This window comes from Phocoena sinus, chromosome 15, assembly GCF_008692025.1.
Source record: "Phocoena sinus isolate mPhoSin1 chromosome 15, mPhoSin1.pri, whole genome shotgun sequence".
In the NCBI taxonomy this organism is placed as follows: domain Eukaryota; kingdom Metazoa; phylum Chordata; class Mammalia; order Artiodactyla; family Phocoenidae; genus Phocoena; species Phocoena sinus.
The window spans coordinates 35,925,810-35,990,393 of NC_045777.1; the positions used below are offsets into that span (position 1 = coordinate 35,925,810).

A 64,584-nucleotide genomic window follows, 5' to 3' on the forward strand; every position below is an offset into this window, starting at 1 on the left:
TTCCATTTGTTCCCTTCACCCATTCTTTATTTCCTTTATCACAAAAATATCCTTGAATCTTAGCATTTAACAACAACTGTGACTATTTTTTTATTGTGTAGTTGGAAGTGTTAAGAATCAGAGGAGACTGACTTCAGACTGTACTACAAAGTTACAGTAATCAAGACAGTATGGTACTGGCAGAAAACCAGAAATATAGATCAATGGAACGGGATAGAAATCCCAGAGATAAACCCATGCACATATGGTCACCTTATCTTTGATAAAGGAGTCAAGAATATACAATGGAGAAGACAGCCTCTTCAATAAGTGGTGCTGGGAAAACTGGACAGCTACATATAAAAGAATGAAATTAAAACACTCCCTAACACCGTATACAAAAATAAACTCAGAATGGTTTAAAGACCTAAATGTAAGGCCACACACTATAAAACTCTTAGAGGCAAACATAGGCAGAACACTCTATGACATAAATCACAGCAAGATCCTTTATGACCCACCTCCTAGAGAAATGAAAATAAAAACAAAAATAAACAAATGGGATCTAATGAAATTTGAAAGCTTTTGCACAGCCAATGAAACCATAAACAAAATGAAAGGACAACCCTCAGAATGGGAGAAAATATTTGCAAATGAAGCAACTGACAAAGGATTAAACTCCAAAATATACAAGCAGCTCATGTCTCTCAATATCAAAAAACCAAACAATCCAATCCAAAAATGGGCAGAAGACCTAAATAGACATTTCTCCAGAGAAGATATACAGATTGCCAACAAACACATGAAAGGATGCTTAACATCATTAATCATTAGAGAAATGCAAATAAAAACTACAATGAGGTATCACCTCACACCAGTCAGAATGGCCATCATCAAAAAATCTACAAACACTAAATGCTGGAGAGGGTGTGGAGAAAAGGGAACCCTCTTGCACTGTTGGTGGGAATGTAAATTGATAGAGCCACTATGGAGAACAGTATGGAGGTTCCTTAGAAAACTAAAAATAGAACTACCGTACAACCCAGCAACCCCACTACTGGGCATATACCCTGAGAAAACTATAATTCAAAAAGAGTCGTGTAGCAATATGCTCATTGCAGCTCTATTTACTACAATAGCCAGGACATGGAAGCAACCTAAGTGTCCCTCAACAGATGAATGGATAAGGAAGATGTGGTACATATATACAATGCAATATTACTCAGCCATAAAAAGAAATGAAATTGAGTTATATGTAGTGAAATGAATGGACCTTGAGACTGTCATACAGAGTGAAGTAAGTCAGGAAGAGAAAAACAAATACTGTATGCTAACACATATATATGGAATCTAAAAAAAAAAAAAAAAAACGGTTCTGAAGAACCTAGGGCCCAGGATAGGAATAAACACGCAGACATAGAGAATGGGCTTGAGGACACGGAGAGGGGGAAGGGTAAGCTGGGATGAAGTGAGAGAGTGGCATGGACATATATACACTACCAAATGTAAAATAGATAGCTAGTGGGAAGCAGCGGCATAGCACAGGGAGATCAGCTCAGTGTTTTGTGACCACCTAGAGGGGTGAGATTGGGAGGGTGGGAGGGAGATGCATGAGGGAGGAGATATGGGGGTATATGTATACGTATAGCTGATTCACTTTGTTATACAGCAGAAACTAGCACACCATTTTAAAGCAACTATACTCCAATAAAGATGTTAAAAAAAAATGAGAGGAGAAATGAATCTTTTAAAATGTATTTATCTTTATGAAAAAGGGTTTAGGTAAGTTTTGGAGCCCTGTTGAAACACTGTCCTACTCTTTATTGGTTGTCTCAGCCTGATTGATAACTGTCACCTCTTGCAGCATAAATGTTGTACCTTTTAAATATTATAAACTGCATTGTAAAGTCCTTTCTTTTATAAACAGCATATCTGGGCCAGGCCTGGAACATATTCACAGACTATGCAATTCCTGGCCATGTGCATCGCTTTTAAAGACTGGAGCTAAAAAGCGTTGCGTTTACTTTTGGCATGGGGATTCCTTGTAGAGTATGCAAATTTCCCCCAAGGAAAACTGAATTTGCATGCAAAAGCTCTCACTGTAATTATAACAATTTCCTCTTTTTTTAAAAATCAGCTTCTCAGCATGCTAAGTATAAGGTTTTCTCCTTCCCACCAAGACAGGTCTTGTGGCAGACTCGGGCTGCTGAAAAGCCTCATGCCAGCTCCCTAAAGTAGCTAAAATGAGACATTATAAGGTTTGAAATGCACAGTGTGGGGGACAGAGAGTCTTGGTCCCATGTGCCTTGAATATCATATATATGTGTGCATGCAAGGTGCCATCTGATTGTAGTTGGAAGAATAAATTAATGGAGTCATTAAAGGGGAAAAAAGGTTTGATCATCAAGTTTTCCTTTTCCTGAGGGCTGTGCTTACATAGTTTAAATTGTAATAAAAATTAAAATGCCTGAAATGTTTGCGAGTTGGAATTCTCTGCTGCTTTAGCTCATGGGCACCTCCCAGAATGCTCCCTCAGATACCAATACAAAACCCTGGCAGCCCTCCAGGAGAACATTCTTTGAGGTCCTCACTGGCAATTGGGAAAGGGAACTTCACGTTCTGGCTGTGCAGAGTGCAGGCAGGTGTGTAGTCTCCATTCTAAGGTTGCTTGTTGTCATCCGTGTAAAGTATATAATTTTATTATTTTCTTCAGATATGCCCTAGGTGGGACATCCTTATAAACAGCTGTATCTTGGTCAGGAAAGTCAGGGAATTGGTGTATTGGGGAAAATCACATATTACTAGAGACACTTTAATTACCTTTGTGGAGAATTTGCTTTCTAATAACCACAGTTGTTAAAATATTAAATTTTATTTGTTTTCTAATAACCCAAGTTGTGAAATCGCTAAATAATCTAACACACCAGACTGCTAAAGTACTACCAAAATAATTAAAATTTAATTTGAACAACTCTGTGACCCTGGGTCATTATCAATGTTGTATTGATGTGGAATTCTAGTCATTGGGGGTCCCTGTTAATAGAATGCCAGACAGATGGAGTCAGGGGACATAGCAGCATTGCATCGTGTGGCCTGTGGCAGGTGACTAGGGGGAGGGCTGGAATCAAGCTCACAACGTGACTTTTGCTCAAGATGTGATGTCTTCCTTATCTGGAGGGCTTACTCCTGTTGCAGGCTCAGATTTCTGATGATCTGGGCTTGACCGAGGACTGTGCTTCATAAGATGTTCAGATGGGTAGTGCAGATGCTGGGGGCAGAGAAGGGAACACGGGATAACCGGATTGTTGAGTTTTGAGCTAAGCAGTGACCAACTTGTGTAGCATTTGAAGGGAAAGTTAGAAAATGAAAGAAACAGTACAGCTGGAGGGTCAGAGGTGAGGGTGCGTATTGACTGTGTCAGGGAGGGTAATGATCACTTATTCTGAGCTCACTGCACTACGAGGAGGTGGTAAATACTAAAACTGAAGTTGGTTGCAGACTCTCAGCCTTCCTCTTTCTCCCTCTCCTATTCATCGAGGAAATGAATGAGTGATGACTTTCAGGTGAGCTGAGACAGGGGAAGAAGAGTATCAAGTCCTGTTTGTGCATCACAGAGGAGCAGCTTAGAGCAGTGGCCGGTGGAGATTTTCACAGGCCTGGGTGGCACAGGCCTTCTCCTGATGTCAACCGGAATCCTCACTGCGTGTTTCGGCTGCTTGCTTCCCCAGTTAAAGGCCGCTTTCTGGAACCATTTTGTGGCACTCGGGGAGAATTAACATAGTTTTCTGAGATGCCCGAGTAATGACATTTCTTCCTGTCCAAGAACGCTGCTGTGAAAGGACTGGATTCCTTCTGATGGCCTTGATTGACCTCACATTCAAGGGACGGTTACCTGGAGAAGGTAAGCTGAGACACCAGCCTTTGGTCGCTGATGTTTGGCCACAAATCCACCCTGATTGACTGTGAACTTCACACAATACTGGCCTCACTGGCCTCTCCCTTACTGTCATACTTGCTGAGGCATTTCCTTCTGCAAATAGTATCCTATGTGGACCTTATTTCGTCTGAAGAAAGGTGAAGGACTTTATGTATTTTTCTGCTCTAGCTCCTTTTTTATTTTGAGTAGTGAACCTTATTCTAAACGTTAGTTCCTATGCAGAGGCAATGAGTTTATGGACTACTTTAAAATTTCCATAAATCTTATTTTATGCATTTTTAAAATCTTCAATTAATAAATCAAAACCACAACAGTGCCTGATGGTTCTCAAAGAAATCGAAGTGTGGACATTCTTGTAAAAAATTAGGTAAATTGGTATTTCCAGGCATAATACAAATACAATTCCCCCCAAATTACAACTTACTTAATAATAAAAACACCTTCATACCCTAGTGCTATATGAATAATAGAATTTCAAAACTTACAGTATAATTAATATGTAACTGTAGTGTAATTAAGTGAATTTATTCAGTTATTTGAATTATTGACTGGACTCTCCTTCATCCTAGGTAATACTTGCAGACACATGTTGCTGTTCTGCATTGATAAAATTTACCCTGAATTATGTATTAACTATAATTTTAAGCTCTAAATCTGGTCTTTTTCTGATTTAGAGTATGTTTTCTTTACTAAACATTAAATACGACTTGTAAAGTAATGTAACAGGAGTTTGGAACTCCTATTAACAATAACCAATATCATTTTTGTGCATTTTCAATACCCCATGTGGACCACACATATTTATAGTTAAAAATGTCACTATATATACAATTTTGTATCCTTCCTCACTCAAAATTACAAAATTAGCATTTCCAATGTTGTGCTCCACTTGTGTGTGTGTTTGTATAGGGCTTCAAATCTTTTATGAAAGAGAATTAAAAATTTTGAATATATCAGTGCCCAATTCCCCTCAGTCCACTCTCGTTCTCTCACTTCCTAGAAGTAACTCCTCTCCTTAGGGTGCTATTTTTCTTTTCCATTTATATTTTTACGGTACGCGGGCCTCTCACTGTTGTGGCCTCTCCCGTTGTGGAGCACAGGCTCCAGATGCGCAGGCTCCGTGGCCATGCCTCACGGGCCCAGACGCTCCGTGCCATGTGGGATCTTCCCGGACCGGAGCACGAACCCGTGTCCCCTGCATCGGCAGGCGGACTCTCAACCACTGCGCCACCAGGGAAGCCCTCCATTTATATTTTTATACTCTTGACTCATGTACATATGTGGGTATGTATGGGATGTGTGTATACATATACAGACATGTTATACATATGCACATACAAATATACGTTATACATATACACATACATGTATATACACACATACATATACATAGTGTGTATATGTATAATTATATATGTGTGTATATATGCACACATACAGTACTGTTGTATATTCTAGAAATTTACACGTCTGGACGTGTTTTGACTGCTCAGTTCCACTCTGTTAGTTTTGTTTCATCTATCCTAAAGCTAGTGTCACATTGCTAAGAAGAGGGTGAGGCACACAAGGCACCCAGGTCACAGGATTTATGGGGACATTTACCCTTAGGCTCTCCCCCACTTGCCTCACTCTATTTCATCTCTCACTATAGTTTCATAGTAACTGGGTATTTGGTAGGTTAAGATCTTGCCTATTCTTGGTCCCTTTACTTATCGAATGAATTTAAAGAAACAGCTTGTCCAGTTCCATGAAAAATCTGAAAGGAATTTTTGACTTGAATCGTGTGGAATATAATGGTTCTGTGGGTGTAAACTTGTCACCAGACTTCTGTATCCTGGCCCCTTGCTCCTGTCTACCCTCCTCTCCCGTTGTTGCCGCTGTGCCCCAGCCACACCAGTCTTGGTGCTGTTGTTCAGACTTTCATACGTCATTCCACCTCAGGGCCTTTGCACTTGCTGTTCCCCCTGCCGTGGACACTCCCCGGATCTTTGTATGACTATCTCTTCTTCTCATTCATGTTTCCTGCTCAAATGTCACCTCCCCAGAGACCTCCGTGGCCACCCTGTCTAAAATATCCCTTTTTGATCACTCTCCTTCCTCTTACTCTGCCCTATTTTCTTCATATATTTTTCATTATCTGAAATTACATAATATTGCTTATTAGTTATTTTTTTGTTTACCATGGATTTCTTCCACTAGAATATCAGGTCCTTGGAAATAGGGCTTTGTCTAAAGTCTTGATTCTCATCATATACCAAAATTTCTAGTAGCATATTAAAACAAAAGGAAAAATGTCAATTTAATATTCATAACACTTTTTTAACCCAGTATATCTAAAATATATTTCTGCATGTAATCAGTATAAAAGTTATCAATGAGGTATTTTACATTCTTTTTGTTTTTTTGGGTTAAGATGTAATTTACACATAAGCACATCTCAGACTGGGCTGGCCACATTTCCAATGCTCACTGGCCACATGTGGTAGCTGGTGGCTACTATGTGGAATAGTGGAGGGCAGAACAGTGCCTGACACACAGGAAGAAATCAATAAATATTTGCTGAATGGATGAACAAGTGAATGAATGAATGAATGAATGAATTTAACTTTAGTGTGTGTAAGTAATGAAAACCTGAGTCAAATTAAAAGTAAAATCAAGTTTCCATAAAGGGTGATTTATTGTTAAAGGAAAGCACATGTCCCTTACTGAAACACTATTGTGGTACCCAAACAATTTCAGTTGTGTCACCCGCTATGCATCATACTAGGCACTGGAGCCTGAGGTGAATAAGACAAGGTCCTTAAGATGTCTGATGTCTGGTGAGTTGGTAAGAACTTGATTCTGTTGATGCTCTTGTAGGTTGTGTGTGTGGATGAAACAGCTAAGTGTATCATGGATTACGTTTCCACACTCTAACTTCTATTAATATTTAAAAACTTAGATTCAGACTTTATAGTTGCAGAAGTAATTGTGGATCATCCTGCCACTTTTTATTGAACACATTTCAGGGTACTTAGCATTATGGTAAGGTGCTCAGGGAGTGTGTCTTTGCCCTTGCACTGTTTCAACATGTATTTCTCTAGGCTGAATTCTTAACTTACCTGAACTGTCCTCTAAGCATGATTCTTAAGTATTTCAGCTATATTTTGGGCGCATTGAGATTCTAAATGTGTATCCAGTATGGTCTTTCCTTCGTTTTCAGCTTATAATTGGCGAGTTCCCATAGGAAAAAATCATTATTGGTGCTATAAAAGCACTCCTTATCTGTCACATTTGGGAAATGAAAGTTTTGTAAAGGTCAAAAGAAAGTGTGCCCCCAATTATGATGATGACTTGTACATCACGGAGAGTTTAATAGCTTGGATCCTATCTTAGTCTCCCTGACAGAGTAAAAAGGAGAGAAAAAAAAAAAAAAAAAAAAAACCTAGTCACTCAGTAGCTATTTTACTGTAGAGTTTTAAGAAGGAAGAAAAATAGCTTATTTAAATGCTTTCATCAACATCTATCTCTATACATTCTCTGTGATTTGGAACTATTTAAAGTATATAAGCCCACAAGTTTATTAGTTCACCTTTATTAATTTGTCAAGGTTAATGTCTGCATAATGAGTTGAAGATAAAGATTCGCTAGCATCCATCTGCTAGTGTTTACTCACCGTAGTAAGTTTTATAGCTCTTCTTGTAATGTTTCCAAAGGAGATTTCTTTGCCACGGAACCAACTTTTAAAACGCAAACCATGCTGCTGCCTTAGGCAATGTAAGAATTCTGTTCCTTAATCTTTCAGCACATGACAGCCTGTTAGGGAGATCAGATGATGTACCTCTAAGAAGTCCAGGGTGTTTTTGCAGACACTGTTGAGAGTGGGGTGATGCCAGATGGGCAGACACATGACCTGGCGGCTCCTCTTTCCTTCAGCAATGTACTTTGGAAGGCTGTCTGCCGCTGGTATCTGTGCTAATTATTCTTGCCCCGGCCACAGAGCTGTGGGCACTGCCCCAAGAAGGACACCCTCCATGCTCTCCTTTTGTGAAGGCTGACGTGCACGATGGATGCGAGCGAGCAGGCCTACTGTATGCAGCCTCTGTTATCGATTGATAATGCGGAACTTAGATTAAAAGGGAGGCCTTAGGAGGGATTCAAGACCCCCTTTGAACATCTTGTTTCGATCCCATTTCATCTGAACTCCCTTAACACGCTCCTTTTCTAAGCTCTTCCTTTCTCTCTCTCAGCATCCACTTGCCATCTGCCTTTCCATCTCTCCTCAAAGCCAGTAATTGCCAGGTGCTCCTCATTCCAGTTCCCAAATCTCTCTCACCTCCATCCTCTTGGCTCCATTTTCAGAATCAGTGTTATTTCTCACCTGCAGAGTGTCGTTTGCTCCCTTACTGGTTCCCCCCATTCTCCTGCCCTCCCCCATTCTCCTGCCCTCCCTCATCCCAAGCTCACCTCACTCATCCTTCTCCTGGGGACCGATCCCACAGCTCTCCGCTGTCGTCTTCCGTGGTTTCCCATTGCCTGGGAATAAAGTCCTCACTGAGAGCCAGGCTCCTGCGAGGGGGATGCCTCCACCCCTCCTCGCCTTGTCTGCCTCCCCCAAACCCAAGCAGAAGGAGCACCCCCCTACACCTGGGCCCCCCACCTGTGCAGCCCCTGCCTCTCTCTCTTTCTCTCTCTCTCTCCCTGAAAGTTCTCGAAGCTTTTCTCTTTGTGGTGATTCATCCACTCATCATCTGAGACCCTGCCTGTCAGTTTCCAGAAGGCAGCATGGCATCAGCCTACCTTTTTGTCCCCGCTCCCTCCGAAGCATCCATTGAGCACTTGGCATTCTTTTAACTAGTGAGCAAAGCTTCTTCAGCTTCCATACTCCCTGGCTTGGACCTGTTCATCCATTTCCTCCCTTCCTCTGTAAATGCGCTTCGCTGTTTGTTTTTTTGTTTGTTTTTGCTTAGTAACCACCACCCACAATTATCAGATTCTCTCCCGGCTTCTGGCTTCTCCACAGGGCTCTGGGCTGCTGTCATGTGTCCGTCCACCTGCTCCCTGGTCTTTGGCCTAGTTTCTCATCATTTCCGTGAACGGTTCCTGCTGGTTCTCTTCCCTTTAGCTTTAATCGTGCCAGTCATGATGCCTGTTTCCAAAGCCCAGGCAGCTACTATCTGGTGGAAGTGTAGGAAGTGGTTTGTTTATAATTTCCTAGGACAAGTCGTCTGGTGTTGAACACACTGTTACAGAGTCTGCTGCTAGAATGTTCTGAAATTCTTTCTGGAGAGTTGTTTTGTTTTCCTGTTTAAGGCAAAGATGTCTCCAGTGGAAACAGCACTTTAATGCAGAGTTTTGAATGAAATGTGTCCAAAACAGGCAGCTCTGACCAATGAGGTTAAAGGACATCAGTCTTAGAAAAGCCATGTTTGTAATGATGCTAATTATTTCAGTTTTTTCCAGTTACTTATATTAAGTTGATCATATTTAAGGTTTATTCCTGACACAGAATTTATGTCTGTTAGGTCTAAAACTTGACAAGAATAGTTACAAAATATTACAGTTTTCAATTTTAATTATTACTGGCAGCATTCCTGTCCACTTTGTTTTCCCCAGGGCTATTAGAAATGTTACTTATTTAAATGTTTAATTTTGGGGCCAGTGTTTGCCCTTGAAGATAAAATTAAACATGAAATGTATTCTTGAATCTCCCAGATTCGCAGACTAACCAGATTAATCTCTAGTGGTAATTTTTCATGTATACTAACAGGAATAGGCACAAAGGAACATTATTTTTATTAAAAAATTTTTTCTAATTGTAAAAATGGTGCTTATTGTAGATAAATTCAAAAATTCAAGAAAACATAAAAATGAAGATCACCATTATTCTACCACCCACAAAAAAAAATCACTATAACTTAATGTTATATGTCCCATATAACATCTATTCTATTTTTTATAAAATTAGGATTATATTGGACATACAATTTTTATCCTATTTGTTTTCTCTTAACATTGCATTGTGATTACTTCCTACATAATTTTATATTAAACATAGCTGTAATGGTTGTATACTTTTAAATCACGAAGGACTGTAACATTTCAGGAATATTCTATTATTGGATAGTTAGGTAGTTTTGTTCCATTGCTTTAAAATCATTTCTATTCCTCTTCAAGATGTAGATACTTACAAATTGGCATATTATAGTGTATTTCTTTAAAAAAAAACCCATAAGGTTAATTAGGTGTGTACTCTTGATTTAAATGTGTAGTATTTCAGGAATTAGAAATAGGGAGATTAATTTTGAGTAATGTTATATCATACAGGCATTTAAAAACCAGATGCATTTAAGGAAAGGCCCAGTTTTGCTTGCTTTAATGTTGGCTCAGGTTTGGAGACTAAAGCATTTACAGACCATTAACTGTAATAGTTTACTCTTGAGACCACTTGTCATAATGAGCTGTCAATTGTTGTGCATCTAAGTGTAGTTAAAGGGACCATTGGGCTTGCACTTTAAAAGCCAGCGTTTATAAATGTGCAGGAATTGAATTATAAATGTGGTGGTTCAAGTGAGGCTCTACTGCGTCATGCCCGTCTGGATGCACTGTCTGGTCTCTGGAAGATTTTGTGTCCATTTAAAAATAAGAAACAGTGAAAATATTGTGTGCTTGAGCATATGGCTACATGATTTTCATTTTCCTTATGATATATTTTGGGAAAAAAAATTTTAATCAAGAGTTATGAATCAGTATTTCTTTATTAGGCATGCAATGAATTAGTTTCAGCTGATAGTTTGGAGAGAGAAAGATGGAAATTGAAAATATTTAAATGTACTTTTTCTTTATAGGTGACTCAATAAAGCTATAGTCTCTAATAATGTATAGTCTGTATTACCTGTTTTATCATTTGTTTCTGAACAATGTTTGCCTTTTCAAAATATGTGCACTTTAAAAGTAGCTACTCTACTTTTAAAAATTAGTATGGCGTAACTGGATTACATTTCACATTTTTTTCATGGTTAAGATGCCCTTTGCTTTGAGTGTACAAATTCTAAATGATCACACAGTTAAGAAACTCTTGAAAATCTTTTTTTTTTTTTTTTTGACATTTCAACTGTTTAATTTTATCCTGTTTTGAAAGGTCAATATTTGGTATGTGAAAAGTTCCCCTTGAAATTTGTTTCTTTCTTTTCCTTTTTTTTAACACAAAAGTAGTACCTCCTTGCTAGAAAAAAACAATATAGGTGAGTAAAAAGCAAATATTTTATTCAATTCCACTCTCTCTCTTCATTAGAAGTGACCATCATTAGCAGTTTGGTGAGTTTTCTTCCAGACTTTTCGTCTAAGTTTTTACCAAGCTAGGTCAGTAGATAGATGATGATACACAGATGATATGCAGATTTTCCTATGTGAATTACCCAGTTCTTTCAAATAGTATACATAAAGTGATCTAATAGGAGTCTACGATCTATGTTATGTGTTGCTATCATACAGATTAGAATAGAGGTCAGCATACTTTTACTGAAAAAGGCCAGAAGGTATTTTTGACTATGGGCTCCACACTTTTTATTGCGACTCTTTAGTGTTGTAGCACAAAATAGCCACAGACAATACCTAAATGAATGGGTGTGGTGGCTGTGTCCTAACAAAACTGTATTCATGAACACCAAAAGTTGGATTTCATATAATTATCATGTGTCATGAAATATTATCCTTTTGATTTTTTTCAACCATTCGAAAGTGTAGAAACCAAACTTAGCTCATGGGCTCTATAAAAGCAGATGGATGGCAGGCCAGATTTGTCCATGGGCTGTACTTTGCCAACCTCTGGTCTAGAGTAAAAAAAAAGATAAATTTATTTACAAAATTCAATCATACTTTTTTTTCAGAGTTAAATATCATAGTGAGATTAATAAAGGCAAAGAAAACACTTCTTTTATAGAATACTCACCTGATACTTTACGGATAGTGAATGAAAGGAAATATTTAAGAAGCAAGCAAATGAGAGAAGAACGGCTGAGAGCAGACTTATGTGGGGCCTCAAGTGCTAGAGGGCCAAAGGGGGTTTTGGTGTTATGACCAATTCACAAACTCCCTCAGCACTTCCCCAGGGAGAAGTATCCCCAATCCTGTTTTTGAAGCACAGCATTAGTATAAACTTCTGCTTCACATGGAGACCTGTATTTGCATGTATCATCTTTTTATATGAACTTTGTTTTGTAGTGTTAGTTGACAAGTATCATCTTTGTAATTGACAATTTTTTTTACACACTCTGTGGATTCTTAAAAGTGGATTCTTAAAAGTTTATTAATTATGAAGTTTTGTATTACTTATAAGAAAGTAAAATAGAAACATTGAAGGTTGCCCAGGAAATATGTTACCTTTTAAGCCCCCCCAAATAGATGCTTTATAATGTTAAGGCCGTCCAATTTATTTCAAGGATGCTCTCCAAATGCCTCTGATGCTCTTGATTTGATCCATTTACCAGGTGTGTCTCTTGATGGCAATTCTGCTTTCACACCAATGAGAACACTGTGATCCAGTTTTGCTGCCTTGTGGAGTAATTGCTAGTTTTAACATTGTAAAATAAAACAATAGGACACCTATTGTGGTACCTGTGAAATTGTTATTTTCCACCATAATTGCAAAATACTACATGTAATTCATAAAACAAAAACTTTTTATCATGAAATAAGGAACGGTTGATTAAGGATTTATACTATCTGATTTTATATGCTTGGTATGTGGTTTAATGAAAGTGTGTGGTAAAAAGTAAAAATAAATTTATTGTGTTTTTTTTTAAACCACTTGTCCCGTATTTCATCTGAAGTAGAGAATAAAATAGTGTTTCATTTTTTTCTATTGTCTATTTTGGCAATTTGAGGAATGAAGGATATTCTTACTAGATAACCAAATACAAGTGTCAAAATATATACATGCATGCCATACACACACACATGCATACAAATGCACACAAGCATATATGAAAAAGGGTTGTATCTTTTTTTTTTGAAGTTCTTTGTATAAAAGTGAGAAACTATACATCAGTGTAAAGAAGAATATAAAAGTGTGTGTATTTTTACTACGCAGCCATAACTGCTATTAATAATTTTGGGAATACCTTTCAGTATCTTGTCTCTTTCTATACACATATGCACATATACTTATATTTATTTCTTTGGTCCTATTTGTTACTTGTCTACCATGTGCCTGACACAGTGTGAGGCATTGTGGGTACAGAGGTGAACAGAACAAGCCCCTCTTTTCCTGAGGTTTACTTTGTTCTAGTTGGGGGAGATAGGCCATAACCAACAGGTTACTGTGTATCTGGTGATGGTGCGTGATGTGAAGAACATTAAGAACAGGAAGAGGGACAAAGAAGGTGTAGGGTGTGTGTGTATGTGTAAGGGTTAGAGTAAACATGGTAAGGGTTATACTACACATGCACTTTTGTAACTTGCATTTTGAAATTAAAAATACAGCATGAAGGGGCTTCCCTGGTGGCGCAGTGGTTGAGAGTCTGCCTGCCGATGCAGGGGACACGGGTTCATGCCCCGGTCCGGGAGGATCCCACCTGCTGCGGAGCGGCTGGGCCTGTGAGCCATGGCCACTGAGCCTGCGCGTCCGGAGCCTGCTGCTCCTCAATGGGAGAGGCCACAACAGTGAGACGCCCGCGTACCGCAAAAAAACAAAACAAAACAAAATACAGCATGAACATTTTCTGTGTCAGTAGACATACTTCTAAATAAGCATTATTCTGAATGGCATACTCTACTGATATGAATGAATGAGTTTTATTTAACTAGTTGCCCAATATTATACAACAATTTTTGCTTTTTTAAAAATTTGCTTTTTATGAGCAAGGCTATAAGAAATATTATTTCCTGAAGATAAGGTTTTTTGCACACTCTTAGGATAAGTTCCTAATAGCAGAATTATTGGGTCAAAGAATAATCTTTTGTTAAGACTTTGGTTATGTGCCCAGTATGATTAAAAATATTATACAGCTACTTCGTAATTCAATTTGTTTTCCTTTCCTCTTCACTCTTCCCTCCACATTTTCAAAGTTTCAAATCCAAGCAAAGGATTTAAAGAACTTAAAAACTTGGTACTGTGATAACATACTACTTTAGTGGTAAATTTTTTGTTTCTGAAATCAGATTTGTATTGTGGGTGGGAAGGCTAGTGCACTTATAATTGCATCATTGCACAAGCTAACAAAGTCCTATTTGTTGCTTACAAAGCTGGTATGAAACGAAGAGAAAAAAACATTAAGCACAGCAAGCCAGGAGCTTTGGAAATGCAAGAGGGTCAGTGCAAGTTTCAACATGTCATTTCATTTGCTTTTTTTTTTAAGGTCTGATGAAAGTCTAAGAATATTGAACTGCATTACAAAAGAAGCATTCAGTCTTGGGAGAAGACCATTTTATTTTTTTTCAGCTTGCCTTAGGATAGTTTTTTTATCACAATAAAATAAAATTTATTATTTTAGATGACAATTTCTAATTTACCATCACCTTCCACTGGTTTTCTTTCAGGTGACCGTCTATGTAATACTAATGCTAACAATATTGGCGTACACCTACATAGCATCTACTCTGTGCCAAATACTGGATTACCTCATTTTAAAGCTAGACAGAGAGATTCTTTTCTTTTCTTTTCTTTCTTTTACATTAATTTTATTGGAGTATAGTTGATTCATAATATTGTTAGTTTCAGGTGTACAGCATAGTGATTCAGTTATACATATACATATATTCATTCTTTTTCAGATTCTTTTCCCATATAGGTTATTATAGAATATTGAGTAGTTCCCTGTGCTATACAGTAGGCCCTTGTTGGTTATCTATCTTATATATAGTGGAGTGTGTGTGTTAATCCTGAGCTACTAATTTATCCCTCCCCCGCCTCCATGTTTCCCCTTTGGTAACCGTAAATTTGTTTTAGAAACCTATGAGTCTGTTTCTGTTTTGTAAATAAGTTCATTTATATCATTTTTTATATTAGATTTCACATGAGTGATGTCTTATGATATTTTTCAGGGGGATTCTTTTCCACAAGAGAAAGTGGAAACTTTAACACCAAGGTACTAGAGGGTTAGCAGCTCTAAACCCCGTTGTTTTGGGCTCATTTTGACATTCTCTGTGTATTGTATTTTTAATATAAAATTATGTATTTAGTGACAAGCTTGGAAACTCTCATACCAGAGTTGCTGCTCAAAGTGGAAAAATGCAGCCAGGGGTGTAAGTCAGTCAGAGCCCTGCTTCATTGTCTTTGGGGATTGAGGCTTCTAGTGAGGTGAGGAGGTTTGAACTTTCATTGATCCTTGGGACTTGTTAATGTTAGAGCACTTACAGGCCAACCCTATTTAGGCAGTTATCGCAAAACCACAGAGTGTGAGTCCTAGACCTGCGATTACAGAGGGAAAATGTGCATCTTTTTGAAGACTGCAGCTACCTAGCACCTGCCTCAAATCAACAATAAATCTCTAACGATCTGTATGACAATGCAGTGGATTTGGTGGGAGATACATGCATACTTCAGAACGTCTGTCTGCTTGCATCCTCCTTTTTTGAATTTAAAAGATAAATTACTTTAATTGATGTGTCGTCTAGCCAGTTTCTAGCACATAAATAACTTTCAAAGTAGAAGGCAGTTTCAGCCACAGAAAATAGATGGTATTTTCACTGCAAGTGTTTCCCCTTAAAGTCATTGAAAGAGTCCCTTAGCAGATGTTTTCTGTGTTTGGATTGTTTTCCCAGGAAACCCATGAATGATGTTTGCACGTGACAGCGCAGTTGCCTAGGTCGGGAGCAAACTTATCTGACCTCATGTGTTGGAGACTGGACATCTTCTGTGTTGACTTTGCACAGTGGCAGCTATTTGGAAAGAAATCGTCTTTTTCTTAGTGGGATAAATTGAAGTTGTGGTCATGTCAGCAAGAAATTAACATAAAGCACAAGCAAAGCAAACTAGTTTCTCTGTATTAACATAGAACATTATATTCATTATGCCCGTCAAAATATAGGAGGGCTAATTGAGACTGAAAAAATAAAGTCAACGCTCCTCTAAGGGTTTCCTGGCAAGGCAGCTCATCCCCTCTAAGCCTCTTGCCTTTCCTTCACTGTGGGCCTCTGGGCTGTCACATAACAGAATCTTGTGAAATTACATTAAATTAGAGAACACTCGGGTGGTATTAATAGCATGTCTTGACATTTTTTCATGGCTCAAGGAGCAATAACTGATTATCTACTGTAAGCCAGATCTGCTTTGTGCTGGAGCAGTTCTTTCTATCTGTCTGTTAATCTTTCTATCCATCTGTTGACCCATCATTTGATGTATCAACCAATCAACTAAATGATCTGTTGATCTTCTTTCCTTCCTGCCTGCCTGCCCTCCCTCCCTCCCTTCCTGACCTCTCTTCTTCCAAACTAAAATCTAAACAAAGCTAGAATCAGGCAGTCTCCCGGCAGATGAGCTCCGAATTCTAATCTTACCTTGGGTCCTGACTGACAAGATAACACCTGCTCTCTGTGACCTGAAACTTCCTCACCTATTGAATGAAGGGCTGAGATCAGCGCCTTCCAGTGCAGTTGGCAGTTTCGGGCATTTGTAGCTTCTGGATCTGCCTCTATTTTGGTCCTGGCTTTACCACTTCCTGTCTGTGTGACCTTGGGCACTTTATTTAATCTCACTATGCCTCAGTTTCCTCATCTGTGAAATTAGGAGCATAATTTTACTTACCAGCTGTTTGGAAGATCAAATGAGGTGATCTGCTTAAATTGCTTAGAACAGTGTCTGGTGCATATTAAATGCTCAACAAACATTAGCCTTGTTATCATTACTACAATTATCTCTCATTTGTGTGCCATAGATGCTTGACCTCCTTTCCTGTCTCCCAGTTTTCTTCTCCTGTCCATCTTCACAAAGCTCATAGTCTAGTATTGAGACAAGTGTAATTACCTGGCAAAAATAGAGGAAGAAGATGACCTGTAATTGGGTATTAGAGGATGAGAAGGGATTTGCAAGGGAGAGAAGGCAGGGGGCCATCGTGGGCAGAGGGAACTGTGTTAGGAGGTGGGAAAGAACTCAGCAGGCTTGGTGTACAGCACTCAGTTGTGGCTGGTGTGGAGGATGCTTGTGGGGTGATGGAGGGAAATGTCATCCTGCATCAACATACAGAGGGACACACAGTCACACCAGAGACACTGGCTTTTCACCACAGTGATTCCCCTCTGTTGGGGGTGGGGCACCCATGATTCCCCAAGGGGTGGGGTGTGAATCTTGGAGAGGCCATGAGGGACTCATGTATGGATTATGAAACCCTCACCATTTTCCCCCTGGGGATACATGCTTCTCTTTTTCTTCACATTGATGTAATTTAATCTCAGGGCTCACTTATCCATTGGCCAAACTTTGGGGGATAAGGAGCCCCAGTTTTTACGCTACTGATTTAATAGCTAAGCAGCTCAGCATAGCACAGAGAGCCCCACGTTGGGTATTGTGAGACTTCAGGCCTGGATTTGCTTCTAACCAGTGGTGGAACCTTAAAAGCCACTTTCCTTCTGTAGGTCATGTTTATCTGTGGGATAAGAGAAGTGGTTTGGGGGTTCTTATGCACCCCTTTGGCAGTTCGGTGAAGCCTCTATGAACCCCTTCTCTAAATAACTTTTTAAATTCATCAAATAAAATACACAGAACTACAAAGGAAACTATTACATTGAAATAAAGATATAAAAATAGTAAATACATCTGTGGCATGATAATATGTGTATATCTTATTAACACATTAAGTGGCATAATAGCTACTGTAATTTTGAATTATTGATGAACACAAGTGATATTTTGTAATATCTGAAATAATTCTAATGTGATAAGAAAATATCTGGAATTTATATTGAAAACCAAGTCATAGGTGGTGTTAATACCACTGTGGTTTGTGATTTATATTTATAATTAGAGGAAATGCCATACTTCAGTTAGAGTTGAGTGAAAATTATCATGTAATTATTTTTACCATCCCAGTTTATGGAGCCTTGGGTTATATCTGTGGACCTGTTGGGTGGTCCATGGAACTCAGGTTAGTGATTCTTGGACTAGATGACTTCTAGGAAATTTCCTTTCCTGATTCTTTGGCTATCAAATGATGTGATAATCTGCATAATAGTCAATTTCCAAATAAGTGAAAAATGTTAAAATTCCCATATAATTTTTAAAGCTCACGTCATTGGTTATGAGAAAAACCAAAGTGCTCAGGGGGCACAGGAGGAACTTTTATCTATGGTATTTTACCGGTGTCTGGCTCAAGAGTGCTAGTAGGCATTGTTCAAGGCCCTCGGTAACAACAACTAAAGAGGTGTCGGTTGCGCAGTTGATCTCATTTACAATAGTTATGTTCCATAAAGTCTCCACGAACGTTGACTTAGTGAATACAGAGCCATTGCTCTTAGTGGACTTGCGGGGATAGGTTCCCATGAGCCTCTGGTCACATTTTGATCAGCTGGATCAATATATAACCTTGTTTAAAAAAAATCGTACTTAATATGTATTGTTGATTAATTGACATTGAATTCATGGCCCGCAGCACTAAAACTCACGTCTGAATGAAGCTTGTCTAACACGTATATTTTCTCGGTAAAGCACATCACAGCCTTCTTGAGCTTAGGAGCACTAGACAGCACTTCAGCATGATGCTCGGGGGCCTTTTAAAGAGTGAAATCATCAACAAAAAGCACAAAATTTTGAAAACTATGGCACTACATAGACTGTAGAAAGAACACTTGTTTACGGTGTGAGAGCTGAATCAAGAAGGTAGAGCAGAGCTTTGTTTGACCTCAGCTGGAATGGTGTGCATCAGTGGCTCAAATTTTTTGCCTCTCTGCACATGTCCATTAAGGACCACCAAAGTGCTACGGATAGGTGAATTTGCAATACTGGGGATTGACCATATATGTTATATTTCTCTCTGGACCTGAGATCTAGCTATGACACTGCCACTCTTTGTGTCTGAGCTTGGTTTAGTGGTTTCACTACTCTGGATCTCTGTTTTTTTATTCATAAAAAAGGGATGTTGGGATAGATCCGTAGTAGTAGTAGTAGAATTTTTTTTTTTAATAGTAGAAGTAACTTTATTCACGTGAAAGCCCAAGGTATAAAGCAGTAGTCAGCTCCTTGCCTCCTCCACATCTCTTGCCCTCCACCATTTTTATCAAGAACATGTGGAAAACTATTGGGCTAGATTTCCAAGGCCATTTTTCCATTGGGTTATATTTTATTCATTTGATAAATACTGAGCTTGGCACAATTCTGTGTGCTGTTCTTGCACCAAATTCACTAAAAATTGATTAGAGCTATTTGAAAACGGCCTGCAAATACTTTTTATTTGTAATTCTTATTAAATAGGTTTTCTACTAGTTCTGCATCTTCTGACCTCTCTTAATAATGAATGGCCGAAGTTAATCTTTCAAATTTGCTGTTGTTTCAAGCTCATCAGATTCATTTAGGAGCTCTGTTCAGTCTTCACTCGCCCTGGTATGGGCATCCTTCCTCTGTGAGATTAGAATCAGAAATGCCCTCCTCATTGGTCATATCGGAAGGTAGGTCATTTGGAAAACAGGGCCCCCACCCACAAGATAAACCCATTCCAGGGGACACCCAGTATTTTCCTGGGCATCCCTGCCACTTTCGGGTTGTGTTTACTGCTCTACTAGAAGGTTGTCATGATGGAGATGCCTTTCCCCTCTGGAGCATGCATTTTCATAATCCCTGTGTGCCAAAATAGTAAAATAATGTAACAGTATGCATTAAAACAATCCTGAAGCAACCTTCTACTAGTTTAAAGCACATTATAATTTTTACATAGGGCAATTGATGTGTGATTTTTCTTAGTCTTCAATGAAAACTAAGTTTTGTACCTAGATTGTACCTGGTTCTTCAGAAGAGATTGATTCCTCTAAGAGGAAAATTGGGAAGAAGGGAATTGACAGTAGATTTGGATCAGTTTGTTTTAGTCCAGTGAGTGTATTATAAAAATGAAATCTTCAAATTCACCTGAAGACTAGTACTTAATCTTTAGTGAGGGAATCTTTCATCATTGGTATTTCTGTCCTTTAGGGAAAAAAAAATAGAATTTTCCTCTGAAATGCTTTTTTCTTATGAATTGATGAGATTGAATGATTTCTATTTCTGTACTGAGAGCTGGCTTAAGGAAGGCATGAAGGTGTGGTAGCTTCAGTTTTAATTTGGTATGGATCATTTCATGTCTACAATCATTGGTTTTTAATAAATCTGTTGATGTTCAGAAGGTCTGGGCCAAAAAGACGTGGTCTACAAGGAAACCCTGTTCCAACTGTGGAAGACTGATACCTTGGTGGCCCCTCTGCCTCCCATCACTCAGGCCCTTGTATATTCCCCTCCTCATTGACTTTAGACTTGACCATACAGCTTGCTTTGGTCAAAGGGACATTAGCAAGCATGATGCAAGCAGAGGCTTGGTAAGCACTGGCACATTAGGGCTTGTCCTCTGGGAATGCTCCTTCTTGGAAGCCACCCTTGGTGCTATAGAAAAGCTTAGGCTAGACTCTTAACTGATCGGCCATGTGGAGAGAGACAGAGACCTTGAAGGATGAGAGGCCATCTTGAATGTTCCAGCCCCAGTCAAGCTTCTGACTGAATGCAACCTATGGAGTGACCTCAGCTACACCACGTGGAATAGAACTGCTCAGATGAGCCCAGCCAACCCAGTGAATTGTAAGAAATAATCAATTATTGCTGTTTTAACTCAGTAAGTTTTGCAGTGGTTAGTTACATAGCAACAGATAATGGAAATTATGCCCTACTTCAAAAAAGTGTGTGCAAAGGGACATTATTCTGCAAAGATACCTTGTCCATTTGGTTTGTAGAAAACTGCATTTCATAATGCTGTGATGCTGTGATGTCTTCATAAGTACAGTGAGCAAGGGTAGGCATGCATGTGCATGTATATGTGTGTATGTATGTGTGTGTGTGTTCGTGTGTGTGTGTGTGCATGTGAGTTAGATATTGTGGGATTCTTTCTTCCACCACTGCAGCTGAGTATTATGCATGCAATATTTTTATTTCCACGAAGGGTATACCTGAGGAAGGTACCTTGAAAAGTAATTGCTCTTTTATTCATTCAGGTTGTGGAAGATACTGAAAAGTATAAAGAAAAGAGCCATCACCCAGAATCCCACCACCCAGAGGCTAACTTTGGGAAGTTTTCATATTGTAACAACAGTTAACATAACAAAAAACTTCACTTGATTCTTCTTTGAAAGTCTATTGTATAAAGTAGGTCCATTGAGAGGGTGGACTCTCTGATATCCTTATAAAAGTGGTTATAAATGTGCACACAAATCTGCTGGATTTATAGTTTATGTCCCCTCACTCCACTTCATTCTCCATACTGCTGTCAGACTGCTTTTTCTAAAAGGCAAATTTCTGACTTTGTTCTGCCTATGCAGTAGGTCCACACTGCCTCTAGGACGGTGGGTCTCAATTAAGGGTGATTTTGCTTCTGGGGAACAACTGGCAATGTCTGGAGACATTAATGACTGTATTGGGGGTGTTAGGTGTTGCTATTATCTAGTGAGTAGAGGCCAGGGATGCTGCTAAACATCCCACAATCACAGGACAGGCCCCCACAATAAGGAATTATCCAGCCCAAAATGTCAGTAGTGTGGTCACTGGCTCTAGGGTAAGGCCAAAATAGTTGTGCCCTTTCTGACTTCACACTGACCTCTGACCTTTTATTGCTTGTGCATTTTCCATATGCAGTACTAAATAGATTTCTGTTTTCATATCTTCTCACCTTGTGACTCTTTCCCTCAGTCTGGAAAACCCTTTCCCCAGAGGTAATTTGTTCTTTGTGTATTTTATCACTATGACTCTGCTCACTTCCATTTTTCTAACTACGCTGAGTTGCAGTTACTTTTTGAAATCTGTTTTCCCTTCAAGCTGTGAATTCAAGGTGAGCTAGGACCAAACCACATGTCTAGTAAACATTTGGGTGAATGAATGAATGTTTGAATAAAACCAGTGAAAAAGAGGGTGGAGCTGCACACGTTGAGAACAGTACATGACTCACCCTCAGCAAGTTTTCTTTGCTAGCGGGTGTGACTCCTTCCTGCAAAGGCACTGTGGTCACCAGTTCCCACTGCACATGATTTCAATGTCACTGCACTTCCCGGGGGATCTTCCTCAGGCTTCTTTGCCCCATAAGCCCCATAACAGGCATCAGTATCTGATTTCAGGTGGCTTGAAGGAGTAGAGAGGTAACCTCAGGCATGTGAGGAGTGGGGAGATGAAGCTTTGTGCCCCAGATGCCCACCTGTAAGAACCAGGGAAGGGAAGGTTTTAGAGAAGTGAAGGATTGATTCAAGCCCCTGTCTTTTGCCTTAAGTTACATCAACATTAACTCAGCATGATGTAGAACAGTTGTTCTCAAACTTGTATGCCTGTCACTGTCACCTGTACAGCTTCAAAAAATACTGTTGTTGGTTGTCCAGCCCCCCAGAGATGTTGATATAATTGGTTTTTGGTATATCCTAGGCTTCACAATTTCTGAAAGTTTTCTAGGTAAATCTATTATCTTTGAGAATCACTGATGTAGACAATTAGGTAGATTATAGCTCTTCATGCTAATATTTCCAAAGTAATTTAATAATTTTCTTTTTGATAATTTACTATTTCTTAACAATTTTTGTATAAATAATAAATTAGTATTTATAACTTTGTTTAAATTTATATTGGCTGTAAGATAATTTAATATCTAACTTTTTAGTAATTGACATCGTGTAACTTCATTTTCTTCTTTCCTCTTCCTTCTTGAAACTCCTCCTTTCCTCCTTTACCTTGAAACTCATATGAAATATCATGGAGAAGCAGCTGACCATTCTTCGTGTTGGAGGAAATTGGAAGGAAACCATTTTTTAGATAGTCTGCCCACAAAGATGCAAAATTAGAACTTTCCTTTTGGTTTGTATCCTCCCTCTTCTGTTTCCCATACCCACAAACTCTGAATTCTTTGTGCCTAAGAGAAAAATTAGGAAGACCCCTCCATCGTCCTAATAGTCCTTCTAAAAGGCTTACTGTACTCTCAGGTTCTGCACTTTTTTTTTTTTTTTTTTTTGCGGTACGCGGGCCTCTCACTGTTGTGGCCTCTCCCGTTGCGGAGCACAGGCTCCGGACGCGCAGGCTCAGCGGCCATGGCTCACGGGCCCAGCCGCTCCGCGGCATGTGGGATCTTCCCGGACCGGGGATCGAACCCGTGTCCCCTGCATTGGCAGGCGGACTCTCAACCACTGCACCACCGGGGAAGCCCGGTTCTGCATTTTATTACAGATGTGCATTTGTTATGAAAGAGCATTTCTTTTTTTTTTTTAAAGTTGGGTTATTTTTTGTTACTGAGTTATTTGAGTTCCTTATATATTTTATTTTTAAAAAGATTATTTATTTTATTTACTTATTTTTGGCTGCATTGGGTCTTTGTTGCGCATGCAGGCTTTCTCTAGTTGTGGCGAGCAGGGTGCTACTCTTTGTGGTGCGCTTCTCATTGCAGTGGCTTCTCTTGTTGCAGAGCACAGGCTCTAGGTGCACGGGCTTCATTAGTTGTGGCACGTGGGCTCAGTAGTTGTGGCTCACAGGCTCTAGAGTGCAGGCTCAGTAGTTGTGGCACATGGGCTTAGTTGCTCCGTGGCATGTGGGATCTTCCTGGACCAGGGCTCAAACCCGTGTCCCTGCATTGACAGGCGGATTCTTAACCACTGTGCCAGCATGGAAGTCCTGAAAGAGCCTTTGAATGCTGTCTTATCATCTTCCTCCCTCCATGTCCTCCTCTGCTCCCTTCTACCCTGCTTCCAGGCATTTTGTTTGCTTGTCATGTGTTTCCAGATATTACTGAGACAAGGTCTTGGTCACCTGTCAGAACGGTGTTGCTCATGACCAGTGGTTGGACTGATTTTTGCCATTATCTTAAATATGAGAGCTGGAAACAACATTCATTCCATGGCACTGCATGCCCAGCACTGCACTTTTGTTTTTGTTTTTTCCCTTAATATTCAGTTTATGGAATTTGGGACCCAGTGGCTTCTGCCACTAAGTAGGTAAGCACTGCTCTAGGGTGACCACTCTTGGCAGAGGCAATAGCTTTAAGAGAAGAATGGAATCATTCTGAGGTGCAGAACTTTAGGTCACTATATTCTGTTTCATTTCAAGAGGGAACGTTAGAGTAGGAAGAGTGTGTTGACATGGTATAGATAGTGTAACCCTATTATGCCTTTTTTTTCCATTTAATAAAACTAAAGCCGAGGGCCCTTCTTTAACTCACCAGTTGATCACTGCTTATGGAAGGACCCTAGGTCCCCCTCTTGGAGGTGCTACTGGGTGTGGGGAATGAGGAAGTGAAATGATTTGCTCAGTGAGACAAAGTTTTGGCAGAACCACAACTATAAAGCAGATCTCCATTTCTTGAGGTGCTTACTTTATACAAAATTTCCAGTCTCGATTTTTTTATAGGTTTTTCCTATAATGGAGTAAGATGGTGGTCAATGGATGTTTATACAAGATTTATAAGTTTAAGAATAATTGACTATATGTATGCTGTCAAAGCTAGGAATTTTGACTTAAATTAGTATCTAATGGCCATTTGGTTGACAGGTTTAGTTCTTAATTTCTAAAAGTTATTTTCTTATGTATGTGTAACTGAATAACTTTGCTGTACATCAGAAACTAACACATTGTAAATCAATGATACCTCAATAAAATAAATTTTAAAAAAAGAAGTTTTTTATGGTAATACAAAAGTGCTTTTTGCTTTTTCTGAATTACCTAACTTTAAGAAAACACACCAAAGAATGGAATTTTGTGTCAGTCCACTGTTGGGCTGTATGATTTATGTCCCTTTTACTGCTGAAAATTTTTAGCAAACTTTAAAGCTGGATGAGAAACTTAAAGGTCCTCTTATCTGAGTTCATTGGACAGATGAGGAAATCAAGGCCTGGGGAGGTTGTTATTTGCTAAGGTTCACAGAGCAAGTTCAAGGCCAAGTCAGAGACTTAGAAGTCACATTGTTTGACTTCAAGTTCAGTACATTTTTCCTTGGGTGCAGAGTAACCACAGGCAGGGCCAGTACCACACATGCACACGTGCCCACACTCTCACACATTCTTCATAAGTCTGCTTTCAGAGGCATGGGTTGTGGATTGTCTTCTCCCAAAGCTGGCCTGAGATGAGGGTTGGGGTGCAAATAGCTTACTTGTCAGACAGTCCCAGGAAGCACAAGTAGGGGAGTGGGGATGTGAGATAAGGAAGGAAATGCAGCCAATATAGGGTGTGTGGACCTCAGGTTGATCCCACTGGGGGCAACGGAGTGCTGTCTGCAGAGCACTGTGTTTTGGAGGCGGTGTAGAATAGGCTTCACAGTAGTCTTCTGCAGGAGTGAAGAGCTGGGCTATTTGTTGGAGGTCTTACTTGTAGGCACTTGATGAAAAGCCCACCATCAGAGTCTCGGGTCCTAGAGTAAGGCCTTGTCGGTGTGTGGGGGAGCTGAGTGCCGAGGGGCTGTGGAGGGGTCACTTCTGCAGGCTCACAGGAAATGGAAATGGGTGTAAGTGGAGGTTCCTACACACAGTGCGATTCTGACAAACATCCCGTCTTGGCTCTTTTCTGTTCTTACCATCTGCGCGCCTAGTGCTCTAGTAGGGGGTAGGTGGGGCTGAGAAGTAGGTACTGCCTGTGATACCATCAGTGTTGGATAGTCTCTGTTTGGCCCTCCTGATCTGCGCTCCACCTTCTGCATGTGCTCATGTCTGCAGATGGAGCATTAGATGCTGCGTTGATGGGCTTCCTTGCCCTCAGGCGTCTGCACGGATTCAGGAAGTGGGAGGCTAGAGCAGAAGATTGGATGGAGGAGGAACATGAATGAGGTCAGCCTCTATCCCCCCAGGTTTCTTCTTGACACTGGGCTGATGGTTGTCTCTGTCGTCCTCCCGGAAGCCACAGAGTCTGTCCGGCAACCCCTCCTGTAGCCACAGCACTTTCACTGCGTTCCGGTGGCTCTGTCTTCCTGCCCCTCTGGCCTAGGGCTCTTCAGATTCCCTGGTTGTCTTCCTCAAGCCCTGCCCACACCTGGTAAATAATCCCTTATTAAATGCCCTCAGCTGTCTCCTGTGTGTGTTCCGTCTGTCTCCTGCTGGGACCTTGGCTGAGACACCATTTTGAAGAGTTTGCTCTCCAGACAGAATTGGATGAGATGAAACAGCTAGAGACGGTGTGAAGATATAAGATAATGAAGTGTAAATTGTACTTGAGCCCTAAGGACACTCAGCAGGTAGGATGCATTAACAAAAGAAGTGGTGCTTATTAAAGAAGACTTTTTGGAGGGCTGCCTTACGTTGTAATTGGTGAACTTTTTTGTTTGGTCTCCTCTGAGTAGTGACTTGAAAATCAGAAGCTCTGCCTTATTAGGACCATGTATGCAGTTAATTATAATGTATCTGACTCTATCAGATGGAATAATAGGTAATTCATAGAAACAGAAGGGTGAAGGGGCTCTACCCATCTGGAAATTTCAGAGATTTCTCTCATGTATTTTTGTTGTTGTTGGAAGTTCTTTATATAAAGTCCCTTGTGAAAACAAAACAGAATAAAAACAAACCAAAAAGAAGGGGCAGGGCAAATTAAAAAAAAAAGATAAAGGGAAAAGACAGGGACAAAGGACACAACGGGTCACGACCCATTGCGCCTCCTTAGTCTCGTCCTCGGGCTCCTTGCCCTCTTTCACCTAAAGAGCTTCTTAGCTTCTCAGCTACTTCCTCGGTACTCCCATTTTTGCCAGATCCTTTCTTTTCTCTCTCTTCAGCCTCTCTCCTGCATTCTTCAAACTTCGTTTTGAATTTCTGCGCGTTCTCCGCGTTAATGGCTCCTGCTTGGGGCACTCATCGGCAAAGTCGTCGTGGGTATTCCAGACCCAGGCGCTGTCGCTGCCCGCGTACAGCTTCAGCTCCATCACCGGCGTGATGCAGTGGTTGGCGCAGACCTTGAGGGTCTTGTCCCTGCGCCTGAGGAGGCGGATGGTCCCCTTCTCCTCGTGCTTCAGCAGCTTGACGTCCCCGGTGCCCCTCTCCTTCCACCCCGGGAGGTCATTCTCTGAAGCGAACCGAAACAGCTTGGCCTGCATTTTAAAAAAATTCCTCTTCATCTTTTTCCAGCGTTTTAATTTCTTGCTCGGGAAGAGAAACTATTAGCAAAAAATGGGGGTCATGGTTGGACTCGTCAGCATTCTCGGCGGAGGTGTGGTGGTCCTCGTGGGTGTCCTTGGGGGCCGCCATAGGCGCGGCGGCTACTCGCCGGCTCCGTCGTCGCGGGCTCCGCTGCCTCTCGGCGGCTGCTCGCAGCTCCTTCCTCCGCTTCTGGAGACGGTGCCTCCCTCCCGCCCGCCCGCTCTTCCCTCCGCCCTGCGACCCCTCGTGTATTTTAATGTTAGATAAATAAGTCATTTCTTCCTAATTCCTTCTACTCCTCATCCCTCTAATGGGTTATAATCCACTTTTTGGAAATTATTTTTAAAAGCTGGTGTGAAAGGCATTTCAAGCAGCTTGGAGTAAGGCACTATAGCAACAGAAAGCACTCCCTCCGTACGTGTTTACAGAGGGCCTCCTGTGATTCCGGCCCTTTGCTAAGCACCATGGAGTCTGTAATGAATAGTATTTGATCACTGCTTTCAAGGAAATCACAATGTAGTTGGGAAAATAGACGTTCAAACAAATAATTATGATAAATATTTTAAGTAGTATAGGCGTCTACAAAGTATTATGTGTATCTCAGTGAGGGTGTAGTTAAGCTTGGGAGTGTCATATAATGCTTCATAGAACCAGTGACATTGAGTTGGGTCTTGAAGCATGATAGTGAGATTCCCAGGGAGAGAAGGGGAGATGGTATGGAAGAAGGTATGGAATTTCCTCGTGGGTTGGAGAATCAATGAGGCATATGATGATTTGGCCAAAATGCTGGTAGCCTTTGGAGGAGTGCCTGGACTTGAGACCAAGGGATAGAATAGTAATCTAATCACTTAAAATAATATAGACGGCACATATACTCTAAACATATTAGGGATGAAGACAAAACAAAAACAATGTAGTTAAGAATCTTCGGTGTTAACATATTGCTAGACCTCATGGAGCACATGTTCTAAATACTGAGCAATGCATGTTTCTAATTCATGAGCATCTCAAAGGAGGGAGATAGAGCCATTGGTGTCTTCTATCAATACGTACCTTTGCTCAGATTTCTGCTCCCTTACACCAAATTTATCATGACAGAATTACCTTGTATCACTTTAGATTTACCTAAAATATGGAAATATGGTGGATTACCTTTTCAATTACTAATGCTTATGTTAGCATCCATATTTCACGATCACCCATTTAGTAGAACATATCTGACACCCCTGCCATAAGAGATACTTGAGCCTTATTCCTTCTAATTATTCTTGTCCCTAAACCTTTAGGATTAGTAATCTTGATATCCCAAGGCAGGGAATTGGTAAAGACTGTTTTATCAATTCCATAGTTGTAGACAGTGAACCAGTAACGAGTGCTGGTTACTTCATGGGACACTGATAAATAAGAATTCCTCTGCAGAGGCATGAACAAAATGGTGACTGTAATATGGGGGTATTATAGCTAAAGCCTTTATGAACAGAAAGCCCTTAAGCTGGTCATGTTAAAGACCATTTAATGTCAAGAAGTTTAGATTTGTGGATTACAGAGACAGGAACAAAGTCTGATCAAGTGTCATGGAACTAGAGTGGGAAAGCCCAGAATTAAGCTTGAACTCCCCTGTCATGCAGGGGCTGCATCTCTGCTTTATTCTTTCCTGAGTTTATTTTCTACCTTGCTCTATTTCTGCTTTAGTTATCTCTTGCTTTAACTACCTCAAAACTTATTGGCTTAAAACAACCACTACCATTTAGTATCCCTCAGGAGTCTGACTGGGCTCAGCTGGGTGGGTCTTCTGCTCCACATGGTGTTGCTGGGGCTTTAGTTATCTGGGGGCTCAAATGAGTCGAATATTCAACCTGACACTCCCACGTGGCAGGCAGTTGATGCTGGCTGTAGAATGGGAGCCCAGTTGGGATGCCAGTGGAGCACCTGCGTGCTCTTCCTGTCCATGTGGCTTGGGCTTCTCTCAGCCTGGGCGCCGGATGGCAAAAGGGAGCATTACATACGTGCAAAAGCAGAAGTTTCCGGAGCCCTGAAGGCCAGGATTCAGAAGTCCTGGGTGACCATTCCCACTGTGTTCTGTTGGTCAAAGCAGTCACAGGGCTAGCTTCCCAGAGAGGGGAAATAGACTTGGAAAGAGTGATGAACAATTTACAAATACTTTTCTTTTTCTTTTGTATGGGACTCAATATGCCCAACATGTCCCTCAGGCCCTACTGCATGGGAGCTTTTTAGTTCAGTGTTCATCACCAGCTGGCTATATAGCCTCTGTGTCTGCAGAGCTCCCAGGTTCAAATGCTCCCAAGTTCAGATGCTTCCAAGAGACACTCATATTGGTTGCTGGCTGTCCAGTCATCGACGGGTTGAGAGGGCCAAGTCTTGTGCTACTGAGGATTTTCTTTGAAGGACTGAAGTGGGATGGGTTATGTCACGGGTACTGCGGTCAGAGTAGGCAATGGCACATGAGAGCATTAGGGGGATTTGAAGGAATTCTCAGGTCCTGCCCATCCCTCCGAGGCTAGAGAGTTCTTTTCTTTCCATGTTCCACAAAGCTCTGCTTGACCTACCTTCTGACTTCTTGAGTCATCCCCTCCCTGCTTTGTTTTGTTTTTTAAGTTACTCCTGTGCACTGTTCTCCCTCCTGCCCTCTGTCCTTGCCCTGGACAAGAAGTGTCTCTTCTCTCTCCCCATCTGTCATTTAGCTTCTAACTTACTCTTCAAATCTCAGCTCAAGTGTCGCTTCCTCAGAGGAGTGTGGAACCCTTTGGATTAAGTCTCATGCCCTGTTCCATCTCAGTTTCCTTCATCACACTAATCAGAGTTTGTAATTGTGTACCTGTGTGTCTGCTTGATCACCATCTGCCTCCCACTGTGGGCTTTAGAGACAAAGGCGCGTGTCTGTCCTCAGGGCATCAGTGACTGTGCGTGGCTCAGGCTCAGGTTGGGTGCTGGCAACTACTTGTTGGCATGAATTAAAACTTGGAGGTAGTTGCCTTGAAGAAGGAGTAAGTGGAGAGAAGCTTTGTCTTGATGAGAGAAGTTAAGAGCAGCCTGTTTTGGGGACTACAAGGACAGCATTTCTCAGGGAGTGCCCCCCGCCCCCCACCATGGTGATTTAGGAGTCAGTGAAGTCCTATTGTTAAGGCATGCTAGTGGAGGCTGTGTGGTAGTTTCTGAAATGTAGCAGGAATTCCTGCCTGGAAATTGATTCATAAGTGCCTGGTGAAAAGCCAACTTCTTTTTCTTTTTGCTTCTAGCACCATGTGGCCCCAGTTCTGTACTCAGAGATCTCAGTGATGGCCAAACTTTTTGGGGCCAGAGCTGTGCATTCCATTCCTGCTTACTCTCCCATTAGGCCAGTGTCTTGTTTGTAAGTCAAATATCAGTTAGATTACAATTTGGGATGTGATATGCTGGGAGCATAATCTCGAGATAACCCCAGCCGTAACTTTTTGTCCAATTCTTCTGTTGCACACTATCTAAAAACAAAGTGAGTCAAATAATAAAAATGGCAGAAGAGAAATAGAAAGATAGAGTAAGAAATAACTCAGATTCTGTTTTATTCAAAGATTCTGTATCCTTTTGAATTCTAGAGGTTTTCAATTCCACACTTTCAGAGACTAAGATGGAAGGTGACATTGTTTCAGTTAATCTATTTCACTGAAATAATTTAATTCAGTAAATATGTATTGAATTTTGTATCTCAGTGGCAGGTGTAAAGAAATACAAGTTGTTCCATGACCATGAAGTTTGTACCTACCCAGGAAATATGGCATGCACCTGTGTCATGAGGTCCTAATAATGAGAGAGTCAGATAAAGAGGGCCATAATAGGACCTGACCTGAATAGGGGCTGGGGTAGTTACAGTGTGTTTTTATAAGGGAAGCATAATTTGAGCTAGTCCCCATGGATGAGTTGATTTAGGAAAGTTTGCACAGAAGGGAGAGAGAGAAAGGGCCTTACAGGCTGGGAAAGCCCCATGTGTGAAAGTTAAAGTGAGAGAAAAAGCAAGAAGGCCCTTTTCACACTCCAGAGGGAGTGAAGGCCTTGTAGGGTAGGGATGAGAAGTTGGAGAATGGAGGGCTATGAAGAGACCCCTAGCCTTTGGGTGAGACCCTTGGAGGCCAAGTTACAGGTGCTGAATGCTTGCAAGCAGAGGAAGTCACATCATAAAACCTCTACTTTCAGAATGTTATTTCGATCACAATTAGCAAGGGGGTTTTGATGAGGGAGAGGTTGGAGCCAGTGAGACTGCCTGGAAGGTTGTAGTGGTTGACACCACAGTGGTGGCAGGAGAAACTGAGAGGGAGGGAAGTGTACAAAATAGGGTTCACCTCCTGCACTGCTGGTGGGAATGTAAATTGGCACAGCCACTATGGAGAACGGTATGGAGGTTCCTTAAAAAACTAAAAATAGATCTACTATATGATCCAGCAATCCAACTCCTGGGCATATATCCAGAAAAGAAGAAAACTCTAATTCAAAAAGATACATGCACCCCAGTGTTCATAGCAGCACTATTCACAATAGCCAAGACATGGAAGAAACCTAATGTCCATCAACGGATGAATGGATAAAGAAGATGTGGTACATATTTATATAGCGGAATATTACTCAGGCATAAAAAAGGATGAAATAATGTCATTTGCACCAATGTCGATGGACCTAGAGATTATCATACTAAGTGAAGTAAGTCAGAAAAAGAAAGACAAACATTGTATGATATCACTTATATGTGAAATCTACAAAAAGTGATACAAATCAACTTATTTACAAAACAGAAACAGATTCACAGACATAGAAAAAAACTTATGCTTATCAAAGGGGAGAAGGAGAGAGGGATAAATTAGGAGTTTGGGATTAGCAGATACTATATATACTATAGTATACTACTATATATAAAATAGATAACAAGGACCTACTGTAAAGCACAGGGGACTATATTCAACATCTTGTAATAACCTACAATCAAAAAGAATCTGAAAAAGAATATATATACACACACATACACACATCTGTATACACACATATATATGTATGTATAACTGAAGCACTTTGCAGTACACCTGAAGCATTGCAAATCAACTATACTTCAATAAAATAAAAAACGGACGGTGCTGTACTCTTACCAAAAATATAGGGTTCAGAGGAAGAACTGGTAGTTCCACGTCTCGATTCACAGTGGAGAAGACAAAGGAAGAAACAAAGGGATATGAAGCTGGGGTGAATGGAAACTTAGTTCCACAATCACCAGTACCAAGGTTGGGAATGGATGCCAAGGTGGAGTGGACCAGAGGAATGAGATATCTTAAAGCAATGGTGGATAACTGGGGGTCGGTAGAAAGATAAAGGCTGGGGATAGAAATTAACGCATCATCAGAACCTGGTGAACTAAGTAAACCCAATGAACACAAATTTGGAGTTTTACTGGGCATTTAAGTAGGAAAATAACGAACCTGTATAACCTTCAAATACAGACGTGTAGTTGATCAATAAGTTATTTGTTGGTATAGAAAACATCCCCAGTTTACCAGTTTGTATCACCTTCCTCACTACCTCTGGTCCACTCACCACTGTCCTCTGCCCAAGTGCTGCAGTGGCCATCTGGCTGGTCTTGCTTATGTCCTCAGCCACCTGCAGTCTCTGCTCCACACAGCAGACCAGGTGATCCTTTGCGTGTAAGTCAGATCCTGTAGCTCTGCTTCTGGCCTGCAGTGGCTTCCTACCTCATTCAGAACATAAGCTGAAGCCCTTCAAAGGGCCTTTGGGGCCTGGCCCAGCCCCTTCATCGGTCACTGCTTTCCCTCGCTCACTCTGTGCTGCACCCTTGCCAGTTGCTGCTCCTCACACACATAGGCACACTGCCCCCAGGACCTTTGCACGTTCTCCCTTTGCTTAGAACACTCTTCTTCCCAGTGTCTGTAGGACTTGTTCCCTCGCCTCCTTCCAATCTTTGCCAGTCGGGCCTTTCTTTACCCTCCTGTTTAACATGGCCATCCCCCTGACTTTCACTCTGGGCCTGCTGCCTTACTTTACCCTTTTCCCTCCACAGCCTTTAGTGTCTTCTGATACCCAGACTGTTTACTTATCTGTGTGCCAGTCTGCCTCTCCAGAAGGGAGGCTCCATGACAGCAGGGATTTCTGTCTGTATCACTCACCATGGCAGCCTCAGTGCCTGCACAGCACCAGGGACTCAGTGATCACTTGTTAGGTGAATGAACAAAAGTCTGTTAGCAGCTTCTTTTTCGAGTGGCATTTCTGTGACATCTTTGAGATCAGCTGTCAATAATTTTTATCTTCATATCCAGGGATAGTCAGCACTCAGTAAATGTTGAATAAGTGAATAGAACCTAAAAAGTAAAAATGCTAACATGTTGCATTATCTAGTTCCAGAAATTTCCATTACTAAATGGAACCTTTAAATGGTGATGGGGGAAGGGTGTGGAGGAATAGCTTCACTTCATTTAGCTGAACTTCCACTTGTGCTTCAGAATTAACATAGCAGTTTGGCAATTCTTTCATTATTACTAGGATTATTAATTGGATGCTATTTTAAAATTTGGCCCCTAAACTCTCAGCTGATGTTTTAGGAGATTATACTATACAGGGTGCAGAGACTGCTGGGGCTGACTGCAACTGTTCATGGCCAAGTAAGGAACAGCATAGGCAAGAAGCACAGGGTGGATTCAGTTGTGCCTCTGGGAGACCTGGTGACGATAGTTCATGGTCTCTGGGAAACAGCTGCCTGGGCTTCCTTCCGCAAAAGGGATCTTGATTTTGTTACCTGGTGGGTGCTTTTTATAAATAAATAAACAACCTTGAGAGACTGAGGGGGGTTAAAGAGAGAAAGGGAAGAACAATGTGCAGAAATTGTTCTTTATTTGGGAACATTTACTTGAGAGATCCCTCTGAAGTTTGCTTTTGTTTTATTTGGTATCACTTTCATCTCTTCCCAGGGGATGCATATGTCTTTGGAAGGAATGCATGCAGAAAAATAGGCTGTAGGAGACCCGAATGAGTTCTTGAAAGTTTAACAAGCTTCTGAAGGACAGAGCAGCTCCAAGAAGCTGGGCTGTTACCGCATCTTGAAGGTTGAGATTTGGGAGGACCAGTGATGGTGTCTCCTGCTGCCAACATTCATGTGGTTTGTTGATGATATGACTAAAGGGCCAGGTTCTTATTTATATTTTTAGGTGGGGCCTTTTAAGGGAGTTCAGACAGTAAGGAAGTAGAGCACACGGCAACTTGGAAAACAGCAGCCTTGGAGAACATTATGCCTTTGCTTAACTCGAGGGTTAAAACAATCCATAGAAAATTGTTTGGGGTTTTTCTGGCTGGTGCAAACACTGTACAGCCCTTGTTTTCAAGTGCACTGTCTATAAAGGGTCAAAAGAAAGCTCAAATAAAATTAAAGCCTAGAGAATGAGGCTGTACACACACATAGCCCAATGATCGCCCATGTGACATTCCCTAAGGCTATTGCCTGGCATCATTTGGCAGGATGTTTAAGTCAATGGCAGAGCTATTTTCCTATCTCTGCCTAAAAGTGCCAGAGATATACTGGGTGTTTGGTCTGGGGTCAAAAGGCATGCGAGAAGAAACATCAGAGACAAGCCTTTTTTGGTTTTAAATTGTCTTATCTGTGTTTGAACTCAGTTCTGTCCTAATTGAAAAGGCCAACTCATGGGGTAACCAAGACAGTGAACTTTGGTGTCCAAGGTGAATGTGAATGAGAAACGAAAATATTTCTCTGGTGAGTTTTGTGATGAGAAGCAGGAAATCTGACCCCATGGAGCTCTAAAGTCCTTCCTACATCTTTATCTTTTCCATCGAAGAGGTCACATTCATTACATAGCACAGTTCTTGGAGAGAGTCCTTCACTTTGAACAAATGAGTTAAAATGTTTATATCCAAAAAATAAAAGGTGTATTTTCAGTAGAGTTTCTTTGATTAGGAAAAGAAAGACACTACTGTGTCCTACCATTTTTTTCCTGATTGTCTGTTGTATTTTTGACAAGTGCCCTCACTTCAAAAAGTCTGTGTTTTAATTCTAAATTCATAATGATCTCTCTTTTCCAACTGATAAGATTATCAAGGTTCTTTTTCCTCTGCTGTTACCTAGTGCTTGTAATTATCTTTCCTTAATGTTGGACAGGGGAGGGGATAAGGAGAGAATATACAGCAAAAATCAGTCATGTTTTATTCAGTGGCCCATCCTGTTTGTTGATTTCTCCATCCCTCCATCCATCCACCCATCCATCTATCCATCCATCCATCCATACATACATCTGTCCATCTATCCATCCATCCATACATCCACCCATCCATCCATACATCCACCCATCCGTCCATATACCCATCCATCCATCATCTATCCATCCATTCCATCTGTCCACACACGAACCCATCTTATATTCATTGATCATATGCTATGAACCAGGCAAGCTAGGATCTCTCCCATGAAGGAGAGTAGACCTAATGATAGGCATTTATAGTGGAAAAATGTTAAAATCAGGCAAATTCAATCATGGGAGGATGTTATCACCTGTTTTTAGGGGTTTCAGGGAAAGTTTCAGGGAAGAAGTACTGTCTCAACTGATACAGGAAGGATGAATTGAAGTTTAGCTGGATGAACACTGTGTGTTTGGTCTTGGGTATGGTTAAGAGGTGAAGAAGAGTTCCCAGAAGAAGAGTTGTGTTTCTGAAGTCCTTGCAAATTCAGAACTTCCCTAATTGAAGAATAATTCTGACAAAAGATGGTGGATATTTCCTTTTATCAGCTAATATGGCACCACCCTGTGGCCACTCAGTAAACAGAGTTTAGCGTTCCCTCGTCTGGGCCAGCTTCGAAACTACAATTCTTGAAGAATTTTAACATTTTGGGTGGATTTAACATTGATTCAAATTAATGTGAGACCATATTAATGTTTTTAATATATTATTTCAAAGCTGCATAATTCACGTTCACATCAAATAGGACCAAGTTCTGGAGAGTGTAGCTCATGGCCATTTGATGGATTTGAAAGTAGTTGAGCATGGGTAGCATGTAGACCAGAGAGTAGTAATACGTTAGGAAGGAGATAGAGGGAAGGAAGAATAGCGGGAGAGGAGATGGATCATCAAAGGCCCTGATCATCAAAGGCTGTGAACCACGACAAGAGGATTGCAGCGGGTTGCCTTTCAAGAATGTTAAGGAGGGAATGGCAAGGTCAGTCTTAGGCTTTCTTCAAGTTTTAATAGAGCAAGTTGGAATTAGACTGAGGCTATGTATGGGTTTTGGATATTTGCAGAATATTCCCCTTTATTTATAATTAGACTTGGGTTATAAACAATATAAGCTTTCATAGTTTCAAAATACTTTTAAGTTTTTTGTTTTGTTTATTTGTTTTTGAAGGGTCCACTAAGTACCTCGGAAGAGACAACAAAATACATGGCTTAACCCCAAAAAGATTGGGTAGAGGCTCGACCCAGACTTGGGATCTAAGGTTGGGGGAGAATTTGATTAGCGAATCATACTTGGGGGTCCCTGGTAAAATAGGTTAAGGAAAACATGAGTTAGACAAAGTTAAACTTCTTTACTGTGGGACTTCTTAGAGCCTTGAAAGCATTCATGTCTGTTGTGAATGTTTATGATTAAGGCATGTAGCGTGTGCCACACTTGTTTCACCACTAAGGAAGCTTCACTCTGGAAATAGTCATTAATAGTCTGGCTGAGAGCTTGTTATCCATTGCCACAGTAATGCTGCGTAACAAGCAACTATAACATCTCAGTGGAATACAATAATAAAAATGTATTCAGCTTGCAAGTTTGGGGAGTTCAGCTGATCTTGATCTGGACTTGGCTGATTCCAGCTAATCTCACTCACGTGTCTCTCTCTGGTCAGATGTGGATTGGGCAGGCAGCTCTTCTGATCTGGGCTGGGTTTGCTCACATGTCCGGGAGTTCAGCTGGCTGTTGAATGATCTAGGATAGCTTTATCTAGGAAGACTGGGGGTCACTTGTCTCTGCTATATATGGCTTTCATTCTGAGGCACACTAGACCTAGCATGTTCTCCTGGCCATGACAGAGGAGCAAGAATGAGAGCGAAGCCAGCAGTGCGTGTATTTTTCAGCATTTGCTTGTATCGTGTTAATATCTCATTGGTCAAGGGAGTCACACGGCCAGTTAGAGTAGGAGGACACTGCAAGGTTATGTAGCAGAATGTAGGTACAGGGAAGGAGGAGACTCAGGCTCTGTTTGCAGTCAGACCCTGGAACCCAACTTGAGAATTGCCTGTTGAGATCACAGTCAACTGAGAGTGCGGAATGAGGTCAGACTTTTCACTATGCCATGGCCACAGACTGTACTTTTAGTTCTGATAAGCAATCTCACAGATAGATGCCTGGCCCAGGTCAAGTGAGAGAGTGTTCATCTGGTTCCCCACAGGACTTCTATTTTCTTTCTGTGGAATCATTTCAGGGCTGAAAGGATTATGGTCATCAGCTAGTTCTAGTTGCATTATGTTGGAAATGAATAAACAGAGACTCAGAGAGGTTAACCGGCCAGCCTAAAACTACTCAGCTAGCTAGAAGCCAAGCTGAGCCTGGAACCCAGATGTTCCTTTAATCTCATTGGGTTTTAATAACCTCAAAGAAACTGTGTTTGGGGTGAAGGGGAGGTGGTGGAAGGGACTGATATTGTGTTTGCAATCATTGTATGTGAACAAATCACATTCCTTCTGGAGGGACTATAATAAAAGTAATTTTTAAAATAGATGATAGATGTCTTTGGAAGGACAAAGTAGATAGTTAAAAACTGAGTTGCTGAATACTGTGACTGGAGTTTTGTTTTGTTTTTTTTTCAGAGGAAAGGTGGGGTGTGGTTTGAAGTGGGAAGGGCCCTCGGTTGGGTAAGTCATTTCCCTTACTACAGCCTTTGTTTCCTCACCTGTGAACATTAGAAAAGGAAAGCAAAATGAGGACTGCTTCACAAATTGGCACGTGGTCTTTGCACAGGGGCCATGCTAACCTTTGTATTGTTCTCATTTTAGTATCTGTGCTGCTGAAGCAAGCACTGATGGGAAATCCTTGGTGATATGTTTTTGTTTTCGGGGTTTTCTCTCCTCTGCTCCCTCCACACTCCCAAGGATTTCTGCTGCAGAGGACTTCCGAGAAGAGAGGAAAAAATTTGTGTTCTAGCTTCTGCTTTGTCAAACAGCAGATAGAATCATGAAGGCAGATCTAGGCTTCCAGAATAGGAGCTACATTAACACCTAATTTAGCCGACAGGGGTGGGGAACAATTTATTCTATATAAATCAAATTTTGCTCATGAAATTTTACCCAGTTAAGCATTATCAAATGAACTAGATATTTTTATGATGGAAATACTTCCATAAATATTACGTATATTCCCCTGACTTACTAAACAGAAAACAACGGAAACTTTGCACCCATTTAGACATCAGTTATTGAACTGTGTGGTAATACAGCAACGTGCCTTGTAAAGAGCCATGTAGTGAAAGGCATTTTCTATTGTTATTTTTTGTGTTTGCTTAAGGACTGCTGGAGTATGTTGGACTACTTGCCATCAAACTGAGTTTTGACAGACATACTTTTTAAATTCTTTTTTTTTTTTTTGGTGGTGCCACAAGGCTTGTGGGATCTTAGTTCCCCCACCAGGGATGGATGGAACCCAGGCCCCCTGCAGTGGGAGCGTGGAGTCCTAACTACTGGACCGCTAGGGAAGTCCGACTTTTTAAATTCTTGTATTTTATTTTCAGAGTGTTTCTCCATACTTCCTTATTGTCAGTTGATTAGCTGTATTTTGGGGCTGCTCAGATAGATTTGTTCTCAGATCCATTCTTGACTGTTTCCTGTTCTGCTCCATGTTGCAAGGAACCATATTTCCCAGGCTCTCTTGCCCTTTGGTGTCCAAGGGGAGACGTAAGGGTATCTCTCCGGGCCCCTTTCTGCTTTCTTTGGTATCTCTAGGAACAGCTGTGTCTCTTCCATAGTTTCTGCTCCCACCAAACTTCTTTTTCCACAGCAGCCTATCCTGTTCTAGTCTTGCTGGTTGTCCCCAGTCTCTGGGCTCTGATAACACCTCTTCCTTCCATCATCCTTCCTGCCTAGGCAAGCTAGCAGTTCTCCACGGGTGCTGGTCTCTGGGCTGCCTTCCTGTTCCCTCTGTGTCCTCCCAGCCATTCCATCACTCTGTAACCATGCTCTTGACTTGAAAGATCTGGAGTAGTTTCTGTTTTCGGATTGTTTTGACGGATAACAGAGGTTGCCTGCTCTTGCAGCTGTCTCTCATTCTAATTTGCTTCTTGCCATCTACTCTGAGGACACCAGCCAGCTTAACCAGTTTACTTTATTGGACGTAAATATGCAAACCTGACTGAGCACTAGAGCAGAATAATCTAGAGCCTGGGCTCTGGCAGTACAATGTATGGGTTCCAATCCAGCCAGACCACTCATTGGCTGTGTGACTGGGCAACTTTCTTAACCTTTCTGAGACCCACTCTTTTCATCTGAAAGATGAAAGTAATTGCAGTACCTATGCTGTCTCTTAAGGGCAACACCTATGGAGGGGAAAGGAAGGATGTGAGATTGGGCAGAGGGAGAAGCTGGGCTGCGATGCAGTCTTAACAGCAGCCTGAGTCAACCCCGCAGGGAGCTCTAAAGCGGGTCTGGCCTTTATTCACTGATGTTGACTACTGGAGGCCGCTGACAGGGGATGGTGCTTGACCTTGGGTGGAGCAGCTTTCTTCAGTTGAGGGCAGTTTTTTACATTATGTCGCAGCTCTCGGAGTAGCAGGGGAATCAGTTCTTCAGTCCCCGGAGTGGTCTGGTCATTGCATCACAGTGTCCACCACACGTTTCTATGTGTGCAGTTGTGAAAGATAAATGGCTAATCCATGAGAAGTGTGTTGTTTGGTGCCTAGTACTTGGTGAAGTCTCAACAATAGTAAGTATCATTATTGATGAATTAGCCAATAAGTGGATTAGTCCAATAAGTGGACTTGATGATACCTAATTAGGTATTTGGAGAGTTTTTCCTGACTTCCTGTCCATGACCCCATCCTAGAGAGTCCAGGAAAACCTGCATAAGTGGTCTGTGGGTAACTAAGGTGCTGTGGCTTCTGCACATACACTATTAAACACATTTATATTTTTATACTAATGTTAATGTGGTATCTTTAAATATGGCTTACCCATAGGTTCTTCTTTTTTTAAAAAATAATATTTATTTATTTATTTTTGGCTGCATTGGTTCTTCGTTGCTGCGTGTGGGCTTTTCTCTAGTTGCGGAGAGCGTGGGCTACTATGTTGCGGTGCGCAGGCTTCTCATTGTGGTGGCTCCTCTTACTGTGGAGCACGGGCTCTACGTGTGCAGGCTTCAGTAGTTGTGGCTCACAGGCTCTAGAGCACAGGCTCAGTACTTGTGGCACATGGGCCCAGTTGCTCTGCGGCATGTGGGATCTTCTTGGACCAGCGCTCAAACCCATGTACCCTGCATTGGCAGGCGGATTCTTAACCACTGCGCCACCAGGGAAGTCCCCCATAGGTTCTTATATCTTTATTTTCTGAGGTATTCAGGTATTTAGCATCAAATTCGATAGGCATTAATACAGCCCTTGCTTTTTGAACACTTATCATGTAGACACGGAGCTAAGCATGCATTATCTCATCAGTTCTCAGGACAACTCTCTGGGTGCTAAGAGTCCCACTTAATGATGAGGACCCGAGGTCAAGGAGGTTAAATGATCTGGCCAAGGTCACCCATTCAAGGAGTGGCAGCTAAGTTCCCCCACCAGGGCTGCAGCCCCAGACTCACATGCGCCTACGCTTTCAACTACACGTTTTCACAATTTAAACAGCAGTAGGGGAAACCTTCTCCTCTGAAAATAACTCTAGCACAGTGTAGGTGTTGTTTTGGTAGAAACATTTCAGCTGCTGCCATAAAATTCGTCTCCCAAATGGCTCTGTGAGAGCAAAGCTGGGCAGACTCTGCTTGTGTTTAAGAAGCGAGCCTTATGGCTCAGCCACAACACAAATGATTTGTTTTCCTGGCCTTGTTGGCGAAGTGATTTAATTTCTGGATTTCCCTGAGGAAAAAGCTGAAACAAATAAATTTCTTTGTAATTGGATGTTTAAGGAGGAGCCACGTGGGAAAGTCATGATGGGAAGCCAGGTACGTTTTCCTTCACTGAGTGAGGCAGTGAGCAGGGCAGGGTCGGGGAGGGGGGTAAGTGCATGGGCAGAATTCACTAGGTAGTTTTACTTCCTAATATTTGGCTCTCTGCTTTTCATCAGTAAATGATTATTATAATCATCTAAAGCCCCACAAGCAAGGTGGGTGTTTAGGAAGGTGGGTGTTCATCGTTGTTGGAGAAGAGCAAGTTAGGTCACATTTCTTTATATCTGAATAGAAGTAATGCTTCTTTTTCTGTAGAAAAAAATACTTTTTCAAAGTTGGGTGTATGACACTAATGAGAAGTCTAGGAAGCTGTAAGGTCAGGGATTTCTAAAAGTGTGTTCTGAGGACCTCTATTTCTTGGATATATCAGTTAGGATAGTTTGGGCCATCTATAGCAAAAATGTAAAGTGACTCTGACATAAAATATAGCAGTGAAAATTCATGCAAAAATATTCAGAGTTAGGCCCTCTGTGATTTCACAGTATTGTCAAGAGTCCAGGTTCCTATCTTTCTGTCTCATCCTCCTAATCCTGTGGCTTCCATTTTCAAGGTCACTCTGAGAACAGTTTAGTTTTGGCCACCATGTCTGCAGTCCAGATGGGCAACAGAAGGGAGGCCTCTTAGTGGAGGCAGCTCCCTCAGTTTCTGCAGCCTTCCTGGAAATTCCATAGAACACTTCCATTTATATTTCATTGGCCAGTATGTGGTCACATGGTCAGACCTAGCAGCAAGAGAGCCAGGTTGACAATACATTCTGTGATGTTACAGCCCTCTGAAATGTGCAGTCACCTCATCCATTAAAAGGGTGCATGGTGATCCCTATCTCAGTGTATTCAAGAAATTATCTGAAAGTCACATACGACCATTGCTCATAATACCTAACGCTGACATGGTACTAACCCTGTGCTGGGTGCAGTTCTCCACAAACCTGTGAGGTAGGTGCTCTGATGATCCCATTCATAGTTGATGCTACTGAGGCATGAAAAGGTTAAGTAACAAACCAAGGTGTTGCAGACCCGAGGTTTGCACCCAGGCACCAGGCGGCTGGTTCTATCTCACAGTCAGGCTGAAGAATTGCCTCTGAAGTGTGAGTCACTTAAAAATGAGAGAAATAAAGGTCTAATTTTGACAGAATTGAGAGGGATGGGAACATGACTTAGGTTTTTAAAATTAAGTTTGGATTCTTAGTACAGAGCCTGCCCTGACAATTTAAATACCTATTTCTTGCAGGTGCATTTGACATTCAAAAGCAATCAGATTGTATTCTCTGTTCTTTGAGGGATTACTGGGTTCTGTGCATCTTGAAGGTTACATTTGCAATCAGCATTAATTTCATTGTTAAGCATTTTCCTTCACATTAGTTACAGGGTCCTTTCTTTTTCTTTTCGTTTTTTCGTCTTTTTCTTTTTTGAGACTAGTTGGGTTCTAGTGGAGATGATAAGTTGTGAGATTAGGTGGGACAACGCACTCAAGTTCATTGTTCAAGAAGCCGTATTAGCTGCAGAGAGTGAACTCAGAGCTTGGCTGAACTGTGTGGGTCGCTAATCTAGTGTCACAGAGCAGTGTGCTTTGTTCTTCCCCTTGAACTGGAGTGGGGTGAGGAAGGCACAGGACGTTAATTGAGAATGATTCTCCCACTACATTTTATGATTCATTCAAGGGAGTCACACTAAACTACATAAACAAAGGGAGGAATTCCCCTGGAAGCCAAGGTCAGAGAAAATCATATGAAGAGAAAGATAAGTGATGTCCATTTGCTTTTCTATTTGTCTTAGTCCATTCAGGCTGCTATAACAACATACCACGAACATGGTGGCTTATAAACAACAGACATTTATTTCTCACAGTTCTGGAGGCTGGAAGTCTGAGATCAGGGTGCCAGCAGGGTCCAGTGAGGGTCCTCTCCCTGGTGCAGACATTCCTTGTATCCTCACATGGTAGAAAGGGCTCAGGAGCTCTCTGGAACCTCTTTTTTGTAAGAGCAGTAATCCTATCCTCCACCCTCATGACCTAAGCACCTACCAAATGCCCTACATCCTAATACCGACATCTTTGGTATTTCATGAATATTGGGGGGACACAAAATTCAGATCATAGCAATATTCAAGCAGATTTTTAAAAAGTCATTGCATGTAGAATGGTTATAATTTAAACGAAAACTCATTTATTGGAGCAATATTTACGAAAAGAGAGCAGTTCTTGGGATGCTGCATAATGAGGCAGAATGTTAAAATGTTGGTTGGAGGACCCGTGTGCCTGGTTGTAATTACATTTTGGTTGGTGCCATATGGATAAGGAATGGCAGCCTCTTTTTTAACTCTTAGTATATTGAAATATTGGGATCTCTAAGTAGAGAGGAAAGGAAACTATAATGGAATTCAAGACACTGCACTTGATTTTCTGACTTCCAGGGAATCACATGGGTTTAAAACCCTTCTTAATTGGCTGCATTTTTAATTAAAGGAAAACAGAAGGAGCTTTTCCTTTCACCTATACATGAGACCATGAAGAAATCTCTACCTTATCGTGTAATCCACAGGCCAGAGGATCGAGTTTGAATAGATCATTATTTACCCAGATATATTTATAAAATACTAGTAATTTCACTAGTAATAACTAATTTATATGGAATTCTTGCTATATGCCATGTACCATTTTAGTGTTTTACTTGTAATAACCCCTTTATCCTCATAATAACCCTTTGAAGTAGATACCATCATTACCACTATTTTACAAATGAGGAAACTGAGGCACAGAGATCTTAAGTAACTTGCCTAAAATTACACAGCAAGGGAGTTGCAAAGCTAAGATTCAAACCCAAGCTGCTTTTTAATCGGTACCGTACAACATTTCCCAAGTATCCGTCATTCATATACCACCTTCATGCTTTTTGCCATGATTGTATTCTCCTTCTATTATTATTTCTTGTTTTCCACTTTTATTTAACTGAAAATATAAATGCATTTAAAAAGGAAATCTTCAATTATTACCTTAAATGGAAAACTATCCAGTGCCACAAATAGTAGAGATAGCCAATAAAAATTAAAAAATGAAAACCAAATAATGTCATTCAGTCCTGAGTAGATGCCAGTGCCTGCTGAAACCCAAGTCAGAGACCTGCCTTCACTGTACTGAGAGAGAGAAAGAGGAGAGAGAAGAGCAAAGGTTAGAGTGAGTTTGAAGACAAAGTTGAGGCTCTCTCTTTTTTTTTTTATAAATTTATTTATTTACGTTTGGCTGTGTTGGGTCTTCATTGCTGCACACGGGCTTTCTCTAGTTGTATGAGTCAGGGCTCTTCTTCTTTGTGGTGTGCAGGCTTCTCATTGCGGTGGCTTCTCTTGTTGTGGAGCATAGGCTCTAGGCGTGCAGGCGCAGGCTCAGTAGTTGTGGCTCTTGGGCTTAGTTGTTCCACAGCATGTGGGATCTTCCAGGACCAGGGCTTGAACCCGTGTCCCCTGCATTGGCAGGCGGATTCTTAACCACTGCGCCACCAGGGAAGTCCTGAGGCTCTCTTTGATGTTATCAGAAGGTGTGTGTGTGTGTGTGTGTGTGTGTGTGTGTGTGTGTGTGTGTGTGTGAGAGAGAGAGAGAGAGAGAGAGATGGAGAGCCAGCTTTCTTGATTCCGTGTTACACTCTGGGAATCACTTGTCTAAAATATGAAGGTGTGGTGCTGTCTTCAGAATTAGGGAAAGTGAAGTGGAGGATGCTGAGATGAATTCAGGCCTCTAACAGTTCAGCCAATCCAGGCAACGGTATTGTCTGAAGTACTAACCCTAAAGTCACTAGCTAGTTCATCTGGTCCCTAGACGATCCTTTCAGGTTGCTTTGTGGAAAGGACTGTGGGTAGTTTTTTTTACCAAAGTTATTATCTATAGACGAAGGTCTAGTTACCCCTGAGTGTTAAACCAAACTATTAATACTTAGAAAATGGCCTTAAATTAAGTCTTGCTTCAACCTTGACACATACCTAGTGGTTTGAAACTTTAGAGAATCTTAGACCTCTTTCAAGGACATATTGGAGATCATTGGAATGATGTCCCTTTCTTTGTTAGTAGGATAACATTCTCTTTATATGTATATATATCAAGAGCATATATATATATATATATATATATATATGCTCTCCATCATTAATTTAGGGTTATATTTTGATTATGGTGAGAAAAGCAGAAGGGATCTTTTCATCTCCCAGTTTAACATAAATTATGAGACTCTGTGTTTTCATGTAATGAAGAGGGATCTTCCTTTTAATTCACGGGTCTCTGTAAAAGCAATTCATAGACATCAGCAAGACTCATCAATGTTAACAATAAATTAATCTGCATCTGAAGTTTTTACTGATTATCTGATCACATAATTTCCACATATTCTGATTACATTTTTCAGATGCTTTACACATTATATGAATTCTTAATCAAGCTGATTCTATAAGCAGTGCCCTTTCTATACAGGGTGAGCCTTGTCATGGAGAGAGTGCAGCTTGACGAAAGGTTTAGCAGAAGATGGTGAATGAAATTGGCTTCATCTTGCCCAGCATCCCTATTTCCATTTTTAAATATTAATATAGCTGCAAACAGACAGCATGATATTAACCATAACTTATGTGGCAGGTGAACTATTACAACTGTTTGCTGTTCAGTGTGCTGGTGAACTTCAGAAAGCTTCTGATGGATGTTAGGCCTGGTTAGTTGCTCAGGGTTAGGGAGCAGAGGTGGGCAGCTTGGGGAAGGACAGGTGAACATCTGTCTGCACTAAAGCTGCTATGGATTGTGTCTCCAAGGGGCTGCCACTCCACTCCAGCCAGGACAGTGTGGTGGGCTGGATGGGCTGCTGTTCGGTGGCAAAATAGAGAACACCTTCATTTGCAGGTTTATCTGGTGGTGCTGTGATGGGTTTCATCTGATCAGTAAATTGTGGTCAGGGCTGATCTCTAACAGTTCTACTGGGGTTTATTTATCTATCTATCTATCTATCTATCTATATCTATCTATCTATCTCTCTCTCTCTCTCTCTCTCTCTCTATATATATATATATATATATATATATAGAGAGAGAGAGAGAGAGAGATGTTTTATTGGAGTATAGTTGATTTACAATGTTGTGTTAATTTCTGCTGTACAGCAAAGTGATTCAATTATATTTATAAATATATAAATTCATTTTTATATTCTTTTCCATTATGATTTATCATAGGATATTGAATATAGTTCCCTGTGCTATACAGTAGGACCTTGTTGTTTATCCATTCTCTATATAAAGACTTATATCTGCTAACCGCAACCTCCCAGTCCATCCCTCCCCCAGTTCCCCTTGGCGACCACCAGTCTGTTCTCTATGTCTGTGAGTCTGTTACTGTTTTGTAGATAAGTTCGTGTCATGTTTTAGATTCCACATATAAGTGATATTATATGGTATTTGTCTTTCTCTTTCTGACTTACTTCACTTGGTATGATAATCTTTAGTTGCATCCATGATGCTGCAGATGGCATTATTTTGTTCTTATTTAGATCCAGCCTATGACTAGGTTTTAGAAACCAGAACTAGCTCTGGAAATGTGTCCTGGTTTCAGGAATAAGATTAGTGAAGGTCGGGGTAGTTAGATTCTCAAGGCATGGAACACGTCTGTTTACTCACCAGTGTACACCTGGCATCTGACACAGTACTGGGTGTATGGCAGGCACTCAGGATTTAAATAACATGTCGAATCAATGAGGGAACAGAGTTAAATTGAGCAACTGATATTTCTGGCATCATATCATTTTTGCTTGGGGACAGGAAACCACAACAAAACTGGTGTGTGTGTGTGTGTGTGTGTGCGTGTGTGTGTGTGTGTTAGAGCTTCCTTAAGAAATAAAATCAATTTCAGTTTTTGGAACTGTAAAAGAATACAGAGAGTTATCTTGGAGTGAGTGGCTGGTTTCCCACAATAAGTTTCCCTGATTGAAAAAGATATCTCCAAGCTCTTTCAGAGACAGAGAAAGAGATAACGATGACTTCTGTCCCTTTCCTTTTTGTGTCTGTGCAGGAAGAAAGAGCCTGCCAGGATTTAGAACAGAGAGAAGCCATGTGGAAAACAAATAGTTTTCTTCTAGACTGTGGGTCTCGAGGATTAGTAGAATATACGAGGAAATAAGGTTCTTTCTCTTGGGAAATTACTAATGCTGGTGGCTTGAAATAGCATGAAAAAGAGTTTCAGTAGCGGCCGGTCTTCAGATAGTTCGCTGGAGAGAAGAGGGGCCCAAGTTGAGTGAAAGCAGAAGGAAAAGTCATGTTATGTTAGTGAGTAGTTAAAACAACGCAGCCTGGAACAGAAAGGCAGCCCCCATGTTCTTAGCACCTACTATGCATCAGGCTGTGGGATATACATATAAATATTAACTATTTTGAGACAGCTGTTATTTGAGATGTCTTATATTTTTCAGATAGATGCTATTATCTCCATTTTACACATAAGGAATCTGAAATTTATAAGGAGGTCTATGATCAGTCCAGAGACACATTAACAGCTAATATGTGTAATGGGGCTAAAGTTTGAACCCAGACCTGTCTGATTCAAAAATCCAAGTTCTTTTCCCGGGTGAAGCCATTTTTTGCCTTTCTTATAATTGTATTCTATATTTAGCAATTATCTCAAGTGGTTCATAGCTTTTACCAATTTTAAAGGAAGAGTTCTATTTTTATAGGGAAGGTAATGTTGGATTGCGGACTCAATGTTTGGGTTTTCAGCCAGCTATGCCTGGGGGGCGGGGGGGGAGTCGTGGTGATGGTTGGGGGAATATCCAGGTGGTCCAAATCCTTGATATTCAAAGCATGCACCTGGGACCAGCCACAGCAGCATCACCTGGGAGCCTGTTAAAATATAGGGTCTCAGGCCCCACAGCCAACCTCTCAAATCACAGTCTGCATTTTTCAACGAAATCCCCAGGTGATTTGTTTGCATGTAAAAGTTTGAGGAGCTCTGGTCAAAATTACTGTGATTCCAAAGCAGCTGAGTGGTTGGCATATTATGTGAAAGCAATGATACTAGATAATGACAGTAATAAGTTATTATCCCAGTTTATTGAGTATTTACTGTATACCAGATGATATGTTAAGAGTTTTATGTAGATTTTCTTATTTAAAAAATTTCATTAACCTGGGTAGTGGTGATTTTTGTTCCTCTTTTAGAGATGAGAAATCTAAACCATACGGAGGTTAAGTAACTTGTCCCAAATTAAATAACTCTGATGCCAACTCTGGTGTGTCCGATCCCAACCTGTTGCTGTCCAGCTTAACTACAAACCAGGAGCTCCTGATCACTGGTGTCTGACTGGTGATGATAGGGAAGTTTGAATTACAGCACAGAGCACTGCCAGTTTACAAATCAAGTTCTGTGAAATGAATTTTACTTTATTGACTCTAAATGGTGAGACAAAAATAAGGTTATCTTTCTTGAATAATATCTGACATTGCTTATGCCATGCGTTGTCTATTTTTTTTTTCTTGGAGTAGAATAAATTTTAGACAAAAGAACTTAGGAAGCATTTTTATTGTTCTCTGGATTCTGTTCTAACTTTAAAGATAACTATCTTCTTTTTACTGATAATTATTAATAAGATATGATTCAATAATCCTAATCATATTGATAGACTGACTTGATACTGATAATCAGTAATGCAATAAAAGATGTTGAACGCAGCTAGCATGAAGAGTTAGAGGAGCATTGTTGAGTACATAAGTTCATGTGATAGCTCTTGTTGCTTTTTTCTTCACAGAGTGCTCCTTTTTTTGTTTCTGTCGGATCTTTTTGTTTCATGATTCCCTAGGTGGATGATGCATATGGACTGAATTGGCAGTGCTTGTTAGAATGTCATTACCATGCTTTAAAGTAATGTTCTCTGCTAATTTGTCCTTTGTTCCCTGGAACAGTGAGCTGACTCCCATGAGTTTACTGGGTTGTGGGCTTTAAACTTTCTCTTTAGCAAGGTTGGGAGGACCAAAGGCACTGTTGTTTTGGTCTTCAATCCATAGACTTTTGGGGAAAAAAGGATGCAAAAAATGTGATTTTTGTTTGTTTTTGGGATTTGGGGGAGAGGAAGAACGGAAGAAGGAAGATCTGCCTGAACCTAAACATTTTCTTGTTTATCATCTCACAGTAAAAGAATATGCTAATCCTTTCTTAAATTTCTAGATAATCATAAATAGATTTAATATCCTATTAAGAGCTACTAGGAGGAAAGATGCTATAGAAGTATATTAAAGGCAATTGGAAAGGATGGCATTTACTTTGGAAACACAACCTTTATTCATGTTCACTGCTCCTACAGTATCATTGTAGTAACACTGGTGTATCTTGTTGAGGTTGCTTACCTGGCAGTGTCAAGTATATAAAGCTGTCTGTACGAACTAATTAAAAAAAAAAGCTAAAATATAAGCCCTTTCTTGTTCTCAGTAAAAATTTTTATATCCTTACCATTTGAAAAGGCTGTTCTGTAAATTCACAGACCTTTCTAGTAGTGTGCTGGTAAATGTTTAACAGCTGGCTCTGAGAAGGGGGAGAGGGAAGAAGCTTGTTTTGTATTGTCTGCTGATTGCTGTGGTGTAAATACTCCCACAGTGACTGGAGATGGGAAGAAATACACCCAGCTGTCTCCTGCAGGAGGTGCAAGTTGGCTCAGCACACCAGTGATTTAAGCACCAGGAGATTTGAAAGGGAAGAGGCAGTTAGAGAGAGACAGAGGACAGACAGGAAAACTAAAGCATGTAGAAGACAGTAAGAAACTTAGAGCAAGTTGGGAGGTGCAGGGTTCTGTTAAAGGGCTTTGAGTATAAGTGTCTATTCTTTTCCCTGAAACTGGAGATGAAAAAAAAAATTTACTAACAGTGGGGGAAAACTTTACTAAAAGTAGGAAATGGCTGTAGGCCAGAAGACTGAAGAATATCTGCCAAATTTGGTGACCTTTGGAGCAAATCCAAGGAATATCAAAGTATGTCTCTCTTAAAGCCCCAGGAGGCAGAGGCTCTGTAAGACCAAGGCAGAAAGCCTTTACTTGGAATACAGCTTGGAGGTACAGGTGGGTGCCTGGGAATGCAGCCCTTGTTTCTGGTTTGATGTTTTCTTTGTTTCTTGATTATGCAATATCCTCCATGTTTCTTCTTTTTTTTCCTCTATAATTTAGGTTTATATTGTGAACTTTACTTGCTTGTGGTAATAAATTATATTACTAATTATTTTTATATTATCAAGATTTATAATTTTTTTAATAGTTACTGTACCTTTGTTTTTTCCAGCTTTATTGAGATATAATTGACATATAACATTGTGTAAATTTAAGGTATATGAGTATGACACGATGATTTGATATACATATATATTGTGAAATGGTTACTACAATAAGGTTAGCACATTCATCACCTCACAGCATTACCTTTTTTTTTAAATTGAAATTTAGTTGATTTAGTATGTTGTGTTAGTTTCAGGTATACAGCAAAGTGATTCAGATATAAATATATATATATACTCCAACTCAGGGGCTGGAGTTTGTATTTTTCTAATGCAGCCTTGTGACATAATTTATTTTATAAGCAATTTAATTGCTATTTTACAGATGTAGAAATACCATCCCATGTCTCCTGGATCACTTCCTAAGTAAAATATTTTTCTCAACCTATTATAGTGGTCTCTTCAGGAGAGTATTATACTTATAATTGCCTTTATTCAGTAGAATCTGTATTTATGAACAAAAGACATAGTTTTTAAATTATGTTAAATATCTTATTATTACAAGCATTAGGGGAATATACCTCATTTTAGAAAGAAGTCTGTCTTTAAAGGGACATGATTTGGAAAAATAACTTGTGTGCCGTAGCTTGTTCTGGAGTAGTTAGGGCGGATGAATGAGGGGTCATTGTGACAATTATCTCAGTGGAGCAGCTGTGAACTGCCAGTCTATCCTGAAAACCTGCTTTTTCACCTAAATGAGAACGGCAGGATGGATGTCCAGGGATTGCTGGGTGCGTGCAGGGCTCTGGGATTTGAGAGGAGAGGAGGCGCTGAGGGGGAGAGGTAGTCGGGTTTTACATGTGCTTTGCTGGAGGCACACAGCTCAGTTTCTTCCTCTTGAATCACGTGTAAAGCGGTTGAAATGTGCACATATGGGTGCGGTTGGTATGGCGTTTGGGTGGTGGTTACTCCTGCTTTGGCATCGGTATTTTAGCTGGGGTGCCCACTCTGTAGGATACATTGGCTGAATGTTCATCCCTGAGATCTGATGTTCAACTTTGGAGGGCAAATGCGTGACCTGGTACAGCCGCATGACCACCAGAGCAGCTGCAGGGGCTCCAACAAAGTGTCGGACTGCTTGAGGGCTGATACCGTGCTGTCGCTCGTTTTCTAGCATATGAATGGAATGAAGGAGATGCCCATTAAATACACGGATAGCCTGCTTCTGTTCCTTATGTTTCTCTTTGGAAAACACATTTACCGTTTAATAATGCATAATCTAGAAATTGATCACACTGGAATTTCACAGAGGTTAGTATAATTTGGAGGTAGACAGGAAGCCTATTATTTAATGGCTTTTCTAAGTGCTTTGAAAACTCATCATAATGTCAGGTGTGTTGCTTAAGAATTGGCAAGTGTAATGTAAAGTTATTAGCACTTCCCAAATCTGTCTCCCAAAATACAATTCCCTCTGGATGCCTCTCAAATAAAGGGTTCCATGGTTAAATAATTGGGGAAAAGTGCATAAAATATTTCTTTTAATATATGGATGATGAACATGAGTATATTAAAAACAGAAATTCTGCCGTGTAGGAGTCTGTTGACATTAAGTTAGGTTGACCACCCTGAATCTTTACTCTTGGGACCTTGTTTTGTAAAACATTTTACATTCTCTGGCACATTTGGGAAAAAGCTGATTTTCATTTTATTTTGTTTTATTTTTAGCCATGCTAGCAGTTGCGGGCGGATAAATCAGGAGACATGTATGTGTGTGTGTGTGTGTGTGTGTGTGTGTGTGTGTGTGTGTGTGTTAGTACCTTAATTTGATGTAGAATTAAAATACTCTTTTTTTTTTTTTTTTTTTTTTTGCGGTACGTGGGCCTCTCACTGCTTTGGCCTCTCCCGCTGTGGAGCACAGGCTCTGGAAGCGCAGGCCCAGCAGCCATGGCTCACGGGCCCAGCTGCTCCACGGCATGTGGGATCTTCCCGGACCGGGGCACGAACCCGTGTCCCCTGCATAGACAGACGGACTCTCAACCACTGCACCACCAGGGAAGCCCCTAAAATACTCTTGAGATATATTTCTAGGGCCAAAGTCTCCACATTTTACTATCTTTGCAAAGGATATAATCTCCAGATCTCACTTTAGATATTCGTTCTTATTTATTTTTCTTTAGATCAGCATTAGTTGTAACTTAAAAACTTAAAAAGTTTTCTTTTTTTCTTGGACACTGAAGGTGTTACAGAGGAGGAAAATAGGCAAAAGGTGGCAGCCAGATGGGGAAGTTGAAACAAAGATTCTCAGCAGCTCACAAGTTATTACAGTTCCTGAATGTGGATAATCATTTGGGCCTTCCTTTAGGTTTATAGCTTGAATTTTCATAGCCTTCATTACAGAAGAACCAAAGATTTAAGGACGAGTTCAGGTGTAGGTTTCAAATTTTCCTCTTCCTGTTGAGAAACCCCAGCCTCTGATCAAGTGGCACTTCTTGTTGGGTGTGAGGCCTCTTACTCATTCCCGGGCAGTTATTTGGCAAGATGCCAGTCAAAAGTATTTGCTATATTTGTCGTTGTGCTTGGAATAGTGAAAGGAGTCTTTCTCGGCCACTGTGTCTGGATATTTTGTTGTGGCTGTGGGCACTGTTTGCCCAGACTCTTACTTTGTGGCCGGGGTTGGGACTCTGCAGGGAGGATCAGTATCCTTACAAGTGCGGGCTGCCTGGGGCTTATTCATCCTGAGTCTCTTGCCCCCTCCTCCCCTTCTGGAAAGAGTGAGCTTATCCCAGACCTGTGATTGCCCTGCAATTCTCAGCCTGCACCAGGCAAGCTCTCAAGAGCCTGTTTCTGACTGGGTGAAGTTTAAAGCCTACTTACTGCTTTTCAGGTAAGAGAACATACTGAAAACTGGCCTTATGAACAGAAGTTAAGGTTTACTGAGGGAGGTCATTTTGATAATTTTATGTTTTTTTTTATAACTTGTAGTAGGGCTGTCACAGTTTTATTTTTGTGGTCCCTGAAGGTAAGCAGGTTTATGAAGTGGCAGAAAAGAAAATACTTAAAAAGAAAATACTTGTTTGTTTTTAAACTTCTTAGACCGTTCAGACTTTTCATGAAGATTATTTTATTTATTCATGACTGATATTTTTCTTTAGATTTTATAATAAGGGAGAAACCTAAGACAAAATAAGATAACAAAGTATATTAGACACTATCGTTTTGTAATTCTGGCATTAATTAGATACAGATTTATTTCGATGTCTCTTTTTATAAAATTTTCCTAAACTTGCCTGGAACTCAAATAGATTTTTCAGTAAGGCATTTGTCTGTATGATTTGATTGGCTGGTAGGATTTTTATGTGTCTATCATTTAGCATTTTGCATATTTAAAAAATAACCACCTATATAGGGGTATATGAGAAATCTCTGTACCTTCTGCCTAGTTTTGCTTTGAATTTAAAACTACGAAAAAATTAAGTCTAACAACAAAAAAATCAACCTGTCTCTTGAAAATGTTTTCTGTGAATACCTAAATATGATGCAATATAGCACAGTGTTAAACATTTTTCCATTATGCATGAATTATTAAAAAAACTAAATTACTTTTGTTTTCATAATTAGTAATGAAAGTGTGGGACAGATTTCAATGTCTTATATTTTGATTGCCATTTTTTTAAAAACTATATTAAGATAGGCAAAATGATTATTTTAAAAATTCCCTTCCTAAATAAGAAGTGAGAATGAAAATATGCTTTGTACTTATTGTCTTGGAAATGTACTTATTCATTGTCTTGGAAAGTTGATTGGACAATATGTAAAATTCCTTCCTGAAATAAAAGTGGGAATCAATAACTTAGAAAATTGGTTTTTGGTAATCATATTTTTAAAAACCATTTTTCACATAGTTGCATATATTTATAGACAAAGAAATGATGTTGAAGTATGAAACTTGCAGTGAGTGCGGAGTAATTGGCTTCAGATGATTTAGAAAAATCTTTCATATTTGTGTACTTTGTTTTGTTAGGAACATCTTAGTATCTTTCAAGACATGTTATTATGAAAGAAAATGTAGAACCTTTAGTTTTGTGTGAACCATGACTAGCCACAGATATTTGAGCATGAAACAGTTTCTATTACAATCGCTGAAATAAACAAAACATGGTCATTAAAATACACTTATTCTAGACAGATGTATATGTGTTACTTGAATAACATGTAGCGTTCCACATTCCATGGCTGTTTTTAAGGGGGATGAAGAATTTTCCCAGCTGTCTTATAGCCGAAAGAGGGGTGGTAGCCTGAGAACTCCTCTGATAGTTACCTGTTGGAGAGAACATTTTATACCCTTTTTACATTAAAAAGCAATTACATGTGAAGTGATCCCCTCTCCAAAGATATATGGAATATTTCTAGACCCGTTGGAAAATATGAAACTTTCAAAGGTGCTCGCAGCAGATTCCGATATGTTTATTGTGATAGACCCTCCAGGGTGTCAGGGGTCCAGGCAGCTCCCTTTCCCAGTTGGGGGCGAGGTCTCAGCATTGCAGGGAGGAAGCAGTCGTCAGGGGAAGGTGCTTACAGGAGACAGGGGGCCAACAAGGCTTCATATGACTCACCTGTGTACCTACACTTGTCCTCTGTGTCTGAAGTTAAAGCTGCTACTGGTAAGACCTAGGTCCCCGAAGCTGGACCTACAGGCTCATCATAAGATCATGCCACTGCTTTTCACACTTGAATGTGTGTACGAATCATCTGTGTTTTGGTTAAACAGCAAATTCTCATACAGCAGGTGTGGGATGAGGCCTTAGACTCTGCATTTCTAATAAACTCCCAGGGGCTGCCGATGCTGCAGGTTCAGGGACCACTCTTTGACTACCAAACACCTCCCAGACAATTATTTTGAACTTAATGAACACTGTCTAGTCGATGCCAAGCAATGAGTTTGTGAAGCAAATGACAGAGAATGTGATTGAGGTGAACTGACTAGCCTTAGACACCGGCCCTTCACAGGTGATGTAACAGGTGATGTGTCACCCTCTGTTTTCCGGGGAAGGAATGTGCAGTATCATAACCTCTGATGAGCCTCCACAGATGTCGTTTCCAGGACTCGTTACCATTGGCAGCCCTGCCCCTTGCCTCTCAGGACAATCTTGCTCGAGTTGCCACAACTATCCGCTCCCTCCCTCTGACCGTCAGGAGCCTTCTATGCATCTTGCTCCTGAGTCTTCTAACAGCATCCTCTGCCCAACCTGGCTTGCAGGTGCCCCACTACAGCACAGTGTGAATTTAAATATAGAAACGTTGTCTGTGGGGAGCTACTTCTTTCCCTTCCACGTAACATGCAATTTTCCAATGTAATCAACCAGTCTTGGGCAGTTGATTTTTTAAAAGAAAAAACCTTCCATGTCTCAGCTTGTTAAATTTGTGCTTTGAGTTTTCAACATCAGTATTCGGTCAGGGTCCTAGATACCCTATGAATTCTTGTAGGGAAGAAGTAGGCAGTGGGGCAAGTGGTGTGATACTCCAAATGCTTCAGTAATTTTATTCCCATTATATTTTCTTCTCTAACCCTTTTTAATGAAAATTTCACACATATGGTAATTTGAAAGTTTTATAGTGAACAGCTGTATATCTACCACCTAGATTCCATCATTAACATTTTATTTCATCATGTCTATCTACCTATCCCTTTGTCGGTCTCTCACCATCTTATTTTTTTTAATTTTTTATTTCTTTGTGGTATGCGGGCCTCCCACCGCTGCGGCCTCTCCTGTTGCGGAGCACAGGCTCCGGACGCACAGACCCAGCAGCCATGGCTCATGGGCCCAGCTGCCCCGTGGCATGCGGGATCCTCCTGGACCGGGGCACGAACACGTGTCCCTTGCATCGGCAGGCGGACTCTCAACCACTGTGCCACCAGGGAAGCCCTCACCATCTTATTTTTGATGCACTTAAAAATAAGCCCCGGGCATCAGTTTGCATATTGCAGCATTCTTATTATTAACTAGAGTTCAGTACTTATTGACAGTGTTTCATATGAAATTTGCATACAATGAAATGCACACATTGTACGTAAGTTGAGCTTCGACAGATGGATGCCCCGGTGTAAATCCCTGGCAGGATACAGAACATTACCATCACCTGAGAAAGTTTCCTCATGCCCCTTTTCGGCTCTTATGTTCTTTTGTGAATCTTCCCAGACGAGGACTCATTGATCACAAATAGGCGATTTGTGATTAGTTTAGTTCTTGAAACTAAACTTTGATCAATTTTATTTCATGCAGGTTACTTTCATACTTAGCAATACATATTGTACAACACTTTCTAACAAGTTAGTATTTGGTTTGGACTAACTCACGGTGTTCTTATTCCTGACAAGTCAAAGTTTTAACAACAGTCACTTAGAATACCTAGTTTTTCCTTGGCGCAGATTACTTGCCAATGAATTGGTTGATTCTTATATCAATAGAGATGCAGAGACCTGGGGGTGACCATGTTTTAAGAGGTTCTTGGGGCCCATGCACCTGGTTTCTCTGTATACAGAGACGAGAAAATCCTTTTTCAGGCCAGCTGTTTCCTGTGAAAATTTTATTCGAGGATGCCTTCACTTCATGACTGAGCCTGAAATGTATGTTGGTTCACACTGCTTCTCTAGGAACAGAAAGCTCTGTTCCCTGTGATGATCTTAATTCCTGAGACATTCCATGTTTGCGTGCAGCAGTTTGTGTCAACTTTGCCCTCAAGTAATTGATTCTGATCCGCCCCGATAAGGATTCACAGAGCTGTGTAAAACCTCCACTAACCAGACAGCAACTAGCTTGAAACTCCAGGCTCTCAGAATGACCTGTAGCCAGAAAGTAAAAATATCCAGCAATGTCTTTGGTCACAAAGAAGCAGTTTTTAAATATCTAGCAAGAAAGTAGCATAGCAGAAAGAGTATGGTCAAAACGAACAAGTTCATAAAGTTGTTCGGGGGCTATAATGTACTTAATTTGAATTCTTTGAAAGTGCCAGGAAAGTCACATTTTTGATTTGCTCATTTTCGCTAGTCACTTTAACCCTTTAATAGAACATGAGGCTCATCTTCTGAAAACCCACCCAGCTCCTTCAACTGTTACTTACATATAGATGGATTTTGCTTTTTCAGGAAATCCTGAATTATAAGCAGTGGTTTTATTCAGCTATTTTCAGTGAGAAAAATCCGTAGAGTCTAACTCAGAGTTAGAGGTACTATATGGTAGGTGCTCAGAAGCTTCTTTTACAGTCTTTCTCCAGAATACTATGTAGAAACTTATAGTGATTTTAAAAGTACATCATTTGATAGAAAGTTTATGTTTTCTCTCTCATAAAGGAATGCAAGAAAATAGCCCAGCAGTTTTTAAAAGCACAGTGTGTGATCCTTAAAACCAAACTGATCAAGTAATTCAACAGTTATCTATTCAAAATTTCAAACCAGAGACTGGCTCTATCTTGTTAGGGCTAACATATAGTTAGCTACCTAAAAAGGTAGAAAGGCTGAAAAAAAAAAAAGAAAAGCCCTACATGCATATTTACTCTGTTCTTGTTTTCCAAGCTATTTAAAGTTGCTTTTCTCTGAGGTAAAAGGACAGAATAATATTTGCAAACACTTGCTGAAGTCACTTCTGATAAACTAACTTGGAGAACCATGTTTTAAGAAAAAAACAAATTCAGGTTATAAATATAAGCAACTTTCTACTCAGTTACAACAGTATCAGACTTCTTATTTAAATATTTTATCTTATGTAATTGGGACACTAGAGGCATATACCTGCATTTATTTGTATAATCATGTAACAAAGTAGAGAATTGTGGGAAATGGTCACTATTTCCTCCTCTTACAATGTCAAGCCCCAGTGGAATAGAAAGAAATAGCAATTATCTTCTCCTGTATCTTGCACAGCATTTGCATTTGTTTCAAGTTCATCTTATAATAAAGGGCCACCATTTATTCAGGTTTTATTATATTTTCAGCTTCAATTAAAACCTTAAGATTCTAGGACAGAAGTCACCAAGCCAGTTTCTGTCGAGTGGCATATCTTACCCTGTTCCTGCATACATCCTGCCTAGCCTTGAAGGGTCAGCATAAAAGCCAACCATCCTGAAGCTTTCCTGCCTGCGGGAAGTCAGATCTCCAACCATCTCTCCCTTGCTTGAGTACCTATTGCATTGACTTATCAACCTTTTGGCATCATCTTCAGTGTAGAAAAAGACTGTTAATTACTCTCTAATTATTTTATGTATTAGCCTCATCTTCCCAGGGATCTCACAGAATTCTTCCGTGAGAATTCTTCTGTGTGAGAACACTGTCTTACACTTCTTTTGCAGATCCTATTTTTTTCTTGCTTAGTGCTTTGGAGAGCCTTCACTCAGTAAATTCTGTTGGCTGATTGCCTGAATATTAAGAGAGGCCACTTGTCTCTGAACACGTGATTAACTTCATTTCTCCCCTCTTCTAGCAAATTGCCCTAAGAATAGAATTAACAGAAGGATTACTTTTAGGCAAAATAATTTGAAGCTTTATGTTTCTTTTCTCTTCACTTTTAAAAGTTATTCTCATGTATCTGACCATGTTTCAGTGTTAGTCTTAACATTTAGCACTTTAATAATCCCTTTCATCTACAGAGAACAAAATGTTTTTCTAAAATAATTTTGTTTTCCAGAATGACTCTATAAAGCATTTTGGCCCCAGTGGTTGTCTAGAATATAAGGAAAATCTAACAGTCTGAAGTTCAGCTTCCAAATGACTTGGGGGCAGAAGATGGACCACATGTTGCTTTCAGTGCATTCTGGCTAGAAGTATAGGAGTTTTGTGAGCTGAGCTCTTTGCCCCAGAAAACTTTAATGTGGGCGATGGTCTGGAGTGGAGCACGGAGCCTGAAAAGTCTGTTCCATCAGTTTATCCATCTTGTTTTTAGTCTAGCTGCATCACATGAGGGGGCGTATTCAATAAAGAAAATAAGGATCAACAGTCAATGTTGTGGCCATACATGATCCTGCACAGTATTACTAGTTGCTAACTTTATGCAAACAGATTTTCTGCATCTCCTAACAGATTGGGAGATCTGGCAAAACCCAGACTCATGTTCTCTGCATTAGAGGAGGCACGAGCTCTCCAGTTCAAGTCAGTGTCCCCAAGAACCCTGTATTAGTTTCCTGTTACTGCTATAACAAATTGCCATAACTTCGTGCTCAAAACAACACAGGTTTATCATCTCATGGTTCTGGAGGACGGAAGTCTAAAAAAGGTCTGCAGCGCTGTGCTTTTTCTGAAGACTGTAGGAGAGAATCTGTTCTTTGTCTTGTCTGGTTTCTGGAGGTCACACACATTTTGTAGCTCATGGCTGCATCACTCTGATTTCTAGTTCTATTGTCATATCTTCTTCTTTGATCCCCTTGCCTCCCTCTTCTATTTTATAAGAACCCTTGTGATTCTCATGGGGGCCCACCCATCTTTCCATCACAAGATCTTTAATTTAATCATGTCTGCAAAGTCCGTTTTGCCATGTAAGATAACATATTCACAGGTTCCAGGGTTTAGGATGTGGACATATTCCATGGCGTGGAGGGGTGGCACCGTTCTGCTCACCACACCCCAAATCCACCCACGCACCCCAGCGACATATCTGACCACTTTGGGCTATGAGCGCTAAAGTACTGAACAACTACAATTGATTTCCATTAACCTGGAGTTGGATATTTATCTAATGAATAAGATGGGGATATTTTAAAAATTGATAGTTTCCCTCCTCTCTTCAGTAATCATTGTATATTGGTATATCTTGTTTTCTAAATGTTATATTTAAATAATTTAAATAAATAGCTCTTCCTCTCTCTTGGCTTTCTTCTGTTTTTGTTTTGTTTTTATGTTACCCAACATTATTTTATATTTCAAGTCCTTTTTCCATTGTGGTTTTCTTTTCATCTCTAGAGTAAACTTCCCACTCATTAAGCCATTTCTTCCCTCCTTGGTCCCTTGATTATTAATCTCTCCAACCCTGGTTCTTTTCCTCTGGGAAATTTCTGATTCTATTGTGATTTGTATCTTCCCCGTTTCTCCATCTTTTCATGTAATTTCTTCTCTTCACCCTATAATCCTGCCCTCACAATTCTCTTATCTCTGTCTTTTTCATCTGACAATGAAAAATGATGTACATTTTGTACCTTTGACATTGTCATTTATCAGCAAGAACATAGTATAATATCCACTTTTACTGAGAAGAGAGTGGCAAAATTAATGTCAGAAATACAGAAGCTACTTAGTAACCTAAAAATTGAGAAAAACTCATCCATACAGAAAGGTACCTGAAGCAGGAACAATTTGTCCATTTATTCCAAGAACTATGAACTTTTTTCTTTTGACCTTTCTCATTATTGTTAGTGCTGAAAGTGTAGCTAGTGAAATAAATTAGACTTCTTTTTACTTAATTCATGGGTAAGACTGTTTTAGAACTATATAAGGTTCCAGAAGACCAGGGTATATAGCAGTGGTTCTCCAAGTGTGGTTCCCCAGACCAGCAGCATCAGCATCACCGAGAACTTGCTAGAAATGCCAGCTACCAGGCCCCACTCCAGACCTACTGGATCAGAAGCTCTGAAGGTGGGGCACAGAAATCTATGTTCTAACAAGCTCTCAGGAGATTCTGATGCACAGTCAAGGTTAAGAACCACTGGTATATTTTATTGTCACACCAGGGGTTCACTCTTCTTGGTCTTATTCTCTGAATTAGTTTCTGCATTCACTAGCCCCAGTCTCCAGGGATGTCACTTCTAATAAACTATATTCTCTGAATATTTTCAATTCCAATAAGCTGTCCAAAGTCAGCTTATTTCAACTCAGAAATAGTAATCTGGGGTTTGGCACCAGGAAGAAATAGTTCTTAGTTGAAGAGTCTACCCCACAGGGCTTAAAACTCAAGTTGTACCAAACTGAACACAAATCTCATTCCTGAAACTCACTAACTCATTCCCGTCTCAGATAGGCCTGCTTCCCACCTACAAAGTTATGGCAGTTTCAGTAAGTGTTACTGTTTCAACTCACTGAAATCTTTAAAGCAAATCACCGACTTACTCCATATGAAAGAAAAAATTCTACCCCTTTCCCCCATCTGCCCCCTACAAAATCATTCAAATTAAATTTCATATCTATCACGTAAGCCTGCATTCATGGTAAGTCAGATCATCCTTAACATTGCCTCCAAATTTGGTGGAAAGGCTACTGGGCCAAATGAAAAACATTAACTTTATTGAACTATAATTTATGTGCAAAAATATGCATCATTATTAGTGTCCATTACTCATTTCAGTGAGTGTTGACAGATATGTCCAGCCAGTGTCACCATTGCCGCAATCATGATATGGAACCTTTCTGCTACTCCAAAAAAAGTTTGTTTCAGCCCTTTTGCAGTCTATGCCTTCCCAACCCCTAGGCCTCAGGCAACCACTGGTCTATTTTCTATCTCTCTAGATTCTTTTTGCTTTTTCTAGGATTTCTTACAAAAGGAATCATGTGCTCTTTTTGCCTAGTTTTTTTCTTTTAGCATGTTTTTGAGATTCTTCCATGTTGTTATGTTTTATAAGTAGTTTTTAAATTGCTGGGCAATTGTGTGGATGTATCACAGTTTGTTTACCTATTGATGGACATGTATATTTTTCCAGTTTTGTATATTTTTCCAGTTTTGGGCTATTAAAGTTACTATGAACTTTTGTGTAGAAGTCTTTGTGTGGACATGTTTTGATTTTTCTTGAGTAAATAAGGCTGGAATGGCTGGGCCATGTGCATAATCAGTTGCATGAGAAATTGCCAAGTTGGTTTCCAAAATGTTTGGGCAGTTTTGCATTCACACCAGCAGTGCCTGTGAGTTCCACTGGGCTATTTTTACATGTTGCAATGTCAGACAAATAGAAAGGAACTTAATTTTATATTGATAACTAATATGTGTAATTTATATTACAAGTGTATACATACAGATGCACATAGAAATGTGGATATGTTTCATTATGTCATGAAGAAGCACAGCACCAATTTTGCTAATAAAATACTAGATCTTGTTTTATACATAATATAAAATTCTAACCCATGAGCATATACACAAAACTCTTAAATTATTTATATGTGATTGATTTTCTGTGCTTTCCCTTAATATTTGTTTACTTTTGTCACCTGCTGATCATTACTCACAGTTAAGTGGCAAACTTTTAAGAAAAATGATAAAAACCCTAACATGAGGAAATTGTTTTTACTTTTTTTCCCCTTCCAACTTGGGAAAATGTACCTGTCATATGAATTTGGTGTTAGCTTGCTTTGGTCTAGCCTGAGACCTCTGCTATTGCACCATGAAGAGTGTAAGAACCTCTGAGATAAGCAGTGGGCAGAGTTGGGGAGCAAGTGAAGGAAGTTGAGGAAGAAAGATCACATACAGAGTGAGAGGAATGGACTGGCCATGAGGAGACAGAGATTTTCAAGGAGAGGTGGTCAGGACCCAGGGATCACATGAGGATAGAACCCAATGGATGTGGCTGCCATGGAGACCAGACTTACACACATCACCATCATGGCACCAAGCAGAATGTGAAAAATATCCAATAAAAGTAAAAGCGATGTGTGGTCAGGGAAGAGAGTGACTAATTTTATACCTGGGATGGGGAAGGGAAAATTAGGGAAAGCTTCAGCGAGAGCAGTTAGTAGAGGGACAGGAGAGCAGAATAATAAAAAGAACCACATTTATATATGTGAAATGCTGGAATTGTTGACTATATATATGAAATTATATATATATATATATATATATATATATATATATATATATATATATATAGTTGGATATATATGTGGAGTGCTGGAACTGTTGAATGGTGTTCCTAGGGTGTGGGAATATATGGTTGGGTGGTTTATTATACAGAATTTTATCCTAAAGGTATGGGGACTATTTAAACTGCTACTGTTAATTTATTCATACAGCAAGCAGAGTCCCCACAACTAGACTGAGCCAGGGGCAAGATGCTGGTATAAATACTAGTGACTCACCTGTTGTGTCTAAAAATAGCAGCAGGCTAGGGGTCAAATCATAGTAAAGGAAGGAAGTCCTTTTGACACATGTTCGTCTTGAAAGCGAACTTACAACCAGTATACATAATTCAGCTTTCTCAGGCTGGTATAGGGAATGGGGGGTAGAGGGATAAGGGTGGGAAATGAGACACCGAGCCTGCATCAGATCAGGAAAGGCATTGTGTTTTATGCAAAGGCATTTTGATTTTATCCTACAGGTCAGCCATTTTCAAAATGCCTTTAGACATACCTTTGAGCATGAGTGAAGACATTCTAATGGGGTACATGCAAGGGCTCGGAGACTCTTAAGGGAGTAGCTGTCCAGGTTTTCAACTTTTATGTGCACTCTTTCCTAAAATTGATCCGCCTGGGAATGCATCTGCTCTCCCTTCTACCTTTTTACAGAAGCGAGGCATTCCTCTCATCTTTCCAGAATCTTAATATGGTACATTGTCCTCTGATGTGAAAACATTCCAAGGCCTAAACAAAAGGGCATTTTGCTTCTAATAAAATTGAAGGTGTAATTGGGTCATCAGTTGAGAGGTAAGTAAAAATAATGTTGGTGATGCATCACTGTCTTTGATGGCCTCAAACTCAAAAGGAGTTCAGAGATTTGAGTGATGTGGCTACGGTGAAACTCTTACTCATCTCCTGTTTTAGGCCAAAAGGATTTATCAGCAATTATGCATTAGAAATATGAAAAATTAACATAAAATTGATGCTAAACCATTATTACTTTAGCATAAGGAATATTCACCTATAGATGCCTGGGTTAATTTTTTAAAGCCCTATCCATCTTATCAGGAGGTACATTTAAAATAAAGTTTTACTTTTTTATATTTAATAACTATTGACCATATTTGTGTGTTTTCTTCAGTTGTTTACCTGTAACTGTTGTTGTATAACTCAGAAGAAATTATTTCACCCTTAGGGGCTAAATTCAAAGTAAATTAATACTTAAAATTCTAAATTACATGCCTATTTTTGGTGTGTGTAGGG

At 40.3% G+C, this 64,584-nt stretch overlaps 1 non-coding gene and 1 pseudogene across 1 annotated transcript; both read right to left on the minus strand.

The window, feature by feature from the left end:
• Positions 1-18,451: 18,451 nt before the first annotated feature.
• On the minus strand, positions 18,452-27,284 carry LOC116740437 (annotated as a pseudogene).
• A 10,803-nt stretch (positions 27,285-38,087) lies between these two features.
• Positions 38,088-38,191, minus strand: LOC116741081. The gene has a single exon (XR_004346052.1). It is a non-coding gene; the product is annotated as a U6 spliceosomal RNA (small nuclear RNA).
• Between the last annotated feature and the right edge of the window lie 26,393 nt (positions 38,192-64,584).